At 36.6% G+C, this 68,014-nt stretch overlaps 7 protein-coding genes across 7 annotated transcripts; all 7 read left to right on the forward strand.

The window, feature by feature from the left end:
- The first annotated feature begins 7,971 nt into the window (after positions 1–7,971).
- On the forward strand, positions 7,972–8,630 carry LOC122303903. Its single transcript, XM_043115898.1, has one exon. It carries the CDS (start codon positions 8,124–8,126, stop codon positions 8,391–8,393), a length of 270 nt encoding a protein of 89 aa, XP_042971832.1. The 5' UTR covers positions 7,972–8,123; the 3' UTR covers positions 8,394–8,630.
- A 16,635-nt stretch (positions 8,631–25,265) lies between these two features.
- On the forward strand, positions 25,266–26,004 carry LOC122303904. Its single transcript, XM_043115899.1, has one exon. It carries the CDS (start codon positions 25,508–25,510, stop codon positions 25,775–25,777), a length of 270 nt encoding a protein of 89 aa, XP_042971833.1. The 5' UTR covers positions 25,266–25,507; the 3' UTR covers positions 25,778–26,004.
- A 7,063-nt stretch (positions 26,005–33,067) lies between these two features.
- On the forward strand, positions 33,068–35,426 carry LOC122305682. Its single transcript, XM_043118246.1, has 4 exons — positions 33,068–33,249; positions 33,857–33,895; positions 34,185–34,462; positions 34,602–35,426. The coding sequence occupies exons 1-4, from the start codon at positions 33,129–33,131 to the stop codon at positions 34,674–34,676; spliced, it is 513 nt and encodes a 170-aa protein (XP_042974180.1). The 5' UTR covers positions 33,068–33,128; the 3' UTR covers positions 34,677–35,426.
- A 341-nt stretch (positions 35,427–35,767) lies between these two features.
- LOC122305681 lies at positions 35,768–37,139 on the forward strand. Its single transcript, XM_043118245.1, has 3 exons — positions 35,768–36,085; positions 36,285–36,432; positions 36,547–37,139. The coding sequence occupies exons 1-3, from the start codon at positions 35,783–35,785 to the stop codon at positions 37,008–37,010; spliced, it is 915 nt and encodes a 304-aa protein (XP_042974179.1). The 5' UTR covers positions 35,768–35,782; the 3' UTR covers positions 37,011–37,139.
- Positions 37,140–38,630: 1,491 nt separating this feature from the next.
- On the forward strand, positions 38,631–39,343 carry LOC122303905. Its single transcript, XM_043115900.1, has one exon. It carries the CDS (start codon positions 38,847–38,849, stop codon positions 39,114–39,116), a length of 270 nt encoding a protein of 89 aa, XP_042971834.1. The 5' UTR covers positions 38,631–38,846; the 3' UTR covers positions 39,117–39,343.
- Positions 39,344–50,750: 11,407 nt separating this feature from the next.
- Positions 50,751–51,491, forward strand: LOC122303906. Its single transcript, XM_043115901.1, has one exon. It carries the CDS (start codon positions 50,990–50,992, stop codon positions 51,257–51,259), a length of 270 nt encoding a protein of 89 aa, XP_042971835.1. The 5' UTR covers positions 50,751–50,989; the 3' UTR covers positions 51,260–51,491.
- Positions 51,492–63,965: 12,474 nt separating this feature from the next.
- On the forward strand, positions 63,966–64,628 carry LOC122303013. The gene has a single exon (XM_043114542.1). It carries the CDS (start codon positions 64,070–64,072, stop codon positions 64,337–64,339), a length of 270 nt encoding a protein of 89 aa, XP_042970476.1. The 5' UTR covers positions 63,966–64,069; the 3' UTR covers positions 64,340–64,628.
- Positions 64,629–68,014: the final 3,386 nt, after the last annotated feature.

The following is a 68,014-nucleotide window of genomic DNA, read 5'->3' on the forward strand; positions in this document are numbered from 1 at the left end:
ACAAAGAGGTATGTTTGTTCTGTGGTTTTTTGTTGGTTACGAAATAGGAGCCATATAGATAGAGCAGGAGTGATAACCAGGTGACCCATTTGTAGTACCTGTAAAACAAGCTCCTCTCTTGGGGTCTGCCATTTTTGTTGTGCAAAAGCCTCATCCTCACATAAAAACCCCAAATAGTTGGGATAGGGCTTTCAGTTCTTAGTCTGCGAAGAAGTGGAAATAAAGGAACAGTGATTGAAGAAGAAGAAACAAGAGAGGTTATCGGTGCTTCATTTTTGGTCTGCAGGAACTGTTCACCCACGGAGAGAGAGAGAGAGAGAGAGAGAGAGAGAGAGAGAGAGAGAGAGAGAGAGAGAGAGAGAGAGTCTGTGTGTGGGGTTTCAGATGGTCACATGGTCATGCATATTAACAAACAGTTCTGCTACGGGTAGTCAACTTGGCGCACACCCTGTGCACCCCCTGCTGACCTGGCTGGGCAATTTTGTAAATTTGAAAAAAAAAAAGGCTGAATGAACTATGAAGGAATGGAAAAGAACCTGTAGTAGAATTGAAACTTCATCTTTCTTTCCCGCTCAGTGCTCATGAACCAAGAACCAGTCGATAGCCGAACCAGCGGAAGTGGAACCACCCGTTCTCCTCTCCGCCACTGGCACGTCTCTCTCCCCACTCGCACTGACCTCAGATCCAGGTTTCTCAGTCATCAAAACGGGGCCTTTGACGATCTCTTGTGCAAGATCCCCCGTTAACGATCTCTTGCTCCCCCTAATCTTTAACTTCGTCAGTTTAATTATTTGATCCATTATAATAAGAGAATTATGAATATAAATATGCTATACTGAAGCTAAATTCCAACCCAAACCCATACACGACAATACTACATCCGATAAACCACGATTATACTTCAAATCGAATAATGCATAAACCTTAGTAATTGACAATTGTTAAATGCATGTTTAGACCCAAAGATGAAAGCTTTATGCAAGTGAAAGTTGTATCACAAGGAAAGTAATGATAAGTGACACCAGTTCTGAAGGTGAAGAGGGGAAATTAAAAAGAAAAAAGAAAAAAAGACAGACAGAGCATAGAACTACATATGCATGAGGTTAGAAAAAGATAGGGACCTGAATTGGAGAGAGGAGCAAAATAGAAGAAGGATGAGAAGTCGGAGTGGCGTTTGGGTGGTGAGCTTCTGGGCTTTTGAGATTAATAATATGGTAGGTTATCACCATGGAAGAGAAGCTTCAGTAGTCAATTTCGGAGAGCACATTTTAGAATGGAAGAGAAGCTTCAGTAGACGATTTCGGAGAGCACTATTCAAATGGAAGAGAAACTTCAATTTGAACTAGCTTCAGTTTCGAACGGAAGAGGAGCTGTGAACTGCTCTTCGAAATCGACCACATTTGTGATGCCCCTAAATTCCGTTTGGGATCGGACAGACATTTGAAGCGTCGAGACATGCAACACAAGGTTACCTGCCCCTGTTCATGACATATAAGATGCAATGTTCCTAACATGCATCTAACAATATGCAATATTCGCAACGGATAAATTTTTTCTTTAGTAATACTATGCACCAAATTGAAAATATCTCAAATACTTAAAACATACTTCATACATAAAAACCCATTGAACAACTAAGATCACAATACTAGTCCAAAATGGTTATGATCCAAAAAGTACTAGAGATGCAACTCAATCGTACAAGCAGTAATTTACATTAATTACTATATTAACATTAATGTCGCACCGTCGCTTAGTCAACTGTATCTAGTTGATCAGTTCCTGATTCTCCTTCAGGTCTTGTAACAAGATCTATCATTCGGGGGGAATAGTAGTTGGGACTACCAAAGTGAGATTTGATTACAAGTCTCAGTAAGTTAACAAAAAAACTTCCACACAAGCTAATGATGCATGGATGACAGTAAAAGCATAAATGCATAATCAAATTCATAAGTAATTAAAGCATAACTTGGCGTACAACATATCATAATTGACATAACTTAAATTGAAAATGAACTGAACTTGACTTGACATGAACTTGATCTGAAACTTGACTTAGCATGAACTTGCTCTGAAACTTGACTTAACATGAAAAATATATACTCCACAATTGTTGTGGTCCCATGGAAACTTATTCTTTAACTGCTTAAATACATACTCCACAGTTGTTGTGGCCCCATGTATTCTACATGTCACAATTGCTGTGACCCCATACATAAGTAATCAAGATGAAACGTGACTAGAATACGAAAGGACTGAAGCCCTGACGTAACATAACGTGACTTGAACATAACTTGAAATACATGACCAACTTGAGATAGAAATATTTCGTAACATGGCATAACATATAATAGACAACATATTTAACATAACATACTTGCAACAGTGAATATTACATGATTTGACATACATGTAATAGATGGCATACTTAGCATGATGTACTTGTAATGTACAGCAATACATGACAGAATATATTATGTAACAAATAAAAACTGATGACAGAATAAATTCTGTATAACAAATAATTACGTGATGACTTGGCATGGCATGACATATATTATAACACACATAAATACACTGTAGTTCCTTTACTTAGCACACATACACAGTAGACTGCTAGTAAGTTAAAAGCTAACTTACCTCGATCTCCGCGTTTCTTATAAAACTTCAAGTGCGATCACGAGGAACTGTAATTAGTGATTCTAAAAGTTAGAACTAAATCACTAATAATTTGAAATATGGAAAATACTAACTTAAAGAGTAAAATTTTCATTTTACTCTCTACATGTGGGAAAATGACCGTTTTACCCATAACTTAAGGATTTTGCATACTAGCTCCAAAAGTTTCCAAAATTTACATTCCTCATGTAAATTTTGTCCTAAACTTAAATATCATCTCAGAAAAATTTAAAACAAAACATAACTATGGAAAACACACTATGGCCGAAACATCCATAGGCCATTTCCCTTTATTTTTGTTGCAATTCCTTCCAACTTCAAAACTCATGCTTAAACCAAAATTTATAACAAACATCTTCCAATCCTAAGTTCAAAACCATACTTAAAACATCCATTTAGAAAAAGCTAATAATCAACACCAAACTTTTTTGTAAAAAGATCCAAACACTTGAATCACAAGTTTTGACCTTAAATCAAAACATCTTCAAGAATTTCAAAAATCAAATCTTACTTCTAACATATTCATAATATTATCCTAACATCAACCATATTTTAAATCATCAAACTAAAGTCACCAAAATCACAAAATAACATTTGGAGTTTTTGGTTTTACACTTAGTCCAAAAACAGAAACTTTTTCCTCAACTAGTTTTGATAAATCTCTTGATCTATAACTTATAAATATATGCTCTTCAAACCAAACCATCACATGGTTTAAAAAGATGTCCTAAAACATATATAAGCTTCTAATTCAAGATCACATGGTTAGAAATTAACCAAAACATAAATTTAGCCAAGAATATCCACACTTTGGCTTATCTGAATATCTCTTTGCATAAAATTTCATATCTTTGAAACTAACATCAAATATCTTCAAAATAATAATATAACATGTATATAAGATGCTTATGATCCTCCAATAAAATTATCAAAGTCATTAGAATAGGTTTAGACCACCAAAGAGTTAAACTTTTTCAAAACAGAAACTGTTTTTCTTATTCCAGTTTCTAAGTTTCTAAATCTAAGAAAATCTTTCATCAAAACCTTTAATCATGCAAAAATCCTCAACCAATAGTCATATATACTTGTTAACAAAACTCCATAAAAATTTCGGACTAATATCTATCCATTAGCTTGGTCAAAAACTCCAAACTATAACATATTCTCCAATTTATCTCCCAGAATGACCTTTCTATAGTTTATATAATATTTAACTGACCAAATGATTTTCAAATTGGACAAATAAGATATCCATGTAAACTAGACTCAAAAAGGGAACAACTTATGAAGGAGACTTTATGATAGAACACTTACAAAAGCTTCGAAATGGGCGTGCAAAAGAACTCCTAAAAGCTGTCCGAGAGAAAGTATTTGATATTCTTTTAAAGGAACGTGTAAATAAAGATAAGTTTGTAGGTGATGGCTAGAGATACTTATGGACGAGATAAGGAAGATGATAAGGCTGGAGTTGAGAGTTGAGTATAGTTTTCTCCTTCTCAAAATATCTATAAAAGATTATCTCATAATATTCTATGCAATAATATCTACAAAAATCAACTTAAGATATTTTTATCTAATAATATCTACAAAAATTAACTCAAGATATTTTTATCCAATAATATGTACAGTTTTGAGCAGACGTTTTGTCCGAAAATATGAAAAGTATTATATCGCCATAAGACCTTAAATAACCCTCCGAGTCTAATGGCACAAATCATAATACATTTTGACACTTCTAACTATCTCCAATAATCAAAAACATACTTCGGATACCATAGTAAATAATAATACTAATTATGTGGTTAGACTAAAACCTATATGATTAATGGATTCGTGAAAACTTATAGAATCTTCACGAGGTTTCTAAAGTCAATAGAAATTCCACAATTGAATTTCTAGCGGGCTGTTACAACATTGTTCCATTCAAAATTGGGCGCGTCTCTATGAAGAGAAAAAGAAAGTCCAAATGAGTCGATACGCAACGTTTCAAACTGCTGAAAGCTTCTCTTTCGTGCGCACCATTTTATTTATCCTGTGGCTGCCAGATGGATTTCATGCGCTGGGGGTGCACGAAATGGTCTACCTTCAGCAACAAATGAAACCTCTCATTCGTTGGAATATCTTATTTTATATATTATATTATTTTATATATTATATTATATATATGACTACTAAATACATTATTTATATATATACCCTGAAAGTTTGTCCCTGTTTGCGGGGCCTGCCTTGAGGGAATACGCAAGGAGTTGATAGTAGCCACCGTGGCTTCTTCTCGTATCTAGTGCGTCATAATGGGTGCGTCAATCAAAGAAAAATATGATTGCAAGTATAATTATGTATTAATTTGTACATCAATATAATGTAATTAGTCAAAAAGTAAATTTTTATTGAAAACAATATTAATTTAAATTTTAAGTATGAATGAATCAGTATTGATACATAGATTAGTACGCGATTGTGCTTGTATATAGCAAAACTCGTCAATCAATATGTCATAGTCTGTCTATCTGCATTATAAATGAAAAATACAGCAGTGAGGATTACAGCTGATGTGCCGTTGGTACAATTTCTATTGTTCTTAAAGATAAATCACTTGCAACAATAGAAATAGAAATAAGTATCTGCATTTTTTTTTTAAAAAGTAAAATTTATTATTTGAAAATTCAATTTTTTATTTAAATATTATATTTATTATTAATTTTCTTTAAAATAATACTCAACAACTGTAAATATAATTTCAAATATAAAAGTTTTGAATGGCTACTATGCTGCCCCATTCATACAACTTTTTCCTTTTTTTTTTTTTCATTTCACATTTTTTTAATTACTTTCTTAATTATTAAGTAAAAAAAATATATACCAATATACTTAAAATCACTTTTTTAATCATTAAGTAAAAAAATATACATCAATACACTTAAAATCACTAAATAAAAAAAAAATTACCCAACAGTTAAATTGGGTGGTCAATCCTAAGCGGCAAAGTGGTTTTTTCCTTAAAAAAAAAGAACTTCAATGTCTAAGGAAAAAAAGGCAAGTAAAATGATGTTAAAACAAATTTTGAATGCTAATAAAAGAACTTCATTCTCCAAGAAAAAGGAACACTTACAAAGGTTGTTAAAATACACATCAATAAAGGCTGGTAAAAAATACATTAATTTCTACATCCATTAAAGAAAATAATTAGGAATCCTTTAATGAGTGTGACAGTTCCTATTTAAAAGTTTTCTTTTAATACTTTTCTTTAAGCCTAAAGATATTTTGTTTTTTTGTACTTAGCGCTAATTACTATTTTTATTTTATAAATGATATATATAATCTCAGTAATAATGTTATTATGTGTTTAATTCACATAAAATGTTACTTATCATTTCATATCATATATTTTATATATTTTAATATTGTCTATTATTTATTATTTTATTATATTTTTATTAAACTATTAAATTGTTCTACTTATCATTTATATACTACATATTTATTATAAAAAAATAAAATAAGTATGGTATATATAAATGATAAGTAGAAATTATCATTGATTAATCTGTTATTCAAAATTTATTTTATAGGAATATCGAGTATATGTTAAAAGCGTTGTGGAGAAATTATCAAAAATAAATTGAAAGATTCAAGTTTATATAGATCCGGAGAAACTGAATGAGAAAAAATATATGTATTTTAATATCCTCTCTATTGAAGTAATGCAAGATGAGAAAAATACTAGATTATCATCTTAGAATTAAAATTATCTCAAATAATTTTTATAAAATTATGAGCGATATTTATTTATAAAACCATACTATAGATTCTATTAATGTTATTCTTTTATAATATACTACAATGTATAATTATTTATTAATTATATAAATATTATATCGTTAGTTATTTAATTAATAAAAAATATTATATTTTTATTAATAAAAAATTAATTTTTAACAAAAAAAATTAAATTTAAACTAAGTGAACGTGTATTGTACGTTGCTTTAATATATATATATATGGCGGGGCCCGGTTAGGTCCTCTCCACACCTCACTCCCGCTAGGGAGTAGGGGTGGGCAGCAGGGGCCCGCCCCCCGCTACCCCGCCCCCGTCCGCCCCGCCTCCTCATGGGCGGACGAGGTATCCCGCACCGCACATGCCGGGGTGGGGGACCCCGCCCCGCATGAAAAACACTAAGCGGGGGCGGGGGGCGGGCAAGGCTCAACCCTGCCCCGCATTTTATATTTATATTTATAAATATATATTTTATATTTATAAATATATTTTTTTATTTTACAAATTGTATATATATAATATATTACAATTTGTTAAACTTGTTCACAAGAATCACAAGAGAGTGAGACTTGTTCATCACAAGTTTGCATATGTCATGGGCACCCTAGGCCTCATTTATATAGAACTCTAAGGCCATACAAGAGTCTTACTTGAGCAATGTGGGACTTACTGTTAAGTCCCACATTGCTCAAGTAAGACTCTTGTATGGCCTTAGAGTTCTATATAAATGAGGCCTAGGGTGCCCATGACATATGCAAACTTGTGATGAACAAGTCTCACTCTCTTGTGATTCTTGTGAACAAGTTTAACAAATTTAAAAATTAGTAACATAATTTTTATGTTATTAGTTTTTAAATTATTATTATATATATAAATTTTAATTTAAAATTTAATTATATAATAATTTGGGTCTAAAAATAATATTTTTAGACACAAAAATTTTTTTAAACTCATTGAAAGATGGGATTCTTGAAGTGGGCGGATGGGGTGTTCGCACCGCCCCCCCGGCATCGGAGCGGGGGGCCCCGCCCCCGCCTCACGGGGGCGGAGTGCGGATGAAATATTCATCCCCCGCATCATGGGGGGGCGGAGTGCGGGAAAGGGGTGCACCAGCCCAGCATGATGCGGGTAGCGCCCCTACTAGGGAGACTATATGCGGGGCGAGACCCAAGGCTGCGGGTCCCACTGCCTACCAAATGACAGGTTTATTGCGCGGGGCCCATCCCTAATAAAAAGTTATGAGAAAAAAATGACAGGTGTATTACTGCTCTTATGTGATTTATTACCTTCCCACTCTCCTGGCATGAGTCGTGTTACACAGAAAAACAGCTTGCGCATTCCCAACTCAATTGGACGTACGGGATCACTTTATCCGAAAGCGACAGAATTAAGGATTTGCCGTATCATGGGGGATAAAAAAAACCATTGGCTACCGGCCCCCAAAACCTGAAACCCCAGTGGCATTGCGGATCGATGGATTTTCCCAAACTTCGGCGGGCCCTTCCAAGTATCCGACTTTCCATTACTCTCCCCCTATAAAAGAGGCTCCTCCAAAGAGGAATCCTTAATTCTTCAATCAGTTTTGATTAGTTGCTACACAGAGTTTTCCATTCGTTTTAATTTCTCTAATTTCAAGAGCAAATCAGAGTCTTGTGAAGAGTAGAAGATGAGTTCAACAAGCAGAGCTATTGTAGCAGCCAGCGTAGGAGTTGTGGAGGCCATGAAAGACCAGATGGGTGTATGCAGGTGGAATTATATTATAAGATCTGCTCAGCAAAGTACAAAGAACCATCTCCGCTCCTTATCTCAGGCAAAGAACCTCTCCTCTTCAACTTCTGCAATGGTTTCAAGCAAAGTAAGAGATCAGGAGAAAATGAAGAAATCGGAAGAGTCTTTGAGGACAGTCATGTACTTGAGCTGTTGGGGTCCCAATTGAGGCTTTGATGAGTTCTTGGAGAACCTCATTGCGGGAAGGAAATCGGCCTAAAGCATACAAATGGTATACTTTGTACATGGCACGACCGTGAGAATGTCGAGCCGTGTTGGTCATGACTCATGTCTCATGGGGGGAAATTGTTGACTGAGAATGGAGTATTTAGTTGATGCGAGATTATATTTGTTAATGTAAAAGCGGCTGTACATTGGCATATTCTTATGACAGAATTTAACTCAATTAAGTTGTGTTTAACTTTGTTTGAGTGGTAATTTGAAATTAGAACAAAAAATGGCTTTACACTATTTTCATTAATGTTGGTGAGATTTTAGATCAATCCAGACTATAAAAACAGTTATGTTCCTTCAAGTTTTATCTGAAGTTCGCGATCGATAACCTCTTGCGATTGATAGATTGAAATAAAAATAAATAAATAAATAATGTGTGAATTAGATTTCACTAGACCCCCGCAAGACAGGCGAGCGAGCTAACATCCACCTACATGAATTATTTACTACTTCTCAAGTCTTTGCCCGAGGCGGTGAAAATAAACCTACACTATATATTAAAGTTGTTGGTGAAATACAAAATAACATAAGAGATTACAGTTAATTTAAAATTAAAATGAAGATAGTTTAGACTGACATACGAAAATCTCGTTTTCTTTAAATTGATTCAAGCTATCTACAATGTATAAAATCTTAGATTAATCGGTATAACATAATTCTTCTTGACTTGACTCCTCTAAGATACAACAACCCAATTAATCATCATATAACTCGAACCAACTCTGCACCAGTACTTGAGTTCAAAATTTCACTCAATGAACACAAGATCTCTTTTATCTAAAAATAATCTTAGAAAGTATGTCTAAGTACTTCCCCAAATATTATTACCAAATCAAATTCCCTCATTCCCGCAACATTTCCAATTCCTGCAATCTCATGATTTTAGCTAATTAGCTGTTACATATTCTTTGTACAGCAAATTTTTTTTCTTTCCATTTATGATTTATTTTACTCAAGCTTATATACGTGTATAAAATCAATAAATAAACAAGGAAAATATTTTCAACATTTTATCTCTTAACATGGTATCATAGCCAAATATTGACCCTGACGTACCATTGCATACCTTCCATGGCTTTCTCTTATGATGATTCCTCTTCTTCTCCTTCCTCATATCTCCTTCATCCCTCTGACCCTCCCATCCTCGTTCTTATTTCCGGTCATATCACTGGTGACAATTTCTCCAAATGGCAACGTGCTCCACCGTTACCTCAATGCTAAAAACAAACTTTTTTTTGTTGATGACACTCTCAAACCACCAGCTACCACCTCCACCAAATATGCTCAATGGAGTAGGACCAAAGACATGGTCCTCACTTGGATCCTCAACACCATAAATCCTTCCCTTGCCAACTCTCTAGACTACCATGATGATCCTCGTGATGTCTAGCTCGACCTTGAGTCTCGTTTTTGTCTTAGACACAACGACCTTCTCTTTCATCTCAAACGAGAAATCTCTAATCTTCACCAAAACCAACTTTCCATCCCAAACTACTATAATAGCTTCAAGCAATTATGGGATGAACTCGGCAACCCTTTCAACCCCCCACAGATTCAAACACCTTAGAAAAGAGGGTTGAGGATGAGCATGTGTTCCAGTTTCTACTAGGCCTCAACGACTCGTTCGCTACTCTCCACACCCAAATCCTTGCCACCAATCCCTTCCTACCCTCAACAAAGTTTTTCCATCCTTTTCCATGAAGAAAAACAGCCCCTCCTCCATGTTACCCATCAGCCATCCGAAAATCTAGCTCTAGCTGCTTGAGCCTCTCATCCAGATAAACCCCTTCTCAAATGCACCGAGTGTGGCAAAGATGGCAACCTTCGTCACCGTTGCTGGTGTATCATCGGCTAACCTCCTGGCTAAGAACCTCACAACAATAGTATCCCTTCTCTTCTTGGGAAGCCGCATGCTACTGCCAATCTTGCAAGTGCTAGCTCGAGTCTGGTCTCAGGCCTCTCACCAAAAAATTACCAGTAGCTCATGGCTCTTCTTCAACCTCCCTCCGCTAAATAGTTTGTGGGTAACTCCATCTCGCCACCCTCTGTTTTTAACCCACAGCAAGATTGGATCATCGACAGTGGTGCGACCAACCACATGAGCCACTGCTGATCTCTCTTCTCGACACTCCAATCGCCACCCATGGCTCGGTCCATTCGATTACCCATGAGAGAGACCATTTCTGCTGAAAGGATTGGCTCTGTTTTTCTCTCTAAAAATCTCAACCTTTATAATTTCTTTTACATCCCTAATTTTTGCTTTAATCTCGTTTCTATCCCTTAACTCACTACTCACTTATCTTGTGTCACTATCTTCTCATCTTCTCATTGTTTTTTTTAGGACTATCAGTTGAAAAGGCTAATTGGAACGTGTGAAGTTTGCAATGGACTCTACATTTTTTGGCCCCAAAAATGTATTGCTTTCTCAGTTCATAAAATTGATAATAAGGCCCTATGGCATTGCCGTCTATGTCACCCTTCAAACTTTACTATTCCTTCTATTTTTTATAGTCCATGTACTATTTCTTATTGTGATACTTGTGCTTGTTCTAAGGACAACCGTTTACCCTTTCCAATTCATGCGAATAAAAGTTTAATTCCTTTTCATCGATTGCATTGTGATATTTTGGGTGGTTATCTTACTGCCTCTATTGGTGGTGCTCATTATTTTTTTACTATTGTTGATGATTTTTCTCACACTACTTGGATTTATTTAATGCATTTTAAATCGAAAACTTTTAGTTATTCAATGCATTTCTTTGCTCTTTTAAAAAATCAATACAACTCCATGGTTAAAATTATTCGTACCAATAATAGTCAAGAATTACTTTCCAAAAGTCTTCAAACCTACTTTCATGATTATGGCATCCTTAATGAATGTACCTATGTTGAAACTCCTCAACAAAACAGTGTTGCAAAATGTAAATACAAGCACCTCTTGAATGTTTCTCGGAGTCTCCGTTTTTAAGCTCATTTACCCCTTAAATTTTGGGGCGAATGTGTTCTTACCGGTGCTTATCTCATCAATAGGACACCTAGTCAGTCCCTTCAAAATAAAACTCCTTTTCAACTCCTTCTCAATACTACACCCACATACTCTCATCTACATGTCTTTGGTTGTCTCTGTTATGCTCAAACCCTTATTGCTCATTGCGACAAATTTTCTCACCGAGCATCTCTCTGTATCTTTATTGGTTATCCTAGCAACTGAAGCTTACAAATAATAAAACCTTGACACTAACTCCATTGTTTACTCACGTGATGTCACTTTTCATGAAGATCAATTTCCTTTTCAGCACTCTGTTCCTTCCCATCCCAAATTTCATCTTTACCTATTCCTAAACCTATTCACTAATCTACTCCTACACTGACTACAACTACAGACCCAAACCCCAAGTCTCCTCTTCCCCCTTCCAATCCTACCTTCTCTATTCCCACTCACCCTCGCCGTACTATCACCCATCCTGCTTATCTTCTTGATTATGTCTATCCTACCATTTCCTCGGAGTCCACTGCATCTTCAATCGCTGCACAGTCCTCAGGTACTTCTCATACCTTATATGCTTTCCTTTCATACTCTCATTTTCACATGCTCATCATTCATTCTTACTACTCTTATTGCTTCTGTTGAGCCTACTTGTTACTTTTTGAAACCAATCACCACTCTCATTGGCGTGAAGCTATAGCCTTCGAACTTCCTGTCCTTGAGGAAAACTCCACTTGCACACTTGAACCTTTCAAGACCAAACTCCACGCTGACGGTACCATTGAGCACTACAAAGCCTGACTTGTAGCCAAAGGCTACACTCAGGTGGAAGGTATAGACTATCATGAAACCTTTGCTCCAGTTGCCAAAATGACCACAGTCTACTGCATTCTAGCTATTGCTGCCACCAAGAATTGGATCATTCACCAAATGGACGTTCACAATTCCTTTTTGCATGGTGAACTTGATGAGGAAGTTTGCATGCAACCTCCGCCAGGCTACTATATTAAGGGGGAGACTTGTGTCTATCGCCTCTGAAAATCCCTCTATGACCTTAAGCAAGAGTCTTGGAATTGGTTTATTAAACTAACATCTATTCTTCTTAATGCAGGTTTTGTTCAATCTCAGGCCAATCACTCTCTATTTACATTGCTTACTACTACTAGTCTCACCATTATCTTGGTATATGTCAATGACATCTTGGTTGTTGGTAATGATATCTCTCAAGTCACTTTCTTCAAGACTATTATTTCCACTCACTCTAAAACCAAAGACCTTGGACCTCTCAAATATTTCCTTGGTCTTGAAGTCGCTCGATCACCATTCGGCATTTTTCTTAATCAATGAAAATATGCCCTAGATAGTCTTTTCGATAGTGGTCAGCTTGGTTCTCGCCCTACTCCCTTTCCCATGGAACAAAACTTGAAGCTCAATGACACTGATGGGGATTTACTTCCTGATCTGCACCCTACCGACGGTTAGTTGGACGACTCATTTATCTCACCATCACTCGTCCTAATATAATCTTTGCCATCAACATCCTCAGCCAGTTCATGCATGCTCCCAGAATTTCTCACATGACAATTGCTACTCGTGTTCTCCACTACATTAAAGGCACTCCAGGTGAAGACATTTTTTTCTCATCTTCATGTTCCCGCCTACACAGATTCTGATTGGGCTAGTTGCCCCACCACCTGACGCTCTACCACTGGTTTTTTTATCACTCTTGGCTCTAGTCCTATTTCCTGGCGCACAAAGAAACAGACTACAGTTGCCCATTCCTTTACCGAAGCCGAATACCGTGCCATGGCTGTCACCACCTGTGAACTAGTATGGTTGCAACAACTTCTTCGTAATCTTGGCATCTCACACAAAGGTCCCATGACTCTCTACTGCGACAACCAATCTGCTCTCTACATTGCTCACAACCTTGTCTTCCATAAACACACCAAACATATCGAGATCGATTGCCATATTGTTCATGACAAGCTCCGCTCTAGTCTTCTCACCACCACTCACTTACCCTCTTTCGAGCAACTCACCAACATCTTCACCAAAGCTTTGGGTAGTGATCTTTTTCATCATCTTTCTCGCAAGTTAGGTATTACGGATCTTCATGCACCAACTTGAGGGGGAGTATTACCAAATCAAATTCCCTCATCCCCGCAACATTCCCAATTCTAGCAATCCCATGATTTTAGCTAATTAGCCGTTACATATTCTTTGTATAGCAAATCTTTTTTCTTTCCATGTATGATTTATTTTACTGAAGCTTATATACATGTATGAAATCAATGAACAAACAAGGAAAATATTTTCTCTAGATGGACACCAACCTCCATCCAATTTCGAAAGGAAGGTAGACGTTAATACCAAGAAACGGCAAAAACATTCATTACAAACTTAAAAGTAAAAATAGACTGACCCACAGAAATTATTGGATCTTTAACAAAGAGCCGGTAAGAAAAAATTTAAGATAAAAAAGTTGAAATGAAAAATCGTTAATGGACTCTTAAAGAACGTTGGTAACGATCATAACTCAAAAGAAATGTATAAAGGCCATGAAGTCGGTTTTACCAGTTGTTTGCCGAAGAATTAATACTTTACAAGAATAAGGTCAAAAAAGATAATGGCAAGAAAGTAATGAGAAACCAACATTACTAACCAAGAGATTTTGCTACTAGCAATTCAAGAGAATAAAGGCGGACTTAGGTGTGGTTTGGATTCAGAGATGAAATGAGATAGTTTTAGATGAGTTAAATAAAATATTGTTATTATTATTTTAGAATTTGAAAATTTTGAATTGAGATTTGAAAAGGTTGAATTATTTATTATATTTTATATGAAAATTTAGAAAAGTTATAATGATGAGATGAGATGAGTTAAAAAGGTTTCCAAATAGAAAGTGAGTATTGAGCAAAAGATTTTGACCATACGTCGAAGATCTAGCTTCATTCACCAACATATTGAAAAAGTTTAAGATTTTCTTGGGACAATTTTGAGATAATACTCACCACCATCCTTGTTTTGATTGTAATCATGTGTTAGTGACTTTTAAGAATGCTGGAGTTCTAGAATTTAATTAAGAGCTGTCGTGGACATAGGGATTAAGTGGCTCACTCATGAGAAGCATATGAACCTTTTTCATGAAGATGTTTCGTACTCTTTGATGTTTCTTGCTGGAATTTTTTAAGCTAATCATGATCATGATCATTTTTCTAACAAGATAATCATGAACTGATTAATTAAACGCATTGGTTATTTGAAACAAGTCTAACATAACCATATTTATTGATTTTTCCACCCAAAAGCAGTGTACCATCACTGGCATGGTGATCTCTTGGATCAAGATTTAACTTCAATTTTTATTCAAACTCAAGAATAAAAATTTGACAAATGTGTTTGACTGGTGCAAAAGCTCTCCATTAGCTAGCTTCACAAATCTTGTGTGAAGTAGAGAATCAGCAGAAGTGAACAAAGATACTAATTTTTTTTCTTTTTTTTGGTAAATGCTTCAAGGGTGATGTTGTACTAAGCCCTCAAAATAGGGGAGGGAACCCGTATACCAAAGAAATCAATCCAGCCGATTTACAGGTTCTGCCAAAAGGTAAAAAACCAAAACAAAGGGACTTAACATCTCATAGAAGGAAGGCCTATTCTATCTATTTTGAGGATGCCTTTTAGTACATGGGGTAAGTCACCAAGCTACATCCACTTTTTGGGAACTAGTCTGCAAACAGGCAAGGAAATATGCAATTGCATTGCACTCTCTGAACACGTCTTACCACCACCTACATACTTGAAATTGTACCTTGTATCTCCTTCCAAAAGTCCTCCAGGTACCAGATTCCGCAATGGTTTTTCTCCATCTAGTGCTCCACTAACAAGCATCTAGTTCCACCTCCACCTACACTAGACTAATTTCTTTACAAATTCTCAGTCCATGCATCAGAGCCATCAATTCTGCTTGGTTGTTAGTGTCGTGCCCCAAGCCTACTAAGAAGGCTAGCTTTAGTTTCCCTTGATCATCCTTAATAACATCTCCAGCCCCCATGTGACCTGGGTTCCCCAAGCAACATTCATCCATATTTAATTTGCACCACCCCTGCCTTGGTCTCCTCCATTTCACCAAAATTGCTCTTTTCTATTTTGGGGCTTTACATGGGATCGATAGTGCCTCCAAGATCTTTTCATCATTTGATTGCATTTTGTTACCAGCTTTTAGTCTAATTCCAACCTAGGAGATTGCAACCTTTATCGACTACTAGAAAGACTCTACCGACACCACTTTCCCTTCCATTCGCACTTTGCATCGCAGAGACATAGTGCCCATGTCTAGATATGGTCTAGCCCCATTCAAATTCCAAATCATGTGGGTTTCACATGAAGGCTTCAACAAGCTAGTTCAAGAGACTTGGTAGCAACCATTGGAGGAGTTGGGACTAAATCGACTGCGATGAAATTAAAAAAATTAAAAGAGGCGCTAAACAAATGGAACACTAATGTGTTCAAAAGGATAGAGAATCACATAGAAAGCTTGGAGAGGATGATTGAGAGTCTTGAACACCAGTTACAACAACAATTCTCCGAGGAAATAGAGTTGGACCTACTGGTTACCAAGGAAGAGCTGGCCATATGGAATCAAAGGGAAGAAATCTCCTCCATCTATGGACGCACAACATTTTCAACTGCTTCCAAAGCAAGTAATTGTTCTATTGACTCTCACATATTTAAAAGACCACTAGTTAGCTCTCCCCCTATTTGGCATGTGTCCTGCACAACTGTAACCTCCTCTGAAGACCATTGATCGACCTTGTTATTTTCATTCCACTAAACCCATTCACCTTCCTCCCCCATTACTTCCTCAATCTCAACCTCTTCCTCCTTTGTTTCTCCACTCTCAACGGCGGTTCCTCACCCCCCTCAACTTGCAGAGCCCGTGCCTCTACATTCCCAATACCAATATCCTCTGTTCATGTATTACTCTACCCTTCTCTATTATTTCCTTCTCTGTTTGTAATTTTAAGCCCTTCATTTTGTCTTTCTATTGCCATTGTTTTAAATCTCCCCTTCCTTTCTTTTCCCTTCCCCCTCCTTTTTTCCTCCCTCCCACCAGTGGCAACTTCTGTCATTATGGCCTTGGACCTTGCACTTTCCACAGTAAGCTGGAAGGGTCTCATAAACGATTTCCACATACATACTGGTTGGCTTTTGAGGGATTCCAATCCAAATCCCATATAGAGGATCCTTAGCCGCGTCCATTCACACACACACCCAAGCCCCATCAATTCGGGTGGCACATTTTGTGGTGTTGTCTTGATGTAGGAATCTTCTTATAGGGGCAGTTATGTTCTTCAAAAAGGATTCATGGTAGAAATTTGGTAGTAGACTCAAAAGTCCCACCCATACTGGAACTAACGACGGCTCTTGTTCTTCATTAAAATCTTGGTGCCAATGGAAAGCTCTGTAATTTACCCCGTTAATGTCTATGAATTTCCTAGACAAAGCCTTTAGAAAATTAGCTTCGTTGGACAATCTGATGTATACATTCCTAGGCCTGCACATAGCAAATACCATAAGTTGAGACCCCAAGCCCCAATGGCTTCTAATGAACGAATGAATGGCGTCTAAGAAAGGTCATTGCCTCATAAATTTCATCACCATTGAGAACTTGAATGGTTTAGCAAATCTCTTTATTTCTTCCTTTGAGAAAATGATACAAACTTCCCTATCTATAGTTTTAAAAGGTCTCGATGGTACGAAAACCTAAGGGAGAGGCTGGGGGGGATCGTGCTACCAGGCCTGCAGTTGTCCTTTGGTGCCCAACCGTCGCTTGTGAGCCCAGCTTGATCATGGCAGCGGCCATGAAGAGACGAAAGCTTCTGTCAAAGTTCTAACCTAGCAGAGCACTAAGGGTACAAAAGTCATTCGATCATTCTTAGAACAAAGATACTGAATGTACCATGTGATCTATGGCACCAATATCAATATTTATCTAGTCATTAGAAGAAAACATGAAGGGTTCTTGCGTTGCCATTTTGATTTGGGATGCAATTAATCCAGACACTATCGTTCGACACTATGCTGTGGAGTTTTACTTTTATTGAAGCCTTGCATTTTATCCTTCCTGGTAATTGTTAGTCTATCCCACGTGTCTTGTAGCATGCATGGCAGTGTTAGTAGTGGAGTTTGTTAGAGGTTTGTTATTATTTTGTATGTTCATATAAATAGGAGAGGAAAGAAGGAGGGAATTATTCTGAATTGTAATCTCTGGAACTTTCCTAGGAGGTATGGAGATTTCCTTGAATGAATTCTTGTTGTGATGAATGTATGGATGTGTAGACATTTATGTAGGAAAAATACTTCAATCTCATTTAATTGATGTACAAACATATATATATATACACACTACATACACTTGACACTTATACCCTCACACACTTATTCTAATTACAAACATATCCTCTAACACTCCCCCTCAAGCTGCGGCATATATATCATATAAAACCAGCTTGAAACAAATAAGTTTTAACCAACTTCAACACAAAGACTTAGTAAACACATCTGCAAGTTGATTAGCAGACTTCACAAAAGATATAGCAATATCACCACTTAGTATCTTATCTTGAATGAAATAACAATCAATTTCTATATATTTTATCCTCTCATAGAACACAGGGTTAGAGACAATATGCACTATGGCTTTATTATCACAAAATAACTCGAGAGGGGTAAGAGTTGGAAACCCAATCTCTTGAAGGAAGTGTTGCAACCATGTCAGCTCACTAGTAGTGTGAGTCATTGCCCTGTATTCAGCTTTTGCACTAGATCGAACTACTACTACTTGTTTCTTACTCTTCCATGTTACCTCCTACTAAAGTATAATATCTAGTAGTAGATTTTCTATCTTAAGGTGATCCTACCCAATCAGCATTTGAAAAGACTTTAACCCTAAAATGTCCATTTGGTCAATACAGTAATCCAAGACCAGGTGTTTGCTTAAGATAGTGAAGAATATGAATTACGACATCCCAATGTGAGACCCTAGGCATTTGTAAAAATTGACTCAGTATACTCACTGCATGTGAGATATCTGGTCTAGTGATAGTAAGATTATTCAATTTTTCAACAAATCTTTGATACCTACTTGGATCTCCAAACAACTCTCCTTCCTCTTTCAAGAATTTATGATTAGGGTCTATAGGGGTGTCAATAGGTCATGCACCCAACATGCAAGTTTTTCAAGGAGATCAAGTAAATATTTCCTCTGAGATAGGTCAATACTCTCCTTATATCTACTAACTTCAATTCCAAAGAAATATCTAAACTTGCCCAAGTCTTTTGTCTAAAACTGATCATGTAAATACTATTTCAGCTTAGCAATTCCAATAGATTCACTCCCAATAATTACAATGTCATCCACATATACAAACAACAAAATGTGACCTACATCACTATTTAGGTGAAATATTGAATGATCTATTTGGCATCTATGAAGACCAAATGCCACTACAACATTAGAAAACTTCCTAAACTATGCCCGAGAAGATTGTTTTAAACCATATAATGTTTTTTTTTTAACTTACATACAGTACCTCAATACTCCCCCTGAGCAACGAACCCGGGTGATTGCTCTATATAAACTTCTTCATGCAAGTCTCCATGTAGAAATGTATTCTTAACATCCAACTGAAATAAAGGTCAGTCTAAATTAGTAGCAAGAGAGATCAACATTCGAACAAAGGAGATTTTGGCGATTGGGGAGAAAGTCTTCTTATAATCAATGCCATGTGTTTGACTGTAACCCTTAGCAACCAAGCGGGCTTTCAGACGTTCTCCAAAACCATCACGATGAAATTTGATTATATATACCTATTTACAACCAATAGGCTGCTTACCGAGTGGTAGTGGAACAAGTTCCCATGTTTCATTATGATGAAGGGCATCCATTTAATTTTTCATAACTGTCTGTATTCCAGATCAAATAAAGCATCTTAAACTGTCTTAGGAATAGAAATTTTTGAAAGTTGAGAGGTAAAGCATGAGAATGGAGGAAATAGGGCATGATATGAGACAAATGGACTAATTGGATGTCGAGTAACATAAGATCAAGTACCTTTGCAGAGAGTAATAGGTGGAGAGTCTGAAGTACTAGGTAATGCAAGATCCGAAAATGGAGACATGGTTGGTGAAGGCATGGAAGCTAGCAGCCGTGAACGACACAAGTAAACCTATAAAGGAACGAGGGGAAGGGGTGGAGGTGGAGGACCGATGACAGGAAGAGAAAGTGTAAGAGTAGGTGATGGTAGAGGTTCACACTCAACAATCAAAGCTATGTCAAAGAAATAGGGTATGGACTCAAAGAAGGCAGCATCAGCACTAATGAAGAAGCGTCTAAGAGTAGGACTATAACAACAATATCCATTTTGAGTCCAAGAATAATCAACAAAAAATACTTGGTAGAACAAAGATCCAGCTTATCAAAACTCGGGCTAAGGTTATGAATATAACAAACACACCCAAAGATTTTTGAAGGATAAATGGTGAAGATGAAGGAAACAAGATGGAGAAAGAAGAGAAACCATCGAGAACTTACTAAGGCATACAATTAATAAGGTAACAAGCAGTAAGAACATCATCACTCCAAAATTATTTAAGAACATGTATATGTAATAAAAGTGCTCGAGTTACATCTAAAAAATGACGATTTTTTAGTTTGGCCATCCCATTCCTTTGGGGTGTATAAGAACACAAAGTTTGATGAACAATTCATTCGCTACTTAAGTAAGTAGCAAAAGCACTAGATAGATACTCTCTAGCATTATCAGAATGCAAAACCTGATCCCTTTTATTAAATTGTGTTTTAATATATTTCCAAAACACTTTGAATACAGAAAGAAGTTCAGATCTTGCCTTCATCATAAATACCGATGTCACACGAGAGTAGTCATCAATAAATGTGACAAAATATTGAAATATGTTTAATTCGATGTTGATTAGTCCCCATATATTAGAGTGAACAGATTCAAAATGACTCAAGATGTTTGCTAATATGACATGCTTCACAAGGAACGTGACACACATTTCGTAGATTCTTGACTTGACACTTCAAAAGGGAAAGAGAGGGGTGACTAAGACAACAATTCCATTCATAAACAGATGATGAGAAGGATGTAAGGGATTGAGTGACTGACTGTTTAATATCAAGATAATACAAGCCACCAGCTTCATACCCCGTACCAATCTTGTTTCGTATCTTGAGATCCTGAAAAACACATGAAGAGAGATAAAAGGTCACTGAACATTAAAGACTTTAAGTAATTTTACTTATGGACAACAAACTAAAGAGACAACTAGAAGCATATAGAACATATGACAAGGATATAGAGTCAGTGAGCTTAGTTGATCTAATGCCTGTAACTTTAGTAAGAGAACCATTAGCGGGAGTAACACTTTTTGGAGATGTCATGGTATCTAACTTAGATAAGATAGAGGACCGACCAATCAGATGTTCATTAGCTCCTGAATGATCCACGGATCTTGAGTGGTTGAGGCAAGACGTGTGGACATTGAAACCCGTGTGCAACCCAAAAGCTTATCATACTTATCCATTGATATACTAATTATTTGTTGGCAAATGGATGTAGAAAACAAATATCACAATTGAACTTGAAGATTGAAACTCCAAACAATATCTTAGAAAAATCACAATTCAATTGGAAAAATCCAAGAAACACAACCTGAAAATGTAGAAACATAGCCCAAGTACCCGAAAAATAACTCTTAAGAACAAAATTCCAATCTATATGAGCCGAAATCGGGCCTGTTTCGGCCTATTTTGGGTTTGTTTTAGGTATGTTTCAGCCTAAATTGGCCTGTCTAGGTTGAATTTCGACCTGTATCGGGTTTCGGCGATATTGGCTTCAAAAACTAATCTGAAATAGGAATAGGTTATTCCTAACCAAGTATAAGGTAAGTTGGGTTTACCTTATATGTGTTACCAAACAGGTGTTATTTCATGTAGGAATACACTCTTAATCCAGGTTTTGGCTTTCAAAACTCAAGATTAGACAGCTTGTACGTGCAACCAAATAGCCCGAAACTTCAACTTTTGGCTGGCAACGGAGGCCTTCCCGGCGGCGATGACTATGCCGGTAACCACAAAAAAGGCCGACGACTCTACCCCTAGTGCCCAATACTAGAGAAGATACTAGAAAGTGGCCGGAAAACACTTCAAAGAGCTACAAGTCGTTGAAAATGCTTCCAACAACCACCACAAACTGATCAGAAAGCTCAGAAAACCACCAACAGCTATGATACCATGTAGACGTTTATGTAGGAAAAATACTTCACTCTCATTTAATTGATGTACAAATATATATATATACACACCCTACATACACTTGACACTTATACCCTCACACACTTATATGAATTACAAACATATCTTCTAACTGGATGTATAAATTTCAGTGAATAAGATTCAACCCATTTCCTTTCCAATTGTCATCTTCTTTAACACTACATAATTGTGATAATGTTTTATTTAAATTAGAAATATTATGAACAATTAGGCTATTGTCATCAATCTTTCTTTTTTAGCATAACTCTTATTTTCATAATAAGATTTTCCAAATGATTTTGAAGACAAAGCAGAAGATTCAATGCCAAGGACCAAAACAAATCCTATGTTACACTGTCTTTCTTCTTGAAGAACAAGGGGAAACACCTTGTTAATTGGAGGAAGAGTATCAAGAAGAAGAATATGATCTCGAATGTGTGAATAACAATCATTTAGCGCCATGAGATAGCGTATTACGTATTCTTGCTATTGCATGTCAACCAAAGAACGTAATTCTTCACATGAACAGTTAGGTATTGGCTGAACTCATCCGAGAGTCGTTTCATTTGTGTACAATATGCACTGAAAGAGAGGTTTGTGAGAGAAGCAAAAGTCTATTGTAGCTAGAAAATAAGAGCCCTAAGAGAATTATTCTTTGATATCAGACCACATTTCCATACCTGAATCCACATAGATCACACTTGATGCAATTTTTTTGGAAAGAGAATTAATATCCAGGACAACACCATATTGTTACATTTGGTCCAAGAATGAAATAACGGAGAAGAAATTAAAGGTTATAGGATGGATCCATCCACAAATCCAACCTTGTTCTTGGCTGTCAAAGCCATAAACATGGACTATCACCAAGTATGGCAACTGTCACCAACGAGGACTTGAGTAATTAGTAAAGTTCATGGGCTACCTCCATGATAGAGATAGTAAGGACTGGAAGCATCTTTAGTAGAGGGAGAAGGATCTGCTGAGAGAGAAGAAGAAGACACCATCTTAGAGCGCATGCAAAAGCAGAAACAACTAATACCATATCAAGAAATGAGAATGGAAACTTCCAGATTGTATTATTATGAATGTTTAAAATACATATGTTCCATTCATATACCCCAGAAATGAGCAGAAAATGTATAACTGACTTAGCTAACTCAGCATAGCTCTAATACTTTTAAGTTTGGACAGAAATTTGTAGAGATCTCTTTTCACAAGAATGATAGGTTTTAGGGATGGAAAGATTTAACAAAATATTGTGATCTGATAAGATTGAAGGATTTAAGCTTAACAGTTTGGATAGCACCAACGAACATTAATTATGCCCCTACTAAGAGACATGAGCCATTTTGACTTCGTTCTTTTGCCTTGTGAGGAGGAAGGTAAGGAGTTATGGATGCAATCTTACTAGTAACAATATTTATGAAATTTGAGAAGAAAATGAGAGAGGTTAAAGATCGATCAATGGTGGAATCAAGAGTTTATAGCGCCATGAATATGTAAATATATATATATGTGTGTGTGTGTGTGTGTGTGTGTGGTTCAAATGTTGGCTAGGATCAATGATTTTTAAGGTGGTTTTGAAGTAATTATGGTAAGCGTAATGGTAAAATGATTACAAAAAGTTCCAAGGATGGCGATTGCACAATCTTCTTTCTAGAAAAAGTAGACATGCAACTGCATTTAGTATTATCATTTAAAAACTGGGCCATAAAGATAATTGCAAAGCAGTTGGTTGTGAAAATGTCCCACACACTACAAGAGCCTTGTATTGTCTATATAAGTACTGAGGAATGTACTATACAGATTATAGAGTAACATTACAGTTTAAAAAATGAAAAATGATATTTGTAGTCGTGATTGTGCAAGCAGTGTGCAGTCGTTTTGAAATAAATAAATTAATATGAATCCACATGAAAAAAAAAACTAATTTTTTAATCGTGGATCTCACTCTTTTTTAAAGCGATTACACAGCGTTTGTAATTTCACGACTGTATATAATATTACTCTTGAAAAATATACTAGGAGGATTCACTTCTTGACCGTGTAGTTTCCATTGTTGTGCTTGTAGTCGTTGGTGTGTAATTTCCATTCTTGTACTGCTCGTAGTCGTTGGGTGTGTAGTTTCCATTCTAGGTCCTTGACTGGCTGGTTGGTTTCCTTATGTGAAATTGTAGCTGTTTCCATTGGGCCTGATTCTTGGCTGACTTGGTTGTGAGTTATTCTGTATTGTCCACGGCAAACTAAGCCGAGTTATTCGGCCTCGCTTTTTTTCAAAAGATGAGATAAATTGAAATAAATTAAATAAAATATTATTAAAATATATTATTTTTATATTATAATTTGGAAAAGTAAAAAAGTTAAATTATTTATTTTATTTTATATGTAGATTTGAAAAAATTATAATGATTAAAATGGAATGAGATGAAAGTTTTGTAAAAGTGAACAAGGCTCGAAAATTGATAGTGATCTAGCCAAAGCCAATTTTTGACCAAATTATAGCTAAATTGTAGGCTTAAAAATGTCATTCTACTTTAATTTTAGCCATCTCATTTTTATTGGCTAAATATAACTAGTCAAAACTATTGGCCAAATAATATTTTGACCATAAAATAATCTTCTCACTTCTATCTTTATATCGCACCACACTTGAAGAAACAAAATATCAACCATTGTTGCTACATCCTCCTAAAACTTTTTCGGTTCTTTTTTCAAGGATTCATGTCCTTTTTTCGTAAATTTCTGCTACTTGATGTTCATTGCCACAGTAAATTACTCTGATTGCAAGATTTCTTTTTAACATTTTAATAATTAATGAACATTTTTTAATTTTTCTTAATCGTGAAACTAAACCTAGCAAGTTTTTTTGTTTTTATTTTTCTCTATTGTCTTCCAATTTTTAGGTTGACTCTGCATTGAGATATTTTTTGTTAAAATTTTAAAGTTTGGAGGATCATATATATAATAGAAATGGACTAGATAATTAATATTTTTATAAAATAATGATATATTTAAAAAATTTGTTATTTAGTAATGTTAAAAAGTGACTAACTAAATATAGTAAAATAAACTTTCAAGCTGAATTTTGATCGCCACTTTTAATGCTCTAAAAGGCAGGCTCAGTGTTGCAACTACAATGCTCTCAATTCCACCTTTGACCTTTAATCATCACCATTATAATTTAAATGTATATTCAGCTCAACGGTCACCAATCGGTAATGAACGAGGACTGATCTTCAAATATGTAATTGGCTTCAACCTTGAATAAAACCAAAGTGGCTGTTCTTTATTCCTATCCAAACCTCTCGGCATGAATTGGATTGGGACGTAATAGGTTGGAAACAGCGTGCGGGCTACCAAATTGAGTGGACGGAGAGCATTATTTTATCTGCAAAATAGACAGAAATTGAGGATTTGTCGCATCCGGGACGGTAAGAAAACAAAACCATTGGCTGATCCGCACCCAGACCCCAAAACCACCAGCAAATTACTGGTGTTGGTTTTACTTTTTTCCAAAACTTCAGCTCCTTTCCAAGTATCCAGCTTTCCATCCCCCTCTCCCCAATACCCTATATATAAAAGTGCCCATCCATACAATATTCTATATCAAGCACATATCCTTCTCGGATCAGTTGTATTCTCTACACAAAGTTTGCAATTCCTTTTTCTCTAATTTCAAGAGCAAACCAGTCTGACTGCGAAGACTTGCACGAAGAAGATGAGTTCAGCAAGCAGAGCTATTGTAGCAGCCAGCGTGGGAGTCGTGGAGGCCATGAAAGACCAGATGGGCATCTGCAGATGGAATTATATTATAAGATCTGCGCAGCAAAATACAAAGAACCATCTCCGGTCGTTATCTCAGGCAAAGAACCTCTCCTCTTCAACTTCTGCAGTGGTTTCGAGCAAAGTAAGAGATCAGGAGAAAATGAAGAAGTCAGAAGAGTCTTTGAGGACAGTCATGTACTTGAGCTGTTGGGGTCCCAATTGAGGCTTTGAGGTCAGCTGAAGAAAGCAAACCACTAAGTTCTCGGCGAACGTCGTTGCCTGAAGGGAAATGTCAGTCCGAGCTTGTCATAGCGGAAATTTTAGACTTGACATGGCATTTGGTTGATGCAAAATGATTAATGTAAATTGTGATCAACTGTTGTACGTAATGGTAAATGCGCCATTAGGCAATATATCAACCATACCTCAAATTAGAGCTTGCTCTCTTCATTTTGGTTTCAACCTGCATACCTGAAAGAGCTTGCTCTAAGCGTCCTCATCATAGCTAGAGTTATCTTTATATGTCTCTGAAAGGCAAATAACATCCACATCACCAAACTGATGATTATTTTCTAATAAAGTAGTGAAAGTCACGAAATTCTACTCTCATTAGGAACACTTGATTTCCAAGAACCTAACTCACTGCCACTAAGGGTTGTTTTGGACTTTCTATATGAAATTTGGACATCCAGCTCTAATGTGTACGACACCCATATAGTTTTTCTCATCATTTATGTCCCTTAATTTTAATAATATATAAACTAGAGCTTGCATTGGTCTTTTCATTGATACCCATGCATATAGTTTTAGTTCTAGGATGATCACGCTGACAAAAATGATTTCAAGAAAGGTGAATCCGCTAGCTCTCAAAAATTGTTAAAGTAAACCCAAATCCATGCTTAGATCAGAGTGGTCAATAGGATTTTTACCCTAATTATCATTTAAATATTCAGTTCATTTATTATTTTTTTTTCAGTTCATTTTTTAAATAAACTGCCACATATATATATATATATAAAGAAAATTTTAAGAAAACGGTAAAAAAAAACTTAATACTGAGATCTTGTAAATAAAATTATAATTTTCATAAAACCCCTTTGAGTGCTTAGAGCATTCACATTTTTGCATATATAAAATCACATCTTTTAGATATGCAATTTGTCATACAAGCAAAACTTCCACATTGGCTTATGCAAATTTGAAACAAAATAATAATAAAATATTATCTTCTTTTTTTTTTGCCTTTTTTTTAATAGGATTTGATCTTCAAATATGTAAAATATTTGAGTAAAATATTTTTTTGGGAGTGAATAAGTAAAATATGTAATAAAATATATAAAGGTAAAATATGTAGAAAGAGAGTGAGAGGAGAGAAAAAGAATGAATAAAATATGTTTTGGAGAGTAAATAGTAGATATTCAAACATGTAAAGATACTGTTCATAACTATGCAAATATTTGAAAATGCATAATCCAATATAGATGAATTTAATCTCATATTATGCAAATATGATTTTGCATATGCATATACATAGACCAATGTGGATGCTCTAAAGCCATCGCTTATAATCCATTGTCAAAGATACGGGTTGGGATAAATTATCCTTGGTCGGCAAGCCCATTTTGATTCATGCATAATATCATGCCATTAGGATGGGAGGATGATGCAAATGATTTCCTAGCGATCTTTCTTAATTGGTGAAGAATTGAGTTGAAATCACCAAGACCTATGATGGGTCTAAAAAATTTGAGGCTATGTTACTGACCAAATGCTTTTTCTAGTTATGTCGTGCATTATAGTAAATAAAAATTAGTAAACATGGTATAAGCACAGGGTCAAAGTATATCATAAAAGCCATTACATTACTAGATATATACACAGGTTCAACGTCCAGACTTGGACGCCACATACACAAAAGCCTCAACCCCCTCTCAGAGGTGGCCATTTTTTCAGGGAAGGAACATGGAAAAAAAAGCAAAAAGCCAAACCTATTCATAGCACCATTTGTTTTTACATCAGCGAAAATAATTTCCTCAAGAAAAACAATATCATGTTGGTATTACCTGATTTGAGCCCATAGATAACGCAATGCAAAGGGTCGAGCAATTCCTCTACTGTTCAAATATATTATTCTCAATTCTGTGGTGGTGGCAAATTTGGCTCTGCCACCTTAGCCATTTCATCATAGGAAATTGAGGTACAAGCCTAAGTAAGGATTAACCTCAGAGGCAGAAGCTTGGGGTGAAGCTTTCACTTTGGGATTCTTCCTGGTTGCTTGGGATTTTCTAATTTTTCCTTTGGCCCTACCAATCTCTACCAACAAGACATTCACATCAATGTGCTCCTCCTGTCCGATTGGAAGCTTAGATGGTGCATGCTTGGAGGTTAGCAAATCTCTTCTTTGGTGGAACCTCTACCTCTAAGTGATTCATTTTTCTTTTTTGGGTTTAATTGAGCTTTGGGCAATTTAGGGGATGAAATTTCTAGACAATTGCTTCGTGGGGATACAGGGTCAGAGGTTGTAACGGAGAAGAGGGAAGTTGTGTATTGGATAATGGAGAAGAGGGGTCAAAAGCTTTTAACAATAAAGTGTGCCTACTTTGGACTTGGTGTTCCTAGATAACTTGGATATTTTGGAAAGAGTAATGCTACATAACAGTCTTTTTTGCCTACTCTTTGCGCACTCCACTGATATGATTGACTGGATTAATTTTTTTTAATACACAATCATAAATCATATCACTGGAATGCACAAAAAAATATACAAAAATGACTACATATAGAATTTTTATTTTGAAAAAGGGTGAAAGCATTTTGGCTTATACACAATTGTAAACTTTGAGAAGGCCATCTCTTTGAAATTTGTAAATGAGCATTGACTTTTTGGTGGGCCAGGGGCTTTTTTGAATTGAGAGATTATTTTTTCATATACCGACGGGCTCACTAAAAGTGATCTGAGGTTAATTGGGTCTTTTGTCATGAAGCTGAAGGGGACAGGCTTTGAAGAGGCTTGGTCAAATTTTACTTTGGAAATGAGAATAACTTTTCACCAGATAATCCTGCAACGCCTATTTAACGGAAGCCAATAGGTGAAAGCCACATGTCGGCTACACCTTCAAAATTTCTTGTCGCGACGCATGGGAACTCACTTGCAAACCCCCCCTTCCTCACCCTACTCTTGAAACCTCTCTCTTCAAGCAACGAGGAAACAAGTAACTCTCCCTTCTCTCTGCATCTCTTTCGAACCTAGAGAAGCAAAACATCGGAGAACCGAAACCCCTACCCATCCATTAAAAGCTCTCCTTTGAAACTCCTTCTAAACTCAAACTCCTACCCATGCTCGGATCTCTCTTTGGCAACTCTCCCTTCTCTCTACGTCTCTTTTGAACCCAGAGAAGCAAAATATCAAAAGCTGCGGCTTGTGGCAGCAGTAGTAATAGTGATTAATGGGTATCATTTGCTTGACTTCTTCTCTTCTGAAATTAATGAGGTATTGTTTGGCTCCGTAGTGCCTGCTTTTACAACAGCATATAATGGATTTATAGTTTACCTTACTCGGGGTATGGGAGCAAAACTCAGTTTCGGTATGGTCTTTAATTTTAATCAAATTTGTTGGAAGGGATGTACATTTGGTGGCTAACGAGCTCTGGATACAGAAAGAAATTGAAAGAAACCTGGACTGTCGCATTAGAAATTAGATAGATTTTCGAGAAAACATGTGAACAATGACCACCGGTGCTCTCTTTCAAAAGGCACTCTCTCTCTCGCTGGCTGGACAGAAACAATGGGAATAAAAACTCAAATGGTAGCTGTTAATGGTAGTAGTTAATGGATTTGTATTGCTTGCTTGAGTAAGAGAGAGAGAGAGAGGGGTGGGGCGGGGCTGGCTGGACAGAAATAATGGAAAAAAAATTACCTGCAGCGCGGCGCACCCACAGTGTGACTTACGTGTCACTACCTCATTCGTCTCCGTTTATCTCCATTTAGAGAATGCTCCTGTCTAAAGCATTTCTGTTTGGAAATATCCTGTTGTGATTCTCAAAGGGGAAAAAGTTTGATTGGGGAAATGACAAGAGGCGGGTTCAAGGCTTGTAGGATTTCGAATGGTAGAGAATATGGTTAGCACCACGAATATCATTAGCATTGAATGGTGCCACCGATTTATTAATGGGCCGCTGTTCATCACCTTCCCTTTGCTTCATTGTAAATTTTTCTAAAGTTCTTCTTTGATTTCCCATAAATTCACTCATACCAGTCCAATGCTCCATGCATGGGGTACCTACAAATATATGAATTGCTTTACTTTGATTTTCAGAAATGGTGAAAAAAGGACCCATCTCCGTGAACATTGTTTCCTTGCCTTTGTGGAGCTAGCTTCTTGCGTCTGGTTGGTTCTATGTTGGGTAATCTGCATCTTGTTCTCTAATACGAACTGGAGGCAATGGGATCCTTTGAGGTATCTAGTTTTCATTAGCATGTTGAGTTCCATTATATGGACCATTTCCTCTAAAAGTCGTGTTTTCAGCTCTCATCTATGGCCCATACTAAAACAATTCGAGTAGAATAGAGAACGTAGGGCAAGCTTGAGCTAAATGTCCTAGACATCCACAAGCATAACAAAAATTTGAGAGCCTTTCATACCTGATAAGAATTTTCACTCACTATATGGCCTTGCCAAATCAAAGCCTTCAAGGAGAGGCTTTTCATTTTTGATTTCCACTTTCATTCTAAGATATCTTTTTCAAAGCTACACCAAATATTGAAGCTTTGTGCACTTCAATAAGATTACCTAGAACCTGTCCTATTCTTTCTACATTATGATTTGTAAGTATTTCCATTGGAAGATCATGTATTTGGACCCAGTAGATAGAATAATTTTGGGCCACTTCGTTAATGCTAAGCACCATATGAAATCCCTCGAAGTTCCATGGCCTATTGACTAACACCCTTCTTTGTCTTGTTGGTTTGGAAATGTAAACAGAAATGTGTTGGTGTCAATATCTTCAATTATATAACCCAAGATAAAACTCCAAACCGCTTTGATTGTTGCATGAAAAGTATGCTTATTCAAGGGTTTTGAAGATATTAACTTGCCAACCAAAGTTAAATTAGAGAAATGGTTTATTGGACCTACCTCTAGCTTTACATGAAGATCACTCCATGTCAATGCTTGTGCCTGCCTTATGAGCTTATCGATGTTTGATTGCTGGGAAGTCATGCTGGTTGGGTTTTGTGATTTTTGTTTTGTAAGGACTATGTGTGTTTAATGGAGGTTGGATCGAACGCTGGGGGTGATATATGGGAGATGGACGATTCTTGTTTTGCAAGGACTTGGTGTGTTTAACGTGGGTTGGATGGAAGGCTTGGGGTATTTTGTGAGCGATGGAGGAAGTTTGTAAAATATGCACTAACAGAGAGGTCTTTTTGCATGAAAGAAGCAAAAGTCTGTTGTATCTAGAAAATACGAGCCCTAAGAGAATCGTTCTCTAACATCAAACCACCTTTCTATAGCAGAATCCACATAGATCACATTTGGTCTAATTTCTTTGGAAAGGGAATTCAAGATCGAGGACAACATGACCATATTGTTGCATTTGGTCCAAGAATGAAATAACGGAGAGGAAATTAAAGGTTGTAGGATGGATCCATGCATCCACAAGTCCAACCTTGTTCTTGGTTGTCAAAGCCATAAACATGGACATCGCCAAGTATGGTAACTGTCGCCAGTGGGGACTTTAGAAATCAATAAATTTCCTTGGCTATATCCATGATGGACATGGTAAGGACCGGAAGCATCCTCAGTAGAGGGGGAAGGATCTGCTAAGATAGAAGAAGAAGACACCATCTTAGAGTGCAAAAGCAAAAACAACTAATACCATATCAAGAAATGAGAATGGAAACTTCCAAATTGTATTATTATGAATGTTCAAAATACATAGGTTCCTTTCATATACGTCAAAAATGAGTAGGAACTGTATAACTGACTTAGCTAACTCTGGATAACTCTAATACTTTTAAGTTTGGATAGAAATTTATAGAAATCTTTTTCCACAAGAATGATAGGTTTTAGGGATAGAAAAATCTAACAAAATATTGTGAGCCGATAAAAATGTAGTATTCAAGCTTAACACTTTGGCCAGCACCAATGAACATTAATTATGCCCCTACTCTAAGAGACATGAGCCGTTTTGACTTACTTCTTTTGCCTTGTGAGAAGGAAGGTAAGGAGTTGGACACAATCTTACCAATAATAATATTTATCAAATTTGGGAAGAAAATGAGAGAGAGGGTAAAGATCAAAGGTGGCATCGAGATTTTATTAATTATAAATTGCCAAAGCGCCATGAATATGTAAATAAATATGTATACTATTTATGTGGTTCAAATGTTGGCTAGGATCAATGATTTTTAAGGTGGTTTTGAAGTTATTATGGTAAGAGTTGTAATGGTAAAATGATTACAAAAAGTTTGAAGCATGGCAATTGCATGGATTCGGTTACAACCTTCCTTTCTAGAAAAAGTATACATGCTACTACATTTAGTATTATCATTTAAAGATTGGGCTATATATAATTGCAAAGCAGGTGAAAATGTGTCACACACTGTGAGAGCCTTGTATTGTATGTATATGTACAGAGGAATGTACTATAAAGATTATAGGGTAACGTTACAGTTTGAAAAATATAATAAGAGGATTCAGTGCATGACTGTGTAGAATCCATTCTTGTGGTTGTAGTTGTTGGGTGTGTAGTTTTCATTCTGGGTACTTGACTGGTTGGGTGGTTTCCTTGTCTGAACATTGTAGCCGTTTCCGTTGGGCCTGGTTCTTGAGTGACTTGGTTGAGTTATTGTCTATAGCTCCCCCGCAAACTAAGGCTCTGTTTGGTACGTTAACCAAGCTCAACTACTCTGAGTTCAGTCCCTTTTTAACCCAATCAACTGTCCAAACAAAAAGCTGAGCTGGTTTTGTCTAAACTCATCCAAGTTCACTTTATTGGCTAACTTTATTGACATTGTGCAGACGCTACAGAGATGGGCTGACATAGATTAGACTTTTTATAATTTTTTTTCCCCTTAACTCCATCTCTCCCTCTCTCTTTCTTGTTTCTTCTTCCCCAATTCGTATGTAACCGACACAACACTTTCCTCACAAATTTCACAATATTTTGAGCATCTCTTCCGGATCATCTCAATCGACAGCTTCAACTAAAGAAAAGTGCTAACGGCAACCTGCTGTGTCCACGGAAAACAACCCACTGTCAAAGGGCATTAAAATCTGCCCTCCCTCGTGCTCCAACAGTTCCTAAAGACAGCTAATCTACAATCTGTGAGCTGAAATGCTGCAACCCTCTAGATTCTTCAATTGGCGTGGTAAATGATCAATACGTGCACATGAGTTTTTGAATTTCTTCGGTCAAACTTATCCCCTACCATCTGCACTCTACTTTATTTCCATCTATCCTCCTTTATTTCCAATCTCTCATTTCTTTGAATATCATCTCTGTAGGGGCAGACTAGAAAAGCATTTGTAGATATTTGCTGTTGTGTTTCCTATATAAGTCCATTATGACGAAATGTACATGCTCCACCACAATCTTACTACGGAAGCAGAGCTCCTCCATAGTCAAGCATATGCATCGAACTCTTACCATAAAGAGATTATCAATCACGGCTCCGAGGACGCGCTCTTACCGAGTAAGCATCAATCTGAACTCAAACTTGAGTTGAGATTCCCGTTCAACTTTTCACAACAATTTTGTCAAACATGTAGAGTGCATTTTTCTTAATTGGAGTTGTTTGTGCTTTGGCGTTGGTGCATTTGATTATAGAGCACTCAAGTGGTGAATTTTGTGGATGCAGGGTTGTAAAATTAGTTTAGAGAGAATTTTCTGTGAAGAACAATATTTTATCAAAAAAAATTTTCTTATTTGTTTAGGAGTGTTGCTATACAAACTGAGATTGTAATTTTTTTAAAAAATATTTTTTGAAAAAAATATCACAAATTTGTTAAAATTGTCTTCTTAATTATTAAGTGATAAAAAATTTAATCGGTAGAGAGTCTTATGGGAATATCATTTATCTTTGTTGTATCTTGAGTGAAGACTCAACAATTCCTAGCAGCACATCAAAATCTGCTAGTATACAAGAAGGCACAAAGTTGTTTTTTTGCCTCTTTAACGCATTCATGTGCTGCACCTATTATATATGATTACTCTATGATTACTTTCCTAATTGTTATGTATTAAAAGCTACAACCCTACCAAATTACTTTCCTAATATTGGCTTGTATTAAAATATGCAGCCATACTTTCTACATTCATCCAACAGCTCCTCGTACAAGGTATTAAATATTTCAGTATCAATATATTATAAATTTAGCTTGCATTTTTAGTTGGCCTTGAATCCTTCTATGATATATTACATGCGTTTGACTCATAAAAAAAAAAAAAGTATTCCTGACATGTATTTAATTAGTGAATTCCTATATTTCTACACATTGCATATACCATAGCTTTAAGTGCATTGTTTATTATTTGCATTGTCTATTTTTTGTGCTATCATTATTGCCCATTAGCAGCATACCATGGCTGACGTAGAGGTTCAACGTGATCATGACTTGTGGGCTGGAGGGTTTGAGCACAAGCTGATTGATATGTTGTACCAAGAAACATTGGAAGGTAAATTGGTGGGGTCCAAAATAACAAACTGTGATTGTGTCCGACTAGCTGAGCGCCTCAATAACCTACGTATTAAGCGGGTTGATTCATCACAAGTGAAGGGAAAAATTGCCCGTCTTAAAAAGATACAGCGCCAGTTTACAAATTTAATGGGTCAAACTGGCATGGTTTGGAACCCCATCACAAAAACTGTAATTGGTTCGGACGAACATTGGGAAAATGCGATCCAGGTAACCTTCCTATTCTTTTGGTCTAATTGATGAATTTTTAATTTATTGCTTTATGTAATCAATTTATGGTCCATTATTGCCCATTAAATGCATTTAACTATTACAATCAACTAGTTTAATTATTTTTACCATTTCTTAGGTTCGATCTGAGTGGAAAAAGTTCAAGAACAGCGGTTGTGGCAACTACGATGTCCTCTGCACGATTTTTGGCTAGGCAGTCGCAACAGGGGTGTTGCATTTTGCCTCAACGCAAGAACCCCCCTCTAGAGAAGAGGAGCAACATTTGGAGGATGAATTGAGGGCCCGGGGTCCTGTGTTTGGCACTGGCACTGGATTAGACTCGACTATTAATCTGGATGCCATCGAGATTACTCCCAAAATGCAAGGAGGGGCAGGGGAGCGAATGAATCCTCGACGACGACATAGGGACGCAGCTGGGCCATCAATCTCACCAGATCTAGCTGATGCCTTGAAAACAATTGCTGCTAGTTCTAAAGCGCGGGCAGAGTTGGATGCAAAGATGTTTGACATATGCAGTTCAAAGAGCAGTAGAGGCGAGGGTTCAAATACTGGGTCTGATGTAGGTAATAATAGTGTTGCACAGTGTATGCAGTTTTTGTATGATATCACCCCTCCCTTACCTTTGGACATCCAGCTTGCCGCAACAAAAGCTTTTTTGGATCCTAATATGATCAATGTCTTCCAGACCATGACTCCAGAGCTAAAATTGCACTGGGTGTGGTCACTACGCTGACCACGCATATTGGGCTTGCTTTGGATTTATAGAATTATCTGACACTTTCTTTTACTTATATTTTATCTAGAACTTTATTAGTTGTATGTTAATTTCTAACAATCGTATTTCGTGTGGGCTAATTTGTATTCGAACATTAGCGTTTATTATTTTTTAAAGTACTTTCTAAGTTCATACAAAATGAGTTCCTTTTATTCCTAGTATTACAAATACTGATAATTTCTAAATATTTACGTATCACATATTTTTAAAAGTGCAGCATGGACAATAATAGTTGGTGGAATGATGAGATAAACATCGAGGAGAACAAGGCAAGCGAGGAGGGCTCTAGTAGTAATGTGTCAAATACATTTGACGAAGATAGATGGGCGGAATGGAACACATGGAGAAGATGTAACGATGGTACGTTAGAAGAGGTGACCCTTCTGAACATGATGATGGAGAAGCAGCAATCCCGTGCCCAACGTCGTATGCCTAGGCCACAACATAATATTGGCTTGCGTGGAAGGGAGTATATAATCGCAGTCTTAAATGGACATCCTGATAACTGTTATGAGATGTTTTGAATGGAGGTGTATGCATTCCGGGCCTTATGCAATCGGTTACGTAGAGATGTGGCCTTGCATGATTCTACTCGAGAGGTTACTGTTGAGGAAGCCTTAGGAATGTTTTGCTACACCGTCGGACATGGTGTGGTTCAACGAAATTCAGCTAATCTATTTCAACATTCGGTTGAAACTGTGAATCGACATGTGTACGCAATAATGCGTGCATTATGTCGCCTTGCATGCCATGTGATTAAACCAAATCAGACGACAGGGGTGATGCCTTATATTGAAGGAAATCCCAGATATTATCCATGGTTTGAGGTAAATTTTTCTTACATTATCTATTTTCGTAGATTAAAATGCACTCTACAAATGTGGAAATGTTTGCTATACAAACGATTTGGGAATTTATGAAAATTTAAAATAAAATCTGCAAAAATGTCATGGTGCAATGGATGGGGTCATGATTGACGCAGCTGTGCCGAGTTCTGTAACTAATGCATATTTAAATCGATATCAGCGACTTGCCCAGAATGTCTTGTGTGTCTGTGATTTCAATATGAAATTCACATTCGTATACGCCGGGTGGGAGGGTACAGCCCATGATGCTCGCATTTTTATTGATGCGTTAAGGCGTCCGGAGAACAATTTTCCATGGCCTCAAGACGGTAATTTCTACACATTATTTAATTTGTACCTAACGAGTAGTCAGTAATTTTCTATACCATAATTATTAAAAGATTACTGTTCTACTGAAATCTCAAGTTATTATTATTTGGTAGATTCTACATTCCCTTGCACGGAGGGATATATGCCGCTATATCCAAGGGTGAGATACCACAGATCTGAACGTCATGGAAATCGTACCTTCCAAGGATATAAAGATCTATTTAATTATCGGCATTCATCCATTCAGAATGTCATTGAACGAACTTTTGGTGTTTTGAAGAGGCGTTTCCGACTTTTAAAAAACATGCCTGAATACCGTCCAACTCGGCAACGTTATATTATTATCGCATGTTGTGCGATACATAACTTTATTCGGATCGTTACGCCTAATGATCAAACATTTCTGGCATTTAACAATCCCGATGATTATCTAGAAATGAGTATGGATCAGGACAGTAATGAACAATTTCATGTTCCTGACATGTCAACTGCATCGGCACAGTCAGTGGCTGCAAGTAGAGATGCTATTGCACAGGCTATGTGGATGCATACTGTTGGACAACAAGGAAACACCTAATTGCTAGCATGGTGTTGCAATCTTTTTTTTTATAATTTCTGTTGAAAAAATCTGCAAACAAAATATAGTGTAAAATTAGTTTTTACATGCATTTACACATTTAAATAAAAAAGTGATATTATTTATTAATTTTGTTATTTTTAAATAATTTTTAAAAAATTAATTATATTTTACATTTGTACATAAAAATTAAAAAAGATAATGGTCCTTGGTGTTACTCATTTAATCCAAAATATAAATAAGAAATAATATATTTTATTGAATAAAAGTATGGAAAATAATAAAATAATAATATGAAAAAATAAATGAAATGGAATGGATAAAAAATATTAAAGAAATAGTGAAATGTAGAAAACACTGGAAGTCAGTGTGACTGCATGATGACTTTTTAGGTGTGACCGGTAGTAATCCAAAGTGGCTGTTTATTCATGAAAAAACAAAACAAAAATTCAAGAGTGCATTCGGATGATACAGTGGTTCCGTCGGTCAACCTATCAGATAATACAATATAAAACAATAGTGGAGCCCATTATTTTTTCAAGTTTTTTATAAATATTTAAATTTATTTTAACATCTAAACATACTTAACTTATCTTAAATGAATCTCATTAAACTCATTCAATCATCTCAACTCAATATTATTAAAAAATAACTCAACTCAACTTAACTTAATTCACTGTCGAAACGCAGCCGAGCTAGAAGTTTTAGTACACTAGGCATGTCCATTGGTAGCGGCCCACTAGCATCATCTTTTTTGGCGGCACTACAGCCAGCTGGTAGCTACCACTAAGTTGTAGTGTATGTGTTTATTTTTAGCTTTTTATTTATTTTTTTATTTTTTTTACATATATTTTTTTAATAATTTTAAATCATTCTTTTAAAAAACATTACAACATTATTAAAAAAATATTTACTTATTTCTCATTCTTTTTTTCTATATATAATCATCACAATATAATTTAAGAGTACTATTATTCATTATTTTTACACACTATAATTTTTTTTATTATTTTTTTCTCTTATCCAATATATGATATATAGATAATGAGTAGAAGATTTTAATTAATTTAAAAAATAAAAAATTAAAAAAAATTAAAATAAAAAAATATAAATAAAATGTAACTGAGAAAGATAAATAAAAAAACTCTTAATTTAAATATATATTCAGCTCAACCATCACCGATTGGTAATGAACGAGACTGATCTTCAAATATGTAAGTGGCTTTTCTTTAGAGCAATGATAGACTGACAATCGAATTACACTTTATTTACAATTTATTAATAAAATAATATTTTTTTAAATTCAAATCCATCAAATTAAAATCAAAATTATAATAAATATTTCAAAAAATATTATTTTATTTCAATATTATAAAACAATTGTAAAGTAGTTGTTGTTTTATCATTTCTCTTCCCTTTACTCCTATCCAAACCTCTCAGATGGACTGGATTTTAAATATTGGAAACAGCGTGCGGGTTGCTAAATTGAGTGGACGTACAGCATTATTTTATCTGAAAAATAGACAGAAATTAAGGATTTGTCGTATCCGAGACGGAAAGTAAACAAAACCATTGGCTGATCCGAGCCCAGTCCCCGAAACCACTGGCAAATTAGTGGTCTTGTTGATGGTTTTTTCCAAAACTTCAGCTCCTTTCCAAGTATCCAGCTTTCCAATCCCTCTCTCCCCTGTATATAAAAGAGCCCATCCATATGATTTTCTATATCAAGCATATATCCTTATCGGATCAGTTGTATTCTCTACACAAAGTTTGCAATTCCTTTTTCTTTAATTTCAAGAGCAAATTAGTCTGATTGTGAAGACTTGCACGAAGAAGATGAGTTCAACAAGCAGAGCTATTGTAGCAGCCAGCGTTGGAGTCGTGGAGGCCATGAAAGACCAGATGGGCATCTGCAGATGGAATTATATTATAAGATCTGCGCAACAACATACAAAGAACCATCTCCGGTCGGTATCTCAGGCAAAGAACCTCTCCTCTTCAACTTCTGCAGTGGTTTCAAGCAAAGTAAGAGATCAGGAGAAAATGAAGAAGTCAGAAGAGTCTTTGAGGACAGTCATGTACTTGAGCTGTTGGGGTCCCAATTGAGGCTTTGAGGTCAGCTGAAGAAAGCATGCCACTGAGTTGTCGGAGAACGTCGTTGCCTGAAGGGAAATGTCAGTCCGAGCTTGTCATAGCGGAAATTTTAGACTTGACATGGAATCTGGTTGATGCAAAATGATTTATGTAAATTGTGATCAACTGTTGTACGTAATGGCAATTGCTCCATTAGGCATTATATCAACCATACCTCAAATTAGAGCTTGATCTATTTATTTTGGTTTCAACCTGCATACCACAAAGAGCTCGCTTTAAGCGTCCTCATCATAACTAGATTTATCTTTATATGTCTCTGAAAGGCAAATAATATCCTCATCACGAAATTCTACCCCCGGCCTGAGGAACACTTGATCTCCAAGAACCTAAATCACTGTCACTAAGGGTTGTTTTGGACTTTCTATATGAAATTTGGACATCCACCTCTAATGTGTACGACACCCTTACATTTATGACACATAATATCCCAATGTTTCCTTTCGTGGATACCCATATAGTTTTTCTCATCATTCATGTCCCTTAATTTTAATAATATATAAACTAGAGCTTGCATCGGTGTTTTCATTGATACCCATGCATATAGTTTTAGGTCTAGGATGATCACACTTACAGGAATGATTTTAAGAATGGTGAATCCGCTAGCTCTCAAAAATTGTTAAAGTAGACCCAAATCCATGCTTAGATCAGAGTGGTCAATAGGATTATTACCCTAATTATCATTTAAATATGCAGTTCATTTATTAATTTTTTTTCAATTCATTTATCAAATAAACTACCACATATATATATAAAGAAAATTTTAAGAAAACGGCAAAAAAAACTTAATACTAAGATCTTGTAAATAAATTTAGAATTTTCAAATAATAAAACCCCTTTGAGTGCTTGGCCATAGCTTATAATCCATTGTCAAAGATACGGGTTGGGATAAATTATCCTTGGTCAGCAAGCCCATTTTGATTCATGAATAATCTCAAGCCATTAGGATGGGAGGATGATGCAAATGATTTCCCATCAATCTTTTTTATTGGGGAAGAATTGAGTTGTAATCACCTAGACTAAAAATTTGAGGCTATGTATTGAGCAAGTCCCAAAATGCTTTTTCTAGTTATCTTGTGCATGACAGAAAATAAAAATGAGTAATCATGGCATATGCATAGGGTCAGAGTACATCATAAGAGCCATTACATTACTAAAGGTATATACATGTTCAACGTCCAGACCTCAACGCCACATACACAAAAGTGCCGCCCCTGGGCTCCTAGGAGCGGCCATATTTTTAGGAGAGGAACATACAAAAAAGGCAGAAAGCCTAACCTATTCACAATATCATTTATTTTTACATCAGCTAAAATAATTTTCTTAAGGAAAACAATACCATGTTGGCATGACCTGATTTGAGCCCTTAGAGAACACAATGCAGAGGGTCGGGCAATTCCTCTACTGTTCCAACATATCATCCTCATTTTTGTGGTGGTGACAAATTTGGCTCTGCCACCTTAGCCGTTTCATCATAGGAATTTAAGATACAAGATTAAGTATTACAGACTTGGGCCTCCTTAGGATTAACCTGAGAGGCAGAAGTTTGGAGTGAAGCTTTCACTTTGGAATTCTTCCTTGTTGCTTGGGATTTTCTAATTTTTCCTTTAGCCCTGGCAATCTCTACCAGCAAGATATTCACATCAATGTGCCCCGCCTGTCCGATTGGAAGCTCAAATGGTGCATGCTTGGAGGTTAGCAAATCTCTTCTTTGGTGGAACCTCTACCTCTAAGTGCTTGATTTCTCTTTTTTGGGCTTAATTGAGCTTTGGGCAATTTGGGGGATGAAATTTCTAGACAATTGCTTCATGGGGATGCTAGGTTGTTCAGGGTCAAAGGTTGTAACACAGAAGAGGGAAGTTGTGTATTGGATAATGGAGAAGAGGAGTCAAAAGTTTTTGGCAGTGAAGTGTGCCTAGTTTGGGCTTGTGTTCCTAGATAACTTGGGTATTTTGGAAAAGGGCGAAAGCAAACTTGGGCTCATACGCGATTGTAAACTTTGAGAAGTCCACCACTTTGAAATTTGTAAATAAGCATTGACTTTTTGGTGGACCAGGGGCTTTTTTGAATTGAGAGATTATTTTTTTTATACCGATGGGCCCATAAAAAGTGAAATGATGTTAACTGGGTCTTTTGCTATGAAGCTGAAGGAGACAGGCTTTGAAGAGGCTTGGTCAAAATTTACTTTGGAAGTATCCTATTGTGATTCTCAAAGGAGACAAGCTTTGATTGAGGAAATGACAAGCAGCGGGTTGAAGGCTTGTAGGATTTCTAACGGTAGAGAATATGGGTTGTTAGCATTGAATGGTGCCAACAGTTTATTAATGGCCCACTCTTCATCATCTTCTCTTTGCTCCACTGTAAATTTTTCTAAAGCTTTTCTTTGATTTCCCGTAAACTCACTCATACCAGTCCAATGCACCATGCATGGGGTACCTGCAAATATGTGAATTGCTTTACTTTGATTTTCGGCAATCGTGAAACAAGGACCCATCTTCGTGAACATTTTTCCTTGCCTTTGTGGAGTTGGCTTCTTGCGTCTGGTTGGTTCTATGTTAGATAATCTGCATCTTGCTCTCTGATACGAACTGGAGGCAGTGGGATCCTTTGAGGTATTTGGTTTTCATTAGCTTGTTGAGTTCCACTTAATGAACCATTTCCTCTAAATGTCGTGTTTTCAACTCTTATCGATAGCCCATACTAAAACAATTCGAGTAGAACAGAGAACGTAGGGCAGGCTTGAGCTAAATGTCCTAGACATCCACATGCATAACAAAAATATGAGAACCTTTCATACCCGATAAGAGTTTTTGCTCACGATATGGCCTTGCCAGATCAAGGCCTTCTGGGAGAGGCTTTTCGTTGTTGATTTCCACTTTCATTCTAAGATATCTTCTCAAAACTACACCAACTATTGAAGCTTTGTCCACTTCAATAAGATGGCGTAGAACCTATACTATTCTTTCTACATTGCGATTTGTCAGCATTTCCATTGGAAGATCATGTAATTGGACCCAGTAGATAGAATAATTCTGGGCCACTTCGTTAATGCTAAGCCCTAATGGTCATTGCCTAAGCACCATACGAAATCCATTGAAGTTCCATGGCCTATTGACTAATGCCCTTTCTCTGTCTTGTTGGTTTGGAAATGTTAATAGAAATGTGTTGGTTTCAATATCTTCAATTATAACACCCAAGATAAAACTCCAGTTAAACTGCTTTGATTGTTGCATGAAAAGTATGCTTATTCAAGGGTTTCGTAGATATTAACCTGCCAATTAGAGTTAAATTAGAGAAATGGTTTATTGGACCTGCATCTAGCTTTACATGAAGATCACTCCATGTCAATGCTTGTGCCTGCCTTATGAGCTTATCGATGTTTGATTGATGGGATGTCATGCTGGTGGGTTTGTGTGATTTTAGTTTTGTAAGGACCATGTGTGTTTAATGGAGGTTGGATGGAAGGCTAGGGGTGATTTATTGGAGATAGACTATTCTTGTTTTGTAAGGACTTGGTGTGTTTAATGGTGGTTGGATGGAAGGTTGGTGGTATTTTTTGGGTGATGGAGGAAGTTTGTAAACTATGCACTGACATAGAGGCCTTCTTGTGTGAAAGAAGCAAAAGTCTGTTGTAGCTAGAAAATACAAGCCCTAAGAGAATCGTTCTTTGACATCAAACCACATTTCTATAGCAGAATCCACATAGATCACACTTGTTGTAATTTTTTTGGAAAGGGAATTTAAGATCCAGGACAACATGACCATATTGTTGCATTTGGTCCAAGAATGAAATAACGGAGAGGAAATTAAAGGTTGTAGGATGGATCCATGCATCCACAAGTCCAACCTTGTTCTTGGTTGTCAAACATGGACGTCTCCAAGTATGGTAACTGTCGCCAGTGGGGACTAGAGAAATCAATAAATTTCCTGGGCTATCTCCATGATGGACATAGTAAGGACCGGAAGCATCCTCATTAGAGGGGGAAGGATCTGTTGAGATAGAAGAAGAAGACACCATCTTAGAGTGCAAGAGCAAAAACAACTAGTACCATATCAAGAAACGAGAATGGAAACTTCCTGATTGTATTATTATGAATGTTCAAAATACATAGGTTCCTTTCATATACACCAAAAATGAGTAGGAAATGTATAACTGACTTAGCTAACTCAGCATAACTCAAATACTTTTAAGTTCTGACAGAAATTTATAGAGATCTTTTTCCACAAGAATGATAGGTTTAGGGATAGAAAGATCTAACAAAATATTGTGACCCGATAAAAATTAAGTATTCAAGCTTTTAACACTTTGGCTAGCACCAACGAACATTAATTATGCCCCTACTCTAAGAGACATGAGCCGTTTTGACTTCCTTCTTTTGCCTTGTGAGGAGGAAGGTAAGAACTTATGGAGACAATCTTACCAGTAATAATATGTATCAAATTTGGGAAGAAAATGAGAGAGGTTAAAGATCAAAGGTGGCATCGAGAGTTTATTAATTATAATTGCCAAAGCGCCATGAATATGTAAATAAATTTGTCTACTATTTATGTGGTTCAAATGTTGGCTAGGATCAATGATTTTTAGGGTGGTTTTGAATTTATTATGGTAAGAGCTGTGATGGTAAAATGATTACAAAAAGTTTGAAGCTTGGCGATTGCATGGATTTGGCTACAACCTTCCTTTCTAGAAAAAGTATACATGCAACTGCATTTAGTATTATCATTTAAAGACTGGGCCATAGATAATTGCAAAGCAGGTAGTTATGCAAATGTCTCATACACTGTGAGTCTGTGAGAGCCTTGTATTGTATAAAGTTTATAGAGTAACGTTACAGTTTGAAAAATATAATAAGAGGATTCAGTGCTTGACTGTGTCGTTTCCATTCTTGTGGTTGCAGTCGTTGGGTGTGTAGTTTTCATTCGGAAAAGTATAGTTGCAAGCACAATTGTGTACTAATCTGTGTACCAATGTGATGTGATTGGTCAAAAAGTAAATTTTATTGAAAACAGTGTTAATTTAAATTTTAAGTATGAATAAATCAGTGTTGGTACACAGATTAGTGCACGATTGTGCTTGTATATAGCAAAACTCTTTTCATTCTGGGTACTTGACTGGTTGGGTGATTTCCTTGTGTGAACATTGTAGCCGTTTCCGTTGCGCCTGGTTCTCGAGTGACTTGGTTGTTATTGTCTAAAGCTTCCCCGCAAACTAAGCCGAGCTAGAAGTTTTAGTACACTAGGCATGTCCATTGGTAGCGGCCCACTAGCATTATCTTTTTTGGGCTGCACTACAGCTACCACTTAGTTGTAGTGTTTGTTTTTATTTTTAGCTTCTTTTTTTTTTTAATTACTTTTAAATAATTTTTTTTAAAAATTACAATATTATTAAAAAATATTTACTTATTTCCCATTCTTTTTTTCTATATATAATCATCACAATATAATTTAAGAGTACTGTTATTCATTACTTTTACACACTATTACTTTTTTATTATTTTTCTCTCCTATCTAATATATGGTATATAAATGATGAGTAGAAGATTTTAATTAGTTTAAATAGTAAATAATTAAAAGAAAATTAAAAAAATTGATAAATAAAATATAATATGTGAGAATAATAAGTAAAAAAACTCTAATTTAAATATATATTCAGCTCAACCATCACGAATCGGTAATGAAGGAGGACTGATCTTCAAATATGTAATTGGCTTCAACCTTGAATAAAACCAAAGTGGCTTTTCTTTATTCCCATCCAAACCTGTCGGCATGGACTGGATTTTAAATAGAATTTTATTATATATAAATATAATTATATATTAATTTATATATCAATACTGATTTATTTATATTTAAAATTTAAATTAATATTATTTTTAATAAAATTTACTTTTTAATTAATTACATTATATTAATATATAAATTAAAAAATAATTATACTCGTAACTGTTATAAAACTATCGAAAGGAGAGAGAGAGAGATAGAACTCAGAGAAGTTATGAAACTTATGAATTTCTTAAAGAATTCAACGATATATATAGGCGTACAAAGGGAACTATACCAGTTACTATGCAATACTATGCATATGTACTATGCCAGTTACTATGCAGTACTATGCTGGCACTATGCACTGTGCGATGTCGGCCATTTACTATGCCAGTTACTATACAGTACTATGCTGGCACTATGCGCACTGTGCGATGTCGGTCATTTACTATGCTAGTTACTATGCAGTACTATGCTGGCACTATGCACACTGTGCGATGTCGGCCATTTACTATGCCAGTTACTATGCAGTACTATGCTGGCACTATGCACTGTGCATTTGACTTCTAGCTCAAGGTGGTCATACAATTTTACAATGTTATTTTACAACACTCCCCCTTTGGATGACCACATATAATGAATATGCCTCGTTAAAACCTTGCCAAGGAAAAACCCTGTGAAAAAAAAAACCAATGGCGAAGGAAAAAGAGTACAATATTCATGTGTACCGTAAAATGCTTTAAGATTGCCTCATTAAAACCTTGCGAAGGAAAACCCAGTGGGATAAAACCTTAGCGAAGGAAAAAGAGTACAATCAGCATAAGTCTTCAAGACGTTACTCCCCCTGAAAAGTGCATGATAAAAGGTCTTCAAGTCTCCGCATTCCAATGTTCTGTACAATCTTCTTAAATGTTGCAGTTGGTAATGCTTTTGTGAATAAATCTGCCAGATTATCACTTGACCGTACCTTCTTGATATCAATTTCAACTTTCTTCTCATGAATTGCAATGATCTTCTTGTGTGTATCTGAAAGATAACTCGCATCTGTACATCCAACTAACTGTGGACTTGATCCATGTTGATAAAATAATCACAACTGGATCTTTCTGCTCATCACTACTCTTCTGGAGTTGTGATCTTCTGGAGTTCTTGTAAATAACACAGTTAGTGGAGAATTCATCAACATTAAACTGCTAACCTCATTTTTTAATAAAAACGGTGGCCAGCCTTTTAAGATCAGACAAGCACCGCGGATTTTCAACTCCTCTGTAGGTGTCAGGCGTGTTGTCAGGCATCGCAGCTGTCAGACGTGCTGTCAAGCGCCGCAGAGCTATGAAGCTATATTTCGTCTCTTTTCTCTTGCTTCACGAGAGATGTTGTATCATAATTTTCTCTATAAAAGAGATATTCAGCTCATTTTCATTCACATCTCATCTTCTTCACTTTTCTGTAATCATACTGCATTTTTACTCTGCAATCTCTTTCTGCATTTTTACTCTGCAATGGCTCAGCGATCTTCTCATAGCCAATATATGAGGTACTATGCACCTCGTTCATCAGTTGTTCCTGCCTCTACCACAGGTGCTATCATGCAATATAATGATCTGACTCGTAGAGCAGATAATGAAGCTATCTATGAGCTTGTGAGTCTCGGTACCCGATACTCATCATCCATTGTCGCATTTTCTCAGCGACTGCAATCCAGAACTTGTGGAGTTGACGATCTCCATGAGAATATTGCTATACTTCAGCGACTTCTTCTGGAGTCCAACATGAAGATAGAATCAATAAAGCAAGAGAATAGGAATTTAAAATCCTTGCTTAAGTCTTCTTTTCGATTGCCCACCGCTTTAGATAGGGATGCCATGCAGATTCTTGAAGAACAAGAACATTTGAAGAATGAGGCAAAGTGCCTTAAATTTCTGTAATTCTTGTTTCAAGATAATAAAATAATATTTCACAAATATTCATATTTGTGTTTCTATCTTTTGGTAAGTGTTATGTGTGCTTTATTTCTTCTTTAATAATGCACATTTCATATCAAACCCATAATATGAATCTGAAATACTAATTGTATTAAAAGATGGTATTTCATGACTAATAACATCATCCATCTTCCCCTTGAAGCCGCAAGGGTTTCAGATTTATATTTCAAATATGTGCAGTTTTTATGAGCTCTTCTGGAGCCTCAATGACATTTAAATCATATATATAAACTGCAATAATAGCTTGTTTTCATTTGCGTTTGGATTGCTTTAGATTATATAAGGATCTTTTAAACTTGATAGAATACATATTTCCAGATGTATTCATATTAGAAGCTTCAGACATTTCCTATCCTTCAGGGATTTTCATATATATATCATGATCCAATGATCCATATAAATATGCAGTTAATCATGCATATCCAAACTCTCGATAACTTTCAAGCTAATAAAAATCTTAATATGATTTAACCACTTTAAAATCATATCAATATTATTTCATTTGTGTTTGGACTTCAAGTCCATATTTATCACATTTTACTTAGTGATATCAATTCTGCAGGAATTGAGAAACTGACTCGTGATTTATATATCACATTTTTATTTCCTTTCCATAAATACCCACTGACATTCAACAAGCATCACCTCTTTAGGTGTTTGGACTATAAGTCCCGATGCATCATATTTTACTAGTGAATCAATTTTGCAGGAATTGTTTCTTTCAAATATTGGCCAATATTTTACGTCGGTCTTCTTCGACGGTTCTTGATTCACTTTCTCCATTATTTCTGGTAATGTCAATTGTCATCTCATATGGAAATACGTTGTCGACAACGATTTTATTTCTATCCATAATTTCTCCATTATTCGAGATCTCGTTATTTTCAGGTACCTGTCCCTCTTCAAGGGAAGACATTTTCATGAAAAACCTCTTCAGGAGGCACTTTTCAAGAGTTTATATAGGAGAATTTTATACAAAGAATTTGGATGGACTTTATTGCTTGTTTTGTGGGTATGGCCTATTCAGGAGCACCAAATTATTTGTGCCTTTCTCTTTTGAGATACTCTATCTTTTGTATCGATAAGTCTCACATGCCTTTATACATGTTTTTAGACTGCTGAATTTCTTAATTGTCCTACAGGGACTTCAATCCTCGCTGGGATTTTAGCAGTTAGAATATGAGACATTTTTATCTTATTGCATCCAAAATTTAATTATCATCTGAACTTCTGGTTCACATATGATAATCAAGATAACGTTGAATAATTTTATCTTATTTGCTTCAAGCAAATTTTTCTTTTCACTTCTGGTGGTAAGACTTTATAGTAAAAGAATCTTCTGGTTCTTTTATGGACGTCCATATGAAAATTATTCGACTTATCATAATTGATTTTGGATGATCAAGATAACCATGAAAAGATACAAATATTTTGAATCATATCATCTTTTAATGCATCATAATATTTGATTCAATAATTTGTATAATATCATCTCAAAGAGAAAGCTTACAGCTTTTCCAATACGAGCTTCTGGCCCAAAAAGATATTCATTATCACGTCCAATCTCTTAGTTTCTTTGAATGAAACGCATCATTCTTTTTACTTCAGGGAATAGAATGATATAAATTCATTATCATTCACTTCAGGGAATGATATAGATCTAGTAAGACGTGATTAATGATTCTTATCAAAAACTCATTATTTTGCCCAGTCACTGAAATACCTGACACAAATTTAGAATATATTGTGAACGTTTGTATTTCATATTACTACTTCAGGAGCATACTCGATATTGCTACTTCAGGAGCACATTCGAGACGTTCATTCAAATATATATTCTTTCCACAATTTCAATTATGCAACTTCAGGTGCATAAATCATAATGAGTTTTTGGTACAAGTATCACTCATATGAGATACTCAATAAAATTATTGATTTAGGGCGATCCTTCAGGGATGCTCCATTTCTATTCTCAGATAAATCATATCATCAATAATTTATAACAAGTATAAAAGAATAAATAAAACTTTCATTACTACAAAACATTGCAGAATATAAAAATATTTTATAATAAGATAAAGGAAATACATTAATTAAAAAGGAACACTTTCATGATCAACTCTACCACTAGAATCCTCAAAGAAATCAGAAATATCAAGACTTGTAATATCTTCTCTATTTATAGAACTTAAAGCATATGATGGTTCAGCAAAATTTGTTTCAAATTTCTTTGTTTTTTCTTTTATAGAAGATTGGTATAAGTCAACCAAGTGCTTGGCTGTACGACAGGTACGAGCCCAATGTCCATTCATACCACATCTATGGCATCCATCCTCATCTTTCTTTAAAAATTTGTTTTGAGGACCTTTGCCATTCTCTGAGTTGAACCACTTCTGGTGGTACGGTGTATATCTATTATTATCCCTTTTAGTGTGGTCACTTCTAGGACCTCCACTTCTATAGTTTTTCTTACCACGTCCACGTCCTCTTTTTCTTTGAAAAGATGCACCATTCGCTTCTGGGAATGATATAAATCTAATACCATTCACTTCAGGAAATGATATAGAACCAGTAGGACGTGACTGGTGATTTCTTAATAAAAGCTCATTATTTTGCTCAGCTAATAGAAGACAAGATATAAGTTCAGAATATTTCTTGAACTTTCGCTCTCGATACTGCTGCTGCAGGAGCACATTCGAGGCATGAAAAGTAGTATATGTCTTCTCTAACAAGTCATCATCAGTGACTTTTTCACCACATAATTTCAATAGCGAGCTAATTTTAAAGAGTGCAGAGTTATACTCACTAACACTCTTGAAGTCTTGCAACCTCAGGTGCATCCAATCATGACGAACTTTTGGGAGGATTACAGTTTTCTGGTGTTCATATCTCTCCCTTAAATCATTCCACAAAATAAGTGGATCTTTCACCGTTAAATACTCAGTTTTTAATTCTTCATGAAGATGGTGCCGAAGGAAAATCATTGCCTTAGCACGGTCCTGCAGGGACCCTTGATTTCCTTCTTTAATTGTTTCTCCCAGGTTCATCGCATCCAGATGGATCTCAGCATCAAGGATCCAAGATAAATAATTTTTCCCAGAAATGTCAAGAGCAACGAATTCTAATTTTGTAAGATTTGACATTTTTTACATATATAAATCAAGAATATAAAAATATATTGAAAAACTTACTTGAAGTAGAGGACTATTAGCTTCAAGATTGTCAGAACTTTCGTGCTGATAACGTGTTATAAAACTATCGAAAGGAGAGAGAGAGAGAGATAGAATTCAGAGAAGTTATGAAACTTATGAATTTCTTAAAGAATTCAACGATATATATAGGCGTACAAAGGGAACTATGCCAGTTACTATGCAATACTATGCATATGTACTATGCCAGTTACTATGCAGTACTATGCTGGCACTATGCACTGTGCGATGTCGGCCATTTACTATGCTAGTTACTATACAGTACTATGCTGGCACTATGCGCACTGTGCGATGTCGGCCATTTACTATGCTAGTTACTATGCAGTACTATGCTGGCACTATACACACTGTGCGATGTCGGCCATTTACTATGCCAGTTACTATACAGTACTATGCTGGTACTATGCACTGTGCATTTGACTTCTAGCTCAAGATGATCATATAATTTTACAATATTATTTTACAACAGTAACTATATTCTTCCTTTTAAATATTGAAAACATCGTGCGGGTTAGTAACTTTAGTGGAGGCCACAGCATTATTTTATCTGAAAAATAGACAGAAATTAAGGATTTGTCGTATCCGAGACGGAAAGTAAACAAAACCATTGGCTGATCCGAGCCCAGTCCCAGAAACCACCGGCAAATTACTGGTCTTGTTGATGGTTTTCTCCAAAACTTCAGCTCCTTTCCAAGTATCCAGCTTTCCAATCCCTCTCTCCCCTGTATATAAAAAAGCCCATCCATATAATTTTCTATATCAAGCACATATCCTTATCGGATCAGTTGTATTCTCTACACAAAGTTTGCAATTCCTTTTTCTCTAATTTCAAGAGCAAATCAGTCTGATTGTGAAGACTTGCACGAAGAAGATGAGTTCAACAAGCAGAGCTATTGTAGCAGCCAGCGTAGGAGTCGTGGAGGCCATGAAGGACCAGATGGGCATCTGCAGATGGAATTATATTATAAGATCTGCGCAACAAAATACCAAGAACCATCTCCGGTCGGTATCTCAGGCAAAGAACCTCTCCTCTTCAACTTCTGCAGTGGTTTCAAGCAAAGTAAGAGATCAGGAGAAAATGAAGAAGTCAGAAGAGTCGTTGAGGACAGTCATGTACTTGAGCTGTTGGGGTCCCAATTGAGGCTTTGAGGTCAGCTGAAGAAAGCATGCCACTGAGTTCTCGGAGAACGTCGTTGCCTGAAGGGAAATGTCAGTCCGAGCTTGTCATAGCGGAAGTTTTAGACTTGACATGGCATTTGGTTGATGCAAAATTATTAATGTAAATTGTGATCAACTGCTGTACGTAATGGGTAAATGCTCCATTATATCAACCATACCTCAATTAGAGCTTGCTCTATTTATTTTGGTTTCAACCTGCATACCTCAAAGAGCTTGCTCTAAGCGTCCTCATCATAACTAGAGTTATCTTTATATGACTCTGAAAGGCAAATAATATCCTCAACATCAAACTGATGATTATTTTCTACTAAAGTGGTGAAAGTCACGAAATACTAATCTGATTAGGAACACTTGATCTCCAAGAGCCTAACTTACTGTCACAAGAGTTATTTTGGACTTTCCATATGAAATTTGTGCAAGAGTTTTATTTAAACTCTATGTCCCACACACTCATTTTAATAGAATTTGAAAATTCAAGTTTATCAGATAAAATATGAGTGATAACTGGATAAGAAAAATCTTAAGAGATATGATTAAAATTCTATATATTTAATTATAGTCAGATACAAACTCTTAGATTTCTTGATAGTCAGAAATCTATAAATAGCACTGAGGGATTAAAGGGTTCTCACCTATAATACTAAAGTGCCTTTTACCATCGTGAGACACTTGTGAGGCAAGGTTGTTAGGGTGATCCTTCCCTCATAGTCAGATCTAATTCTTCATCAAACTGATGATAAAGGTACATATTTATTTATTACTATTTATTATTATAGATCATATAAAATCGAAGATTCATTTATTAATGTTCATATTAAAATATATAAAGTGAATATATATTTACGTATAACTGTGTTTTTATCATGAAGAATAAAAAGACACATTTTTTATCTAAAAGAAAAATTACGATAAAATTCTCTTTTATTTATTTTGTTATTCACAATGATCAACAACGTAGTACAAATATGTATATATTTTGGGTTTTCAATTTTCTGTTTTCTTCCTTGACCCTTGATGTATTGTGCATATGTGTTATTTCATATTTGCTCTTATATTTGTATACTGTGTTACGATGGAGAAAGTTGAAGGTTTCTGTTTTAGAAACATAAGAAACGAAGTTGAGAGCTGCTGTACGTGATGGCCGAAATCCCTACAGTGGGATGTATGGTGGCCTTAAAGGAGGCGTAAGGGCTATTAAAAAAAAAAAAAATTGAGCTACTGCATGTTCTTCTTGTATTGAAAAGCTGCTGTGAATTTAGCCTTGTATTATGTGGCCGCTGTATGTGGTGGTAGCCGGTAGTGTAAAGGTAGTGGCCGACGGAATAAAGGAGGTGGCCGGCTGAACAATTGGACTGTAAAGTCCCGAATAGGTGCCGCCCCTACCTATTTAAGGCTCTCGTCGGATGTGTGGTGAAGATCGGTGCTAGGAGGAGGAGTTGAAGTCCTCGCCGGCGTCTTTGTAAGGGCGGCAGAGGGCTCTCAAGCCCACTACGGCGGCATTTCCCTAAGATAGAAAAATAAAATAATAAAAAAAAAAGGTGGGGGGAAACATGACCTGGAAGTGGACGGAAGCCCTTGCCGACCTCTCCTCCTATATGACATGCAGCTCTAATGTGCACGACACCCCGACATATATGACATATAATATCCCAATGTTTCTTTTCATGGATGCCCATATAGTTTTTCTCATCATTTATGTCCCTTAATTTTGCTTATATATAATAGAGCTAGCATTGGTCTTTTCATTAATACCCATGCATATAGTTTTAGGTCTAGGATTACACTTAAGGATGGTGAATCTGGTAGCTCTCAAAACTTATTAAAAGTAGGCCCAAATCCATGCCTAGATCCGAGTAGGACTGTTCATCCGGGTTCCAACCCGGGAATTCGGATACACACGGACCGAAACCCAACTCTCAAATTCGGGCTGGAACCCGGCCCAGCTTAATCCGGGTCAGGCCTGGTCTGAAACCCGGATGTATTCAAGTTTTAAAAAATGCGGATTCCGGTTTCCAGGTTGAACCCATTGTTTTTTTTTTTTTTTTTCACAAAACCTATATTTACCTATATTATTAAATTTCTTTTAAAAGCATCTTATTTTTATCTTAAATCCTATTATTACAAAATTTTCAAGAAAAAATGGTTGAAAAGCATATTCCTTTATATATAAAACTAATTATTATTTTTAACTAAATGCATCTGAAAAAAATAAATTTATTATAAATCATGTAAATGCATGCAAAAAAAAAATGCAATCATTACATATTATATTATTTGGTATTTATATATTACATTACAAAACACAATTACAATATATGAAATTACATATAAAAAATGGGTTACATTGAGTCACCAATACATATTACAAAATATATCTGCTTCATACAATCGATGCATTCTTCCAGCCATTGTTAGTCCAAGCTTATCTGCAAGATGTATTCAACAATGTTCTTGGGCTGCTATATCATAGTTTCCTGTAAAAGATGCAATCATAAGAAGCAAAAAATAGATTAAAATAAACTGCACCTTTATAACCAAATAGTAATTGGGCATTAAAATAAACTTGGGACTATGAAGTCATATTACCCAAAACAAACAAAAAATGAAGATGAAAATCAAAATATAGATGTTAGTTGAGGCATCATTCAAGTTTTAGAAAGAGTGAACACAAATCTATGCACCAGTATATAGTATCAGATTTAGAAAGAGTGAACACAAATCTCAGTCTCCACCCCATATGGTTAAATGATGCAGTCTCAAGAAGAAAATTATAATCTAAATTGGGAGCTCAACCATAAGCTATACAGAAGAAAATTATAATCTAGTGTGTGCTAAATACCATATCAATTGTGTTAAAGGATTCCAAACAGCTGCAAGTTTCAATTTGACAAGTACTATCTCTCATGAGGTAGGTATATACTCTCTCTCTCTCTCTCTCTCTCTCTCTCTCTGACACTTGAGTTGGGTTGTAGGAAATTTGGGGATTCATCACTTATGAATAAACGTGAAGATTCAAGAAAAGAGGGGTATATAATTAGTCTTTAAGTGTTTATTTCCCTACTGGGCAAGTAAACATCATTTCTACTCACAAATATGTTTTTTAGGCAACCTGTTGAGACACAAGGAACCTGTTATGCAAAGTGCAACAGTACTTTAGCTATTAATAACTTGAAGAGGAGATCAAAAGGTCTAACTAAACAACTTAGACCAATGATCTTAAGGGAGAAGGCGAACAGAACAATATATAATTAATATATATGTATATAATAGAAATAGGTAAGCAATTAATTAGCATAAGAGCATGTCTAAGTATTGAGATTATACAAATATAATTAGGCCAATCTATAAATCAAATAGCAACAACTTATATATAATCAAGCCACATTAGGATTAACCGCCATCTAATTTGATTAATTAATCCACAATAACTGTGATACATCATGAGTCAATTAAGCTACAAAACAACTTTTTTCAACAATATTATAGAGGAGCCAAACTAACAATATTATTGTCATTATCTTTTCCTTTTTGGTGAAGGGGTTGGCTTGTATGTCCAAATTGTTTCAAAATTGTCAAAAGTTTCATTTTTTGTTTCCCTTCTGCATACAAACATCACTACAACAAACTCCAATTTCTAAAAACATGTAGTTATAGACATAGCACATCACTACAGATCTACGAAGACAAAGCAAAAAAGTAGAAGACGATGGCCCAAACATATGTTTGACAGACATCGGGTGCTCCAAACGGCCCTCCTTTTCACATAAATCCAGAAAAATATTCCTATGATTCTAGAAATCCAGATCTAACCCACAAAAAATTCCCTAAGATTCTACAAATCCAAATCTAACCCACAAAAAAGTAAGCATCTATCATCAGTTTCATCGTAAATATAAAGAAAATCCCAAAAGCTCCATCTAGAGGTAGAGATTGAACAACACTTGAAGTAAACAAAAAAAAGATTAAAAAAAAATCAAGCGTAGGTTCGGTAACTCCCTTTTGCTTTCTTATATCAGTAGCGACGACACTTGTGGTGGCTGAGGTGTTCAAAATATGCCGATTTTGCTGAGTCCGCAGGACCACCCTCACGCTTAAGCCATTATCAACTGAGACGAAATCCACAAACTCGGAAACAATCAAACGGCAGAGGAACCGAGGGACCTGGGTTTTGGTGTGAGATAGAGAGAGATAGAACACTTCGCGCAACGAGAGAGAGAGAGAGAGAGAGAGAGAGAGAGAGAGAGAGAGAGAGAGAGAGAGAGCGGCGGCAGTAGGGTTTTTAGAATCAGATGAATGAGAGAGAGAGAGAGAGAGAGAGAGAGAGAGAGAGAGAGAGAGAGAGAGAGAGAGAGAGAGAGAGAGAGGAGGGTTCAAGACTCAGGGAGGACGAAAAGTTTATTTTTCTTTCCGTTTTATACAAACTCGGTTACACCGGGTTACTAATACGGAACCCGGGTTTCATACCTGGGTCCAAACCGGATAAATCCGATTTTTTCAATGCGGGTTCCGGCTCGGATAAAATTCGGGCCGAAATCCATAACCGGAACCCCGGTTATCCGGGTTCCAGACCTGGCCGGACTAAATCCAGCCCGTATGAACAGCCCTAGATCCGAGTGAATAGGATTTTTACCCCATTTATCATTTAAATATTCAGTTCTTTTATAAAATAAACTACCACATATATAAAGAAAATTTTAAGAAAAATGAAAAAAAAAAAGGAAAAAAAAACTTAATACTGATATCTTGTTAATAAATTTAGAATTTTCAAATAATGAAACCCCTTTGAGTGCTTACCCATTGCTTATAATCCATTGTATAAGATAAAAGTTGGAATAAAATTTAGTTACAGATAAGATAAAATAAAAGTTTAAAGTTAAATAAAATATTATTACAATTCCTCTAGTAATCAAGCTCACGACCTATAATTTAGCTAATAGATAAAGTCAAGAAGAGATAAAATAGATTGACTTAGACTCCTAAGATGAAAGAGATTCAAATTCCTAATGGTAGAGAAGCTCAAAATCCTAAAAGGAAAAGGTTTCACAAGGCTAATTAGACTTCTATCACTCTAAGGAAATAACCTCTATAAATAGCCTACAGAAGGTAGCAAACTATTCACTTGATTTACTTTATTTTCTACATACACTTACCCTCATATTATTATTCTGATTTTAGCATCGGAATGTCCCTAGGGCAACCAATGCCGCCCTTTTGTTCTTTACAGGTCATCCGTGTGGTTAATAGTATGAAACATGTCCTTAACAGTGGTTCCATCTGTAGAATCTACACGAACTTCAACATGATTTTCAAATGCCAACTACCACACAATGACATGCAAACCATGATTTCTTAATGCCAAAAAGGGGAGTAGGACGATTCCTTAACTCATGAGATCGTCTCCAGATATAGAGCATGTGCTGTGCACATGTGATGTGCACTGTGCACTGTGCATGAGAGGAAAATACCATGCATGTAAGTCATGCCCATGCAAGTGTACGACAAGCATGCGGATGATGGGTGCATAATACTACTCTTGTGAGTGGCAGTGCAACCATGCCACCTCCTCATAGCAGTGGCCGAATATCTAGCAGTTGAATCCAACAGGAGTTTGCTACTGGCACCTCATCAGAGTTGGTCACCAGGAGGCCGTCGGCAAGCTCGACCACATTACACACAGTCTCCATATCACGGGACCATCTACAAAAGTTCAGGTGAAGGGCTTGTAGCCACCACTCTAGTCGTGGGGCTCGATCCACGTCCAGCCACCTGGGCGGACGGCGAGGCAGAGCCAACTGGCATCTAACCACTAGATCATCACCACCAAGAGCCTAGAAGCTGGCGGAAGAGCAACCAACTAGCAACACCTAATGCGTACTAGTCGATAAGGCCATTAGCAGCCACAACTGGACCCGTCGATGCTTTTTGTTGCTGGCAGGATGGTCCCTAACCATGGAAGCTTTGTTCGCCACTGTTCCTCGCCACCACTGCCAATGTGTGACACAGGAGCTGCTCAACACCACGCCACCATTGTGAGTACGCCTCCTACTGTGAAGCTCCGCTCAGCCATATGCACCCCTAGAGCGTGGCAAGGTGGACGAAGGGCACAACATCTAGACCACTGACAACGTTGTCAGCTTGTGAAACCAATTGTGGCTGCTGCCACAATTGCTATTGGCATCTCCTGTCTCGTGCACCACCTCACCACCCTCATGGCATGGAGCAACAAGCCTCACCCGATACAATATCTTGCCACCCCATGGCGACCTAGGTTTCATGTATCAGAAGCTCCTCGCCAGCGCCACCTACTCTCCACGTTGAGGAAGCTCCTTGCCATACTCATAAACCATGTACTCACTGGATATTTCCTCGCTCACAGAGACAACCTCAAGTAACCTATAATGGTGGTCAACCGAAAGGAAATGTCAAGCCGCTCACACAATAGGCAATAGCTCACCAGCACCTCGCCGCCCCCGTGTGCTCACCCACGATCGCGCCATCCTTGTGGTGGACAATAAGCACACACACCTCCAATGTGCGATGACCAACGTGCAGCAACTAGCCTCAATTGTACTGCATTTCGCCACCCTAATGGTGAGCAACACCATGCGAGATCCACACAAATGCAGATGATATCTCTCGGCTATTAACTGTGTACATGAGACCTTTTGGCGAGCAATGAAAGTAGTTTCATTACTGCCAAACCAGGCCAACACCTCTAGATGTGCGACAAGACTAACACCTCTAGGCGAGTAACCAGACTAGCTCCTCTAAACAAGCTACAAGAATAACGCCCCTTATCGAGTAAAAGTTCAGTAGTCTCAACCATGCAAGATTATTACTACAAAAGCAGTCAAGGATGGAAAAATTCTCCATGCAAAAATCATTTAGTAGCAAACAATCCCAAACAAGAAAAATGGAAAGCAACAGCTAAATTGCTCTAGAATATACTTTGTTAGAAATCATCCGCACAGTGCTAACTCCACTTACAAAGACCCTCTAAGGCATCTTAATTTTTTTTCATCAGAATAGACCGTTTGGTATCCCGGGTATCCGAGGCCTTCAATAATGCCAAAGCATGGCTGCTCACAGGCATCGCCTGTGTGTCACCAGCTTTCACCACATTCTAGCAAAATGGATTAAGTTTACAAATCTCAAACTTGTAATTTATACTACACTAACCTATTTGGCTTTTGATGAAAACTTCTCGTGGAGGTCAAACCCAACTTCCTGCCACAACAATGTCATCAAGCATCCCCTCAAACACCAAAGACAAATCAAGGACTCACGGTAAAGCCAAATAGGCGTGGAGGTTAAGAGACCCTACAACCCCCATACCTAGCCACCAAAGACGAGTCAATAACTCGCGGTGTAGCCAAATAGGCATGGAGGTCAAGAGACCCTATGACCCCATACCTAGCAACCAAAGATGAAAGATGAATCAAGAACTCGCGGTGCAGCCAAATGGGCGTGGAGGTCAAGAGACCCCACAACCCTCATACCTAGCCACCAAAGATAAGTCAAAGAATCCCAGTGCAGCCAAAAGGGGGTGGAGGTCAAAAGACCCCATGACCTTCTCAACAGTTAGCTACCAAAAGTCGAGTCACACACTTGCAGTGCAACCAAAAAGGGCATGGCAGTTAAAAGACCCTATGACCCTCTCAGTAGTTAGCCACCAAAGGTCGAGTTACATACTCACGGTGCAACCAAAAAGGGCATGAAGGTCAAAAGACCCCACGACTCACCAACAGTTAGCCACCAGTGTTGAGTTACACACTTGCAGTGCCCATGACAAAGGGAAAGGTCAAGGACTACCCGACCCCACTCACACCTAGCTGAGAGCTAACATGTGGGACAAGTTATCAAACTACTCGACCTCTCTTGTGACGAGCCAACAGGTGGGAAAGATCAAGAGCTGCCCAACCTCCCAAGCGCCTAACAGGTAGGCAACTCTTTGGATTGCCCGACCTCTCACACCTGGACAACAATACAAGCACAACATCTTCTTCAACAAACCCCAAGTGTTTAGCTCGTGCCACAACTATCGCCAATAGGTTACCTTTAAGAATGAGCCACCGAGCTCCACAACCACATCGCATGGGTTTCCTTCAAGAAGAAGTCGACGGGCTCAACAACCACCTAATGTAGACCTAGGGAGTTGAAGGGCTTCCCAACCACTTAAGTAAAGGTTACTATTACAAACACCAACAACAAAATGAGAAAACAAACAAAAATTTACATCAAGGGGCAAAAAATCCACTACTAACAACAAAAAAACAAAAAACGGTCACAAAAATGCATACAAAAAACCAATCGTGGAAATATGCACTCTGTGCCGACAATAAACAATCTCTCAAGGAAACATCCACACAAATAAACAAACTTAAAATCAAGCTCCGCGCTCACACCTGATATAGTCAAGTACATCTCTCGCCAAAGTAGAGATCCACTCCCACACTCAATGTGGCTGAGTACACCTCCCGCCAAAGTAGAGCTTCATGCTCGCACCTAATACGGTTGAGTACATCTCCCACATATCTCTCCAAGTTGAGCTTTTCACCACTTAGCACAAAATAGACAAAAAATCTTGAATCGCACAAGAAACTAGATACCAATTTTCAAAATTTATTTTGTAAATTATTGACTTGAAAATTCTTAATGCCTTCTAAGGCCTCAAAAGGGCTTGGAAACACTCATACACTAACTAGTATGAACCCTCAACAGGGTAGGGGAAAACAAAAGTAAGCAGGTGCCTATGAGCAGCAGGGTAAAAGGCAAATGTAGGGAATGCAAAATTTTTAATTTTCCATATGTCAGCACAAAGAAAATTAGCAGGGTAACTCCACTGTTAAGGACACGTTTCATACCACCAACCACACGGATGACCTACAACAAACAAAGGAGCAGCACTGGTTGCCCTGGGGACACTCTGAGTCAAAATAATAATATGAGGGTAAGTATATATAGAAATTAAGTGAATAGTTTGTTACCTCTTGTAGGCTATTTATAAAGGTTATTTTCTTGGAATGATAGAAGTCTAATTAGTCTTGTGAAGCCTTTTCCTTTTAGGAGTATGAGCCTGTCTCCTATTAGGAATCTGAGTCTCTTTCCTCTTAGGAGTCTGAGTCAACCTATCTTATCTCTTCTCGATTTTATCTCTTAGCTAAATTATAGGTTGTGGGCTTAATTTCTAGAAGGCACAAATATCCCTTCTAATTGTTAGAATAGGATTTTTTAATATTACTTTTATTTTAAGATTTAAAAAAATTGATTTGTTTATTATATTTTGTATAGAAGTTTAAGAAAATTATAATGTATATAAGATGAGATGAGATAGTTTGATCTGTATAACCAAATTAGGCCTAAAGATCCCACAACATCTTTGTAGACCTAGGTAACACATATATTATAATTTTCGCGAGCAACCCGTAGATCTCTAAACACACCAAGTTCAAATCTATGGGGACGAACTTAGGATTGGTTTGGATTCAGAAATGAGATGAGATGGTTTTAGATAAAAGATAAAAGTTGAATAAAATATTATTAAAATATTATTTTTTAATATTATTATTATTTTAAAATTTAAAAATATTGAATTAGATTTGAAAAAATTGAATTGTTTATTATATTTTATGTAAAAATTTAGAAAAATTGTAATGATAATATAAGATAAAACTCTTTCCGAATCCAAATGGTGCCTATTTCAGCAACCCTGATGAAATCCTCATGAACAATCTTCAAATCACAAGAAGATCAATAGAACACGATCTTGGTCGACGGGTTGTGGTGGTTTAATAATAAGGAGCCAAAAAAAAAAAAAAGGCTTTCAAGGCTCAATATGTGTCAAGGAAGATACTGGTGGGCTGCCCAACGCCCACCAGCCCAATGTATACATGAGTTACAAATTTTTTGTTCTTTTTCTTTTAAATATTTTTTTAACATTTTTAATTATTAAAAAATTTAAAAAAATACATAATTTTATTAATAGTCTATTCCTTAATCATTAAATAAAATAAAAAATTGAAATGCATAAAAAGTAAAATTGAACTAGGGCTGATCATCCGGGTTCCAACCCGGAAATCCGGGTAGACCCAAACCGGAACCCGGATTCAAATCCGGGTCGGAACCCAAATCGGGTTATCCCGGGTGAGAAACGGGCCGGAACCCGGATGAATCCGGTTTTTGAAAAAACCGGATTCCGGGTTTCGGATTGAACCCGGGTCCTTTTTTTTTTTAAATGTATATCTAATATTTTATTTTTTTATAAAAAACATTAGAACAGAAATCTGGCGCCCAGACGATTGGCCCTGCCGTGCGTAACGGTGCGTTGGTGCCCTCGATCAGAAGCCGATGGACAGATTGACCCAATGGCCACTCGCCCCACCCGGCCCTCCCACCCACATTGAAACACAACCAAAAAGGAAAAACAAATCCAAAACCAACCCAAGTTTTTTCACCAAATCCGATGATCTATCTAGAAAAAATCGCAACCTTCTACTCTGATGACACCACGACGAGATCATGGGTTTAAGCAACGAGATTGTGGGTTTGAGCAAAGACCCGTGTGCAGATGAGATCGTGGGTCTCATAGTCGGCAATATGGGTTTGAGCAAAGAACCGTGTGCAACGAGATCGTGGAGAACCGTGTGCAGATGAGATCGTGGAGAACCGTGTGCAGATGAGATCGTGGGTCTCATAGTCGGCTATCTGTTGAGAGAGTGAGAGAGAGAGAGAGAGAGAGAGAGAGAGAGAGAGGAGACGGAGACGATCGAGACGGCTGTCTGTTGAGGGAGTGAGAGAGACGATCGAGGGTTTCGTCTGTTGAGAGAGTGAGAGAGACGATCGAGAGACGGCTAGGGTTTCGTCTGTTGAGAGAGAGAGAGAGAGAGAGAGAGAGAGAGAGAGAGAGGAGACGGAGACGGGAGAGTGGAAACGGCTAGGGCTTTTTCAGTCCTTTAAATACTCAAACCCGGTTAACCGGGTTTTGAATATGGAATCCGGGTTTAAGACCCGGATCTGGACCGGATAATCCGGATTTTCATAATCCGGGTTTCGGTCCGGATTTATTCCGGGCCGGAACTCGGAACCGGATTCCGGATCGGGCCGGATTTTATCCGGCCCGGATGAACAGTCCTAAATTGAACAATAAATTTAAAAGACTCCTCTAATATTTTCCTACGTGCCAATAAAGCTAAGTAGCCTTTCTCTTTCTAAAGTAATTATGGTTTCCTTTATGACTTTTTTAAAACTTGAAAATTGTGCATGACTGTGTATAAATATGTTGGTGCCTTTTATTTACGAAAAAATTTAGTTACAAATATAATTATGTACTAATATATACACAAATCTATTATGATTAGACAAAAAGTAAATTTTATTAAAAACAGTACTAATTTAAAATTTAAATATAAAAGAATCAGTATTGGTACGTAAATTAGTACGCAACTTTATTTATATATAGCAAAACTCTTCATTTACATCCTAGATTTACATTCTAGCGGTTGTTAGAAAAAAGGCCAAATAGTGAAAAGAAATTAAGTTTTTAATAATTTTGAAATTCAAAACCATATATATTGAAATGGGTAAAAATGTCCGTGACCCAAAAGACATCCTAGGCCCAACTCAACAAAAGGGTCTCATATAAAATGAAGATAAGAAAGTGAGAGAAAAAATGAGGAGACAAAAGCTTAGGAAGAAAAAAGAAAGTGAGGGGAAAAGAGATAGAAAGGGTCAAGCACGTAAAGTGAGCAACGAAGTAACATAAAGTAATCATTGACAGGACCTCAATAAATGAGGGTTCTAAGATCAGACACCAAGGGATGACTTCTAAATTTTTGGGCGACTAGAGACGGAGCTTCTTTAACTTCTAGACAAAAAACTCTAGCTTTATCATTTGCATACTGAATTATAAAAGACTATGAAAAACTATAAAATACTCTTATTTATAGTGGATTTGCATTCCAAATGACCCTTGGACATAGGTCCAGTGTCAAACTACGTAATTCTGTATTTTGTTCTCAATTTATATTTATTATATTTATCTTCTATTTATTGCAATGAACGTGTACGGATATCATACTGCCGCTCCGAACCATCATTGTGGGCTTCAAAAGATATCAATCAAGACCTGAACCATTACCGTGTGTGCCAACTATTTTTCCCTCTTCAATCTGTCTTTACAAAACAGGCCTTAACATATATGTTAGATCGTTTTTAGAAAAAGAAAAGATGACAAAACAATTTGGGTTGGAAAATGAGTCTTATCATTAGCCAACATCTAAGCAGACTCGAGAGAGGGGCAAGAGTGATGAAAAGTTGAATACCAGGGAAGGAGCTGAAGTTTGGGAATACCCACCAAAACTAAACCATTTGCTGGTGGTTTTTGGGTACGAGGGGCCAATGGTTTACATTTTAGTCACTTTCAGATAAAATAATGTTGTCTGCTTGAGTTACTAACACGCATGATGTTTTCCAATATAAAAGCCAATCCATGCCAGGAATTTGGAGTCTTGGACCACTTTTTTCTTTTGAGCAGCCAGGAGATTTGGATTGAAATAAACCAAAGCCACTCGTTTTCTCCAAGTTGAGGCCTAAAGGAGTAATGTATAGTATTTAGGTTGTCTCACTCAAAAGTAAATTATAAAAGAGGCTCCTCCATATGTTTTGCTACATCAAGCACGTATCCTTCTTGTTTCAGTTTTATTTGCTACACAAAGTTTGCATTTCCTTTTTCTCTAATTTCAAGGGCAAAGAACAATCTTGTGAAGAGTAGAATATGAGTTCGACAAGCAGAGCAATTGTAGCAGCTAGCGTAGGAGTTGTAGAGGCCATGAAAGACCAGATGGGTATCTGCAGATGGAATTATATTATAAGATCCGCTCAACAAAATACAAGGAACCATCTCTGGTCGATGCCTCAAGCCAAGAGCCTCTCCTCCTCAACTTCTGCAGTGGTTTCAAGCAAAGTTAGAGACCAGGAGAAAATGAAGAGGTCAAAAGAGTCTTTGAGGACAGTCATGTACTTGTGTTGTTGGGATTCCAATTGAGGGTCTGGTCAACTGAAGAAAGTGAGCCAATGTTTCCTGGGAGAACGTCATTGCTTGATGGCCATTCATACGTCGGCATGGCAATGGAAAATTAGGTTCGGTTTGGTAGTAGAGAATTTTGAGTTTTAAGATAAAATATTAAAATATTATATTTTAATATTACATTTGTTTTGGGATTTGAAAAAGTTGAATTATTTATTATATTTTATATAGGAATTTGAGAAACTTAACTCTCTCCAAATTATCACTCCCAAGTGTAGAAGTGGTTCAGTTGTAATAATAAGGAAGTCCCAAGGTCATTTCCACAGCGACAAGTGTGTTTCCAACAACATGCTTGAAAAAGCTTATTGGAAAACTATGATGATATAGAAGAAATATTCCGTGACATTCTTTGTTTGGATTTTTATGATTTTTGAAAACAAGTTAGAAAGATAAAAAGTGTCTGCACCCAGTAAAGGGTTTGTTATCGATCGAATATATGGTGGATTTTGGCTGTTTTCTGAGCAATGACCTTGCTCTAAAACAAGGATTAAATCATGCAAAAATCTAACTTCTAAAATTGGTATAGTTCTAAAATAGAGTTACTAATCAATAGTTCAACTTGAAAGGTTCACAGAATCAATTGAGCAAACACCTGGGTTGCGTTTTAAAGCTCCTTAGTTTCCATCACTTACACAGTTTTCTCGGCATTAATCTCCACTTACAAACTCAATCAAGGGATTAATAAAATAGAGTATGTGAAATAGAAGCTCAGAGTAACTATGCCAAAACCTAAAATAAAGTACTCTCAGTAAGCTTCCACCAAGGTTAATTTAGCACTCGGCTGATGGAATCCTTGATTAATTCAAAGTTTTGTTGTGCCTTGTGTCTACAGTAGAGCAAGAACAAAAGCAAGAGATTTTATCATATTTTCTTCTCTAGAATTTAATTTCAGACCAAGTAAGGTAAACAATCGTAACTACAGAAAATCCAACAAGCGATGGAGAGCAAAGGAAAATTTCACCGCAACCTAGGCTTTTAAATTTAGCCAATCATCTTTATCAAAAACTAGCAAAAGGCTAATATGCAAAACCCTAAGAAAATCTCATAAATGCTGTCTAAACCAAAAGAGAGAAAAAAATGACAAGTAAAATGAAATGGAAAAACCGAATGCCCACAGTTGAAGGTTTCTCTTCCTTTTATACTCAGAATCATTTCTCCTTGGCACAGATCGCAGTTTTTCCATTGTACATAACTGCCCCATTTCTCTGCTTCTCGTGGTCCCCAAGTCCCTCAGTGTATTAGTGTGTGTCTATTGGGTTAGGTGATGCTGAGCTGATCCCGTGGCTTTCTCCAGGTTTAATTTCTTCTCATGGGTTTAAGTTGTGGGCTTGAGTTGCTTTATGGCCTTGCAAATCTTGAGCATTCTCAGTTGGCTTCACTCCTATATTCGGCCACAGCTAATGTAAGTTACCAACCAGCCCATTTAATTGATAAAAGTAATACCCAGGACATATACATAAAAGTTTAATGCTTGAAGGTGTAAATGGTCATTTCATATGTTAGGAAGAGCTAATGCACATTGTTCGATTAATACTCTTAATTTAATAGATAAAGTTCACTAATCTCACTACGTTAAGAGTATTAAAAACAACATATTTATCGATTTATCAAAAGTTATAATGTTGAGATGAGAATTTTCAATTTGAAATGAAAATTTTCAAATGTCAAACCTAACCTAATGTCAGGCTAAGATGGTCATAGTAGAAATTGTAGACTGAATATAGTATTTGATTGATGAAAAATTATGGTAAATTGTGAACTTTAATGGGTAATTTCTCTATTAATATGAGCCATGTTGAAGTTGTTCGTATTCTTCAATGTTCTTAGCTACTTTTCATGGATCATCGTATTGCATGCTTTCGTAGCTAGGGATGTGTCCGTGCACTTAAAGAAATTGTCCCAAAATTACAAGATACGGTGCAAAACTAATTCATTAACTTTGCTTAATTTGTTTGCATACATTTTTAGAGGCCTCTTCAAGCGATTGTGTTTCCAAAATCTAGCATCGCCAATTGTAAACACCCAAAGGGCCAAAAGAACTAATGAAGCAGATGACATATTACTGTTCATGTGCCAATGATCTATTGTTAGTTTCTTTTTCTTTTTTTTTTCTTTTTTTGAAGGAAAGAGGTTAAAGTTGAGAAATTAAATTTATAAAAATATGAAAATAAAAGTATTGATTGTGCAAATAATCCAAAAATTAAATATTAAGATCACCAATTAGCTAGCACATCAATGACTAAAAAGCTTCATATTTGGGTCGATAAAAAGTCTCTTTTCACCAGGCGCCCTTCTCTTTCTCTAAAATGCTCCCCCTTTTCTCTAAACTCCCAAAACCTAGATCCTCTTAAGGGGGTGGGAGCTTCGACTCCTTCCCTCCTCCCTCCTTCCTTCCCCTTCTCTTCTCATCTGTCTATTTTTCTTTCCCTGCATAGTGTTTTAGCTTTAGTTTTTGTATTTTTTAGGCCAAACAAGGGAGGATCGCTATTTCAGACTTTCCGATTGCCTTTAGCTACCATGTGCCCCACCTGGAAGCTACTCAGCCACCAATCTTCACATCCACCAAAAGTGCGCCAATCGGAGTGGAGCGTAGCCCGCACGCGCGAGAAAAGTTTTTGGAGCTCTTCAGTGTATGGCCACCATGCGCCACCGAGGAAGCTTCTGCCAATACAACACTCAGCTTCTTTGGGACCTCTAACTTTGAAACTTCAAAGATTGACCGTCATTCTTCCTCCTAGAGTGGTGTCTGTCCTGCACGCGCCACTGACGCCTTTTTTGTGTTTTCCCTTTGTTTTCTTAGTCTTTTTTGTTCCTTTTCCTCTGTTTTGACCCGAGTGAGGTGTTGAGCCGCTAGATCAGATGTAATCGAGGGCAAAAGCTGATTGAGAGTGAAAAACGATGCTACGGTCGATGGTTGTACGATCGGCCTACGCAGTGTAGGCTGTTGTCTGTGCGAGAGATGGGTAATCTGCCGTTTGGGCTTGTGAAGCCGATGCTTGTGGTGGGTGTGCCTTCAAGGCTCATGCCAGTGCTTGTGGTTTTTTGGTTATGTTGTTTTGTTGTGTTTGGTATTGTAGCTTTCATTGTTTAGTTAGTAATAAGAAGCAGTAAGCTATTGGACTTAATGACCATAGTAGCAGTGTCCCGTACTCCTACCTAAGAGGATGAAGGGGGCCTTTCAGTTATTTTTTTACATAGCGCTTTCTCTATTAGTAGAGAATTATTGAGAAGTTAAGACAATGTCTATCACATCGTGTGCGGGGATGCCCCAGAGTAGTGTGTAGTTTGGCTTATAGTTTGGATTTTTCATGTACTAATAAGTCACAATTATAACTTCGATTCATTGAATGAAATGAATTTTGTTTCCATCCAAAAAAAAAAGAACTAAAAAGCTTCATGTTATTGAGTTTGCTTTGCTAAACTTATTTTAAAAACAGCAATATTAATGGACTACCTTTTCCTTTTTTTTTTTTTTTTTTTTTTTTTATAATCTCCATTTCTATATTACATTTACTGATTCTAACCATACATCTACTGCTGCAAGGCAGAACCAAAGTGCATGCATGACAGTTTCATCATCACCCTTACATATTGAACACTTTGAGTTTTTCTCCTCAAGAATAGATTATTTCT

Source organism: Carya illinoinensis, chromosome 3 (assembly GCF_018687715.1).
Source record: "Carya illinoinensis cultivar Pawnee chromosome 3, C.illinoinensisPawnee_v1, whole genome shotgun sequence".
In the NCBI taxonomy this organism is placed as follows: domain Eukaryota; kingdom Viridiplantae; phylum Streptophyta; class Magnoliopsida; order Fagales; family Juglandaceae; genus Carya; species Carya illinoinensis.

Coding starts and splice junctions, on each gene's coding strand:
- LOC122303906 (XM_043115901.1), top strand. CDS start 50,990: ATGAGTTCAACAAGCAGAGCTATTGTAGCAGCCAGCGTAGGAGTCGTG.
- LOC122303903 (XM_043115898.1), top strand. CDS start 8,124: ATGAGTTCAACAAGCAGAGCTATTGTAGCAGCCAGCGTAGGAGTTGTG.
- LOC122303904 (XM_043115899.1), top strand. CDS start 25,508: ATGAGTTCAGCAAGCAGAGCTATTGTAGCAGCCAGCGTGGGAGTCGTG.
- LOC122305681 (XM_043118245.1), top strand. CDS start 35,783: ATGGAGGTGTATGCATTCCGGGCCTTATGCAATCGGTTACGTAGAGAT. Junction 36,086..36,284: donor GATATTATCCATGGTTTGAG/GTAAATTTTTCT, acceptor AATCGATATCAG/CGACTTGCCCAGAATGTCTT. Junction 36,433..36,546: donor TTTTCCATGGCCTCAAGACG/GTAATTTCTACA, acceptor ATTATTTGGTAG/ATTCTACATTCCCTTGCACG.
- LOC122303013 (XM_043114542.1), top strand. CDS start 64,070: ATGAGTTCGACAAGCAGAGCAATTGTAGCAGCTAGCGTAGGAGTTGTA.
- LOC122303905 (XM_043115900.1), top strand. CDS start 38,847: ATGAGTTCAACAAGCAGAGCTATTGTAGCAGCCAGCGTTGGAGTCGTG.
- LOC122305682 (XM_043118246.1), top strand. CDS start 33,129: ATGTACATGCTCCACCACAATCTTACTACGGAAGCAGAGCTCCTCCAT. Junction 33,250..33,856: donor CGAGGACGCGCTCTTACCGA/GTAAGCATCAAT, acceptor TAAAATATGCAG/CCATACTTTCTACATTCATC. Junction 34,463..34,601: donor ATTGGGAAAATGCGATCCAG/GTAACCTTCCTA, acceptor ACCATTTCTTAG/GTTCGATCTGAGTGGAAAAA.